We start from the raw sequence: 55632 nt of genomic DNA, 5'->3' as shown, positions 1-55632 counted from the left end.
TGGTCAATACATGATAAGGTCGCTTTGATCTTTAATGATTGGACTCATCTCTTGAGCTTGTTTAGGGAATAGGCAACTCGTCCTTGCCTTAATGATAGGAGTATCAAAATGAGTCACAAATTCATATTTTAAACCACATTTATTTAAATGGGCCAGTTCAAACTTATAATATGAATTATAATAAGCTTAAAAGTTAAAAACTCAAAACATATGGATTTGAACCAGTATGTTATAATTCCACCTTCAACCCATTTTATAAATAAACCAGGCTCGGCTCACTTTAGTCCTCTGCCAGTCTCTTCAAGCGACATTTTCCCTTCGCTTGTTTTGCCTCTACCATTGTTACGTTTTTTTTAACCTTTGGCTCACAACTTCACATTGTTGAGGCTTTACGAATAGGGTAAAACTTCATGTTTAGGACACCCAACACAAAGGCACATTTTTACTTATATTCGCCATTTGACTAATTGTTCCTCTTGTCCCAGGACATCTACCTTTTAAACATTCGCAATGTCCATTTCATGATCGATGCGTTAGGGATTCAACGCCCACGTTTGTTAATGGTCGTTTGATTATATATGCCTTGTGGCAATTGCAGAGAGACATGTTTGAGACCCAAGACTAGCCCCTTGCCCACCTCACAAATCACTATAAAGTTGATGGAATGGTACATGAAAGTTCATGAGAAATGAATGATGGGCATCGTCAAGGAAATGTGCAAAATTTGGATGATGCGATCTCCATAGAGCTTGTGATGAGTCATTTTCTTTTCACTGTCAATCTAAGCCATATGTATATATATCAGATCAAGTTTTAGAAACTGTATCGTGCCATATTAGGTTGTATTATGTGCGAAACAGAACGTCTGATCTAGTACATGTTAAAAGAAACCCATTTTTATATCTTCGCTGCAACATTAGACCAAACATATTATCCGGTGGAGCACATGAATCCCCATATCACAATTGATTAAACGCAAATACATCGATCATCTGCATATGAATTAATCTATTAAGTCTTCTCCGAAGTGAACCTGAAGCTAGTTATTTGATGCAGCTGCAGCACCCGACTGTTGCAGCAAACCATTCAGTCTCTTGTCCTGGATTCTCAACAATGTATACTGGCAACTTTTCAAAGGATTGCCCATAATGTTATCGGCTCGGACATCATGATTTACCGCACCAAATTTCAAAAGGACAGACAAAACTCCGAGTGCCGCTTGATCCGAGTAGACTCTCGGATCTTCATATCCATCAAACACAGTTAACACATATGTCCTCTCTCCCAGCATCTCTCTCTTTCATGACATCGAGAGATCCTACTTTCCTCGACGATAGGACAGTCTTCAAGATCAAAAAAGATAATGTATCATACGATATCTAGAACGGGCAACGGAAATGTAAAGTCCCAAATATACGGTGTACATTGTACTTATGTGTGTATCTTGTGGATCCCATAACTTTTTCATTTCGATAAGTCGTCTTCGTTGTGCTCCAGACAAAGAGAATTGCGGGTGAACTATTCCCATGTACAAGCTCAAAACTTTAAGAGAAAACCCGTTACTTCTTTGAACATGAGGTTACTTGGTTGATGGCCAGCTTGCCATTTGCAGAGAGAGAACGTCATTTGACTTGCAGGAATTCGATGCCGTGTTGGCTTCGTCATTCCTTCAACAGATTCTAGCACGAGGTCCAATTATCGTCCAAAGAAAAGTATTTTATCGGAATTTTCTTTCCTTTCTGCTAAGAATTGGACAACAAGCAACCATCAAAAAGTTTCGGCATAATTGTCAAAGCAAAAAAAAAAAAAAAAAAAAATCCTAAACCTCTCATATAGACACTATTCAATTATAAATATTTTAATTTGGTCAATTTAATTTTAAACATTTTGACAATTTATCAATTTAATCATTTCCGACCAATTTAAACCAAAAAATGCCATTGTAGATGCTGACCATGATCATGTGAACAATTTTTAGAATATTTTAATAATTTATGGATGTAACCTCTTTTATTTTTTATTTTTTTATGAAGACCACAATGATCTTGTGGAATGCTAGGTGAGGGTTGTGGGCCTCGCTAACGCCATTGAGGGCTTTACGCAAGGGCTGAGCTGGATTTGGGCATGACTAGGCCACCTAGATCAAGCAAGGGCAGCACTTGGGCCTAGCACCCTTCGCAAGCCACCATCTAGGCCACAAATCGACAAAGGGAAATAAATAAAAAAAAAAAAAAATCCAAAAAATTTATTTACATTAGTATTAGTCATATCATATAAAACAACTGACATTCATATCAGTGATTTTTGGCCAAAATTGATTAGAATGATAAGGTTAATGATTAAATTGACAAATTGAAATATTTTGAAATAAAATGTGATGCGTACAATATGTTTTGGACTCTATTGATAATTTTCCCTAATTTTTTTCATATTGAGAATGTTCCCTTATGCATGTAATCAGTCGTTTTGTGTTAAGATAAAATCAATTACACTTAAAATTTCAATTCGGCGGTAACATCAATAACACTTAAAATTTTAATTCGGCAATACCATTGTATATACTATTACTATAGAAGAGATTATTTGGAATGATTCTCATGATCAAACTTAGAAATCGCACTGAGCCCTAGCTTGTTCTTAGTCCATCACATCTTGTTCAAGATTCTCTTGTGCACCTATTGTATCACCTGTCCAAATACTTTTCAACCCCATGGCGATGGAATCAGAAATCAATCATTTACCGCCAGCTCCACAAACAAAAGTACCTCAAAAAGAAATATGCAAGCTCTTACGTCAAGAATCACGAACTCTTCGTCCTCATTTTGCCTTTCTCCTCGTGATTTTCTACATGGCCTGCCGCCATCCTAGACGCTCCTTAGTTACATCCGAATCATCTACGCAATCGCTTCCAGGATCAGTCGTGCATCAGCCACCACCATTGCCTCTATAAAAATGCTCCTCCTATAACTGCTTCAACATCACCCACGGCAAAAGTAGAAGAAGAAAAGATTTGATCTTTCCTGATCAGTCACAAACTCACGATTAAACCCAAAGTTCATACTCACCATCTTTATCACGAAAAAGAAAATGGGAGACGTGGATCAAGTCATCATACAAGACGTCGAACACAGGCCCAATCTCGCAGCCCCTCAAGCCGAAAGCATCCCGCTCATCGACCTCACCGCCCTCGCTGGCTACTCACCCTCCGACGGTGCGGCCGCTGACTCCGCTGCCATCAAAGGGCTCGTGGCGGAGATAGGGAAGGCGTGCAAGGAGTGGGGATTCTTCACGGCGGCAAACCACGGGGTGCCGGCGGAGAAGAGGGAGAGGATTGAGCGGGAGGTGAGGGAGTTCTTCAGGCAGGATTTGGCGGAGAAGAAGAAGGTGCAGAGGAAGACGACGCTGGGGTACTACGAGACGGAGCACACCAAGAACGCGAGGGACTGGAAGGAGGTCTTCGACTTCACTGTGCAAGAGCCGACGGTAGTCCCGGCCTCGCCCGAGGACGGCGAAGAGGGTGTCATTGAGTGTACCAATCAGTGGCCCGAGTACCCTCCTGAACTAAGGTTAGTGTTTCCATGATTGTTTTTCCTTTGGCTACATGGCGTTTCAATCAAAGCTGGTACCTTACATCATATAAGAAGTCACATTGTGAAAATGTGCCTCGTTTAACCAAAAAGAAAATGTCGATTTTGTTCTTTCCCTACCTTTCTTATGGAGCTCGCATCTCATGCCCCATCCAAAATGACTCTCTTGCGGCTGTTAAATTCAGGGAAGCATGCGAAGATTATGCACAGGAAGTGCAGAAACTCGCGCACAAGCTGATGGGACTGATAGCTCAGAGCCTGGGCTTGCCCGCTAACAGGTTTGATGAATTCTTCGAGGACCATACCAGCTTCGTCCGGATCAACCACTACCCGCCGTGCCCCACGCCACACCTCGCTATGGGCATAGGCCACCACAAGGACTCGGGGGCGCTCACCATCCTGGCTCAAGACGACGTCCCAGGCCTCGAGGTGAAGAGGAAGAGCGATGGGGAGTGGGTCCTAGTCAAGCCCATCCCTGATACATTCATTATCAATGTTGGCGACGTTATTAAGGTACCACTTATCAAAAAAAGAACTTTCTTTATGCACAGTTTATCGCTCGAAAATGTGTACATAAAAGATTATTTGGCCCGTGAGTGGTTGTGCCCATGTCTAATGTTTAAGATCCGTCCCTTTTACTCAATCTATCTCTTAAGGCATGATCATCTGTAGTTGCTTGAAGAATATGAAAATTATTATGGATCTCTCTCTAATGAAACCAGTCAATCTTCATGTTCCAGCCAAACCAAAATAATCAATTAATCAAATTCCAAGTTCATGCACACGTGCTTGCCTCTAACTTGATCAATATCTGTGATTTTAATACATAATCATCGGTCATGCATGTGTACCGCATTTGCGAATGTGGGTGAGGTACTTGACGGAGTAATCTTGGTTAATTAACTCTTGACCACGTGAAGGTTTGGAGCAATGAGGCGTATGATAGCGTGGAGCATAGAGCGATGGTGAACTCGAAGAGAGACAGGATCTCGATTCCATTCTTCTTCATGCCGCCGCACTACACCATGGTGCAGCCGCTGGAGGAACTGACCGATGAGCACAACCCTCCGAAGTACAGGCCGTACAACTGGGGCAAGTACCTGGTCTCCCGAAAAGGAAGCAACTTAAAGAAATTCACTGTCCAGAACCTCCAGATTGACCATTTCAGGATATGAGATTGGGCAGTAGAATCTCCAAATGATGACCATCTGTTGTGCTGAGTCGCTGGAGTTTATGTAGCAAAGTTGTAGCTGAAGCTTTTCCATTAGCATTGGCAACTTGAAAACTTCGCAGTAGAATGTAATAAATGCGATCGTGCACCGTGAATATTGTCTATTTACCTAAATAAATAATGTAGCTGAGCAGTGAGCACAGCGATTTCAATAAACTGGCCGCGTTGTTCCTTTTTCGCTGTAAACCATCCTTCTTTATTTGAGTATATTATGCGTATAGGGTTCTCCTTTGCTATCAACACCAAAAAATCTCGCCGAACGAAAAACCCACCGCCTTCCCCCCTTGCAGAGATCCAGTTTTGGGCAAGAAAAACGTCGGACGAGAGGAGCTCAACCTTCCTCTTCTGCTTCGAGCAGAATGAAGCATCGCTTGAAATCAAGCGCTTTGCGCTGATTCGTGGGTCAGGCCACGGGGCGTGGTGCGGGCGCAAGATCGTGAAATTGCTACGATCAGATCAATCAAAGTTCTCCCTCTTTTTTCCATATTCTTTTCTGAATTTGCAGGATTTGACGTTGGCGAACATGTTGATCAGGCCACTACTTTTATTCAGCAACGAGGACATGTCGAGGCAAATAACATTATCGCGGAAAATGATGGTTTTCTGGGCAGGATGTTTTTGGTTTGCAAGGATGATAAGCTCGTTCAAGAGGATCTTGTGCAATAGACACGGGGGAAAAATTATCCAAAAAAGTCATAAACTTATTATACTTTTACCAATTTAGTCCTAAATATTTTAATTGTGCCTATTAAATCTTACACTTTTTCATATTTTGTTAGTTGAGTCGGGCCAATTTTGGCCAAAAACCACTAATGTGAATGTCGGCTCCCCTATGCAACATAGCCAATATTGATGTAAATAATAAAATAATTTTATTATTTTATTTTATTTTTCCTTTTTATTCTTTTCTTATATTTACCTTCTTTACTTCTTCTTTTTTCCTTTTCTTTTTTTTTTTTTCATTTATCTTTTTCCATTTATTTTCCTTTTGTTAGCCATTGTCGAGCCTTGTTGATGGCTAGCAACTGCCTGGGGTGAGGGATGCCCGTGTCTAGCCTTGTGAGGGCAACCCTCACCCTTGTCAAGCCAATGAGGGTGAGAAGAGAAGATAAAAGTTAAAAAGAAGAAGAAAATAAAATAAGAAAAATTGAAGAAAATAAAAGGAAAAACAAAAAAATAAATAAATAATTCGAAAAAAAATTATAATATTATTAAGAATTGTCCACATCAACGCCACATGCGCCACATAGTCGATGTCCATGCGGCAATTTTCAATTACAATTAGGCGTATAAACTCAATTAGTAAAATGTGAAGAGATTTAGTACTCAATTGATACAATTAGAGAGTTTAAAATTTAATTTGCATACGTGTAATAGATTTTGAACTTTTTGCTTGGCCAACAGTTATTTTCGAACAGCGTGTCTTCATCGCTGAATAAGGGATGTGGCCTCAACGTCCATTCTCACCGACAGGAAAAGGACCAGAGAATGGAATCTGTACCAAGGAAGGAGAATGGACGAACGATAGGGAGTGATCGCAAGCTTCGATAGCGAGGGTGAGGGATAAATCTGACACGAAGGCGTTGGCTTCCGCGAGAGTTGGATATTGAAAACCCCCGCAGCAACATCGTCTCTGCTGTCGCCGCCTATCCTTCCTCGTCGCAACATCCACCGCCATGCGGACAACCTCGCCTTCCCTCCATTTGAACCCAGCCCCACCACCATTTCGGCCCCTGTAGCTGCCATTGCCAGCACCACTATTTATCTATGTCCAGTTCCTCTCTTGTGATTTGCCTCTGTTTTTCGTTTGCATCTATTTTGTTTTCATTTAATGATAAGTTTTGAATTGAGTGATCAGCGGGGAGTTCGTCTATTTCATGAAAACAACAATCTCACAAAATATCAATTGACATCATAAAACCTCAGACGTTGTATGGTCAATTTTACGATAGAGCAATTTTACAGCAATGAAAATTTTGACAATAGATTTTGTCAATTTGATATTCCGATTCCCATAATCCTACACTTTGGGATATGTGGGGAGGAGAGCTCTGTCACTTTATGGAAAGTGATAGTACCGTCCTCTAAGCATAGCCCTAACAATTTTAACTGCAAACAGATAGAGATTAAAAAGAAAAATTGAAACATAAACAGAAAGAAAGCAACAATTCATATATTCTCTATAATCTCTAATTGCCGCTTGAACAGTGTCAGTCCAAGTAGACTCGTGGATCTTCAAATCCATCAAACTACGATTGACACATAGAAAGAAATGGACACATTTTTCTAATGACCTCTCTTCCAATTGCATAGTAAGATCTTGGTTTGCTCTTCAACGTGATAGTCTAGAGATCAAGAGGGATTCGTGAGCATCTACAATATCCAAATATTGTCCATAGAAAATGTATTTTTTTCTAATTTTTTCTTTTGTTTTTGCTGAGAATTGGATAACTAGCAATTATAAAGAGACAGCCAAGCCCGCTCACCACCAAATTTTCCGTATTGGGAGAGTTTGATTCTATAAATCATTTATTTCAGATAAAGATAGAATCAAATTATACCTGAAATTTAGTTCAGTAATTAGTTGCTCCACGTCGTTGTATACACCATGGATGACAACATCAGGAATACGACGCTTTTAAATGGCTTCATTGTTCCTAGTCCGTTTCTTTTCTTTCAAGATCATCATGTGCACGGACTATGTCACTTTGTCAAATACTTTTCAACCACGTGTGATGGAAACAGGAATCAATTATTTACCGCAAACGCCACGAACAGAACTATCTCAATCAGCAATGCAAGCTCTTACGTCAACAATCACGAACTCTCCGTTGTCTTTCTGCCTATCTCCACATGACTTTCCCCATGCCCCGACACTATCCCAGTCATTCTCCTTATTTACTTTCGAATTGTCCATTCAATCGCGTCCAGGTTCGATCGTGCGTCAGCCGCCACAATTACCACTGTAAAAGTGCTCCTTTCTGTAACTGCTTCGACATCATCCGCGGCTAAGAAGAGAAGAAGAAAAGAATTTGATCTTTCCTGATCAGTCAGAAACTCACAATTAGCCCAAGATCATACCCCCGATCTTTTTCTAGAAAAAGGAGATGGGAGAGGTCGATCCAGCCTTCATACAAGACGTCGAACATAGGCCCAAGCTCGCCGTCTCACAGGCCGAAGGCATCCCACTCATCGACCTCACCGCCCTCGCCGGCTACTCACCCTCTGATGGGGCGGTTGCTGCTTCTGCCGCCGCCGCCATCGAAGGGCTTGTGGCAGAGATAGGGGAGGCTTGCAAGAAGTGGGGATTCTTCACGGTGGTGAACCATGGTGTGGCGGCGGAGAAGAGGGAGAGGATAGAGCGGGAGGCGAGGGAGTTCTTCGGACAGGATTTGGAGGAGAAGAAGAAGGTGAGGAAGGACGAGAGGAAGGTGATGGGGTACTACGAGATGGAGCACACCAAGAACGTGAGGGACTGGAGGGAGGTCTTTGACATAACCGTGCAAGAGCCGACGCTCGTCCCAGCCTCGCTCAAGGACGGCGAAGAGGCCGTCATCGAGTGGACCAATCAGTGGCCTGAGTACCCTCCTGGATTGAGGTTAGCGTTTCCATGATTTCTTTCTTTTAACTTTGGCGATACGGTGTTTCAATAAAAGCTGGCGCATGATCGATATCTGAAGCACTAACAACATCGATTTCATTCTTTTCCTATCTTTCTTATGGAGCTCGCGTTTCACGCCAGTCCAAAATGATTCTCTTGTGGCGGTTAAAATTCAGGGAAGCATGCGAAGAGTACACACAAGAAATGGAGAAACTCGCGTACAAGCTGATGGGATTGATAGCTCAGAGCCTGGGCTTGCCCGCGAACAGGTTTGGCGAATTCTTCAAGGACCAGACTAGCTACCTCCGGCTAGTCCGCTATCCGCCCTGCCCCGCGCCACACCTTGCTCTCGGACTGGGCCGCCACAACGACTTGGGAGCACTCGCGATCCTGGCTCAAGACGACGTTGGAGGCCTTGAGGTGAAGAGGAAGAGTGATGGGGAGTGGGTACTAGTCAAGCCCATCCCTGATGCCTTCATTATCAATGTTGGTTGCGTTATGCAGGTACCACTTATTAAAAAAGAACTTTCTATATTATCGACTTATCGCTTGAAGATGTGTATATGGAAGAACATATGTGCTGCAAGTGGTTGTGCCTGTGCCTGATTATGATCCATCATTTCGGTCAATTTCTGTGATTTTCATACATGATCATTGGTCATACATATGAATTGTATTTGTGAATGTGGGTGGAGTACTTGATGGAACAGAACAAGCTATATATTCTTGATGAATTAACTCTCGACTGTGTGAAGGTTTGGAGCAACGACATGTACGAGAGTGTCGAGCACAGAGTGATGGTGAACACAGAGAAGGAGAGGTTCTCGATTCCGTTCTTCTTCAACCCATCACACTATACCATGGTGCAGCCACTGAAGGAATTGACTGATGAGCACAACCCTCCAAAGTACAGACCATACAGTTGGGGCAGGTTTTATGTCATTCGAAAAGGAGGCAATTTCAAGAAGCTTGATGTGGAGAACATCCAAATTCACCATTTTAGGATATGAGATTCATCAGTAGAATCTCAAAATAACTGTTGAGAAATAATGAGTTATTTACCGTTGTTGTAGCTGAAGCTTTTCAATTAGCTTTGGTAACTTGAAACTTTTTCCCTAGAATGTAAGGAACGTGACTGTTGATTGTGAATATCGTGTGTTTGCCTGAGTAAATAATGGAACTGAGCACGGTGGTTTCAATAAAGTGCCTGTATTGTTCCTTTTCTGTTGTAAGCCATCCTTGTTTATTTGAGTAGTTTATGTGTACAAGGTACACAATTTCAGTTCAAACGAGAACAGTCAACTAGCAAGGCCATTGATTTCGTAATTGCCGACCTATGAAGGTTCCCTTCGCTAACATTAGTCAACACCAAACGATCTCCCTGAACCAAAACTCATCAGCTTTCCCCCTTCCAGAGACCTAGTTTTGGGTAAGAAAAACATAAAACGAGAGGCAAATGGACGAGAAGCTCAACCTCGCATCACTTGCCCGCTTTATCCTCATCCTCTTACTCTTCCTGTTCTGTTTCGAGAAGAATGAAGCATCACTTGAAAGCAAGCACTTTATGCTGTTTCATGAGTCACGCCACGGTGCATGGAGTTGGGACAAGATTGCGAAATTGCTAAAGATCAGCCCGTCACAGGGTCACTGCACTTGACCTGGTGGCTTCGGGGATCGACCCGTTTCGGGCCAGGTCTCTGCAATCGATCTCTGAATACTTCAAGCCCCTGGTCTAGCTTCACATGAGAGACCTTGTCGGTCGCAGCTTGGGTGGGTTGGCTCTTTCTCAGTGATGGAGAAATTCCCCAAGAAGATTGCCCTTGCTGTTTTTTTCTCTGCCTTGGTGCCTGGTCCTGAACCGCATGTTTCTACTCTCAATCAAGAGGTATGTTCGATTTTAAACCCATCATTGCCAGCTATACACTCTCCACTCCGTTTTTAAGATAGGAATTTCTCATTCGTGAAACATCATTAAATGAAAACGTTAAAAGGCATAACCAAGAGTATTCTGAGAAGCAGTTCTTTTCTATATCGGTCGTGATCGAACTGTGTATTTTGCAAGTGAAGTCTCACAGAAGATCTCCTCCTGTGCCGGACAGCCGCTACACCGATGACAATGGGCCGAACAACCCTCCGAGCACCTTCGGTTTTGGCCCAATTTCTTGTTATCGAATGTTTATCAGGTCAGCCCAATTGAGGTAAAACCAAAGAAATAATAAGAAACTTCAGCCCCATGCTAATCGTCTGTGTATTGCATCATTTCAATTTTGTCGGATGTCTGACAACACAAACTCAGCCAAACATGTTTGAGATCAATCAAAGCTCTCCCTCCTTTTTCATTGTTCTTGTTTGATTTTGCAGGATTTGACATGGGCGAACATGTTGATCAAGCAACTACGTTTGTTCAGCAACGACAACATGTCGAGGCAAAGAATGTTGTCTCAAAGAAATCATATTTCATTGTGCAGGATTTTTTTGGAAAATTATTTAAAAAGTCCTAAATATTTTATAGATAGCCAATTCAATCCTCAGCTTTTCAATTGTATTAATTTTGTTTTAAACATTTTGATAACATGCAGATGTAGTCCTAAACTTTCAAATAATTAATGATAATTTGTCAATTTAGTCTTAAACATTTTAACGATTTACCCTGTCAATTTTAGTTGAAAATTGCTGACGCAAATGCTAGTCATTTACGTGGCAGGGACGAGTTGATGTTGAATTTTTTTATTAGTATTTTGAATTTTTTTATTAGTATTTTGAATTTTATTTTTCATGATTTTTTTCTTTTTCCTCTCTTCAATTTTGGGGGGAGGGGGGCTGAAGGCCAACAGTGAGCTAGGGCCCACAAGTCCTCAGCTGTGGCTGACAAGGGCCCATAAGACCTTGCCCAAATCTGATAAGTGCCCCGCATCCCTCACCTAGTGCCGGTGATTGTTGCTAGTCCTCGACCCCAAAAAAATAAAGAGAAAAAAATAAAATATAAAAAAACCAAAAAGTGTAGAAAAAATTCAAAATATTTTTAAAAATTATTCACGTTAGTGCCAGCCATGTCACATAGGACGACTAACGTCCACGGCAGTAATTTCCTGTCAAAATTAGCTAGATAAACTAAATTGGCATAATATAATAGGGTTAAGATTTTTTGGGTTTTTTCCCAATTTTTTCTCCATCAATTTTGGGTATATATGTATAGCGTGGATCTTGGAAACAATATCGCATTACATTAAATCGTATTCAATGACGAAGATTGTGTCCGAGTCTGGTACATCTTGGAAAAGAACCCATTCTTTGATATTTGCTACAACATCAAACCAAGCAAATTCTCAGATGGAGCGCATAAATCCCCATATCCAAATTAATCAACCCACAAAAAAAGATCGATCATTTGTGCATACACAAATCTTAATAACTTTTCTCCAAAGTGAACTTGAAGCTAGTCATCTGATGCAGCAGCACTTGACCGATTGCCGCTTGAACAGCAAGTCCAAGCAGACTCTCGGATCTTCGAATCCATCAATCCCGATCAACACATAGAAAGAGACCGATGCATTTTTTAATGGCCTTTCTTCGATCACATGGCAAGATCCTAGTTTCCTCGCCGCCATGACAGTCTAGAGATCAAGAAAGATTTTGTAAGCATACGATACCTCGAGCGGCAACACAAATAGAGGCTCGCATGTAACTTGTACAGCGTGCTTATATGTGTTGGAACCAAAAGGACTTGGAGGGAGAGAGTATACACAAAGAGAGATTATATTACACAATATACCTTCGTAAAGGCTTAAGAGAGTACACACACTAACTTTGCTAAGCTTAAAACTCTCTCTAAAATCTCACTCTCTCACACACACTAAACTAACGTAACCCCTGTATCTAAAAGCACTTCACCGCATGGACTTCAAACTTGCAAGAGTTAAAGTTAAACTTTTCTTCTTGGCAGTCAAAAAAACGTGGGCTGCGTATCTCTTCTTCTTGCTGTCTTCGGAGAGAATAAAATATTGCTAGCCACAAGTTCACCTTCCTCCGTACTTCTTGAGATCTCCAGCAGCAAGTATAATAATATTTTATTGTGTGCCCAAGACTTGTACTTTCTTCATGATTTTTCTTCTCCGGCGGCTTAAAGAGACGTGGTGCTGTAGCACACGTTTCTTTGACGGTTTACAAACCGAATAACACTTGCTTACACACACATAGCCAAAAAACAATTAAAAGACAAATAAGCTAATCAAAACACAAAACCAATTTTACTATTTTCTAACAGCCTCCCTTAAAATTGATTTTGTAAGACTACGACACCAAGCATTGTCTTCAATTTCTCGAACAAATCTGCCTTCAATAGTTTTGTCAAAATATCTGCAATCTGGTCTTCGGATTTACAGAAATCAAGTTCAATCTCATCTACTTTAATCAGCTCACGAATATAATGATACTTGATGTCGATATGTTTGCTCTTGCCATGAAATACGGGATTCTTGGCCAATGCAATCGCTGACTTGTTATCACACATCAATTTAGTAGGACCTTTTTGTTCATGCATAAGCTCAAAAAGCATCCTTCAAGCCACATCGCTCGACATGCTGCTGAAGATACTGCAATGTATTCTGCTTCAGCTGTTGAGAGTGCAATAACTTGTTGTTTCTTTGATGACCAAGAAATTATTCATGATCCAAGAAAGAACGCATATCCAGAAGTGCTCTTCCGTGTTTCAGTATCACCTACCCAATCACTGTCTGTATACCCCACTAAACTGAAGTTGTCAGTGTAAGAATATAAAATTCCATGATCACGAGTTCCACTGACATACCTTAAAATTCTTTTTGCTGCTTGCAAATGTGATTGGTATGGTTTCTCCATAAACCGACTAATAATTCCCACACCATAAGTTATATCTGGCCTAGTGGTAGCCAAAATATCTTAAACTGCCAACAATACTTTTAAAATAAGTGGGATTTACCAATTCACCGGTTCCTTCTTTCTTCAACTCCAACCGTTCTGCTATAGGAGTTCGAATTGATTTGAGCGTTTCCATATTGAATCGCTTCAAAATATCATTAGCATACTTCTGCTGTGAAACATATATGCCTTCATTTGTCTGCTTCACTTCAAGGCCCAGAAAATAGGACATTAATCCCAAATATGTCATCTCAAATTGACTTGTCATGGCCTCCCTAAATTCAGCAAACATCTTCTCACAGCTTCCTGTAAATATCAAATCATCAACATAAAGGCAAACAATTATAATATTGCCGTTAGTATTTGACTTGATATACAGTGTATGCTCATAAGGGCACTTTTGAAAGCCATGCTCCAAAGTAAGTATCAATCCTCGTGTACCAAGCTCGAGGTGCCCGTTTTAGCCCATACAACGCTTTCTTCAGTTTATAAACTTGATTTTCACGCTCTTTCTTCACATAACCTTGTGGTTGCTCCACATATACTTCCTCATCGAGAAAACCATTAAGGAAATGCCGATTTCACATCCATTTGATGGATTTTCCAACGGTTCTGAGCTGCAAGTGCCAAGATCATTCGAATGGTATCCATTCGAGCCACTAGTGCAAATACTTCAAAATAATCAATACCTGGCTTTTGCTTGTAGCCTTTCACCACCAGTCTAGCTTTGTAACGGTCCACCTGACTGTTGGGTTTGCACTTCGTTTTGTACACCCACTTGACACCTATAGGCTTCTTACCAGGTGGTAAAGAAGTTAGCACCCACGTGTCATTCTTTTCAATGGAGTGGATTTCTTCATCCATTGCTTGGTTCCACTTCTCATCTGCTGCTGCATCATCATAGGATATGGGGTCACATTCGGTAAATAAACAAAAGTTTACCATTGTTTCATCAGTGATTTCGTCACTGTCATTATGATCAACTCTTGTGACCACATAATCCTTGAATTTTACTGGCGTCTTCTGCGGTCGTTGTGAATGACGAATCAATGGTTCTGCAGTCTTTGCTGGTGAGGAGGATGAACTACCAGGTGAAAGTGATGGATCTTCAATTGAAGATTCTTCGGTCTCCCTCACTAATGGTTCATCTTCCATAGTAATGTCTTTCTGGTCAGCCTTTTGATTCCAGTCCCAGGCTTCATCTTCAAAAAATTGGACATCCCTGCTAATAATTACCTTCTCCGTGACAGGATTATATAGCTTATAACCCTTAGTCACATTACTATATCCAATGAAAATGCACTTCTCGCTTTTATCATCCAACTTTTTTCTTCGTTCGTCCGGTATATGGGGATATGCTACGCACCCAAATACCCGTAGGAACGAAACATCTGGCTTGTTGCCGCTCCAAGCCTCTTCTGAAGTTCTTCCAAGAACACTCCTTGTTGGACACCTGTTTATCACAAATACAGCACAAGCAACGACTTCTGCCCAAAACTTCTTCGGTAATGCTTTAGCCTTTAGCATACTTCTTGCCATTTCAAAAATTGTTCTATTCTTTCTTTCTGCTATACCACTTTGCTGAGGAGTATAGCTAAATAACTGACGTTTCACTCCATGAATTTTACAATAATTGTCAAATTCATTGGAAGTAAACTCTCCACCTCTATTCGATCTCAATGTCTTTAAATTAAAGCCACTCTGTTTCTCAACATAGACTTTGAATTCTTTAAATTTGCCAAAAGCTTCGGATTTTTCTCTAAAAAAATAAGCCCATGTTTTTCTAGTAAAATCATCGACAAAAATTAGCGTGTACCTTTTTGTCCAAATGATTCCACCTCAACGGGGCCACGATATCTCGTATGTACCAACTCCAGAGGTTGCTTGGCTCTTCTAGCTCTCCCAATTGGAAAAGACTTCCGATGTTGCTTTCCAACGAGACATCCTTCACATGAGCGGTCTGGAGCGTCGATCAAGGGCATGCCAGTCACCATCTTTTTCTGGACTAGTAATTTAAGTCCACGAAAATTTAGATGACCGAACCGAAGATGCCATAGCCACTTGCTATCTTTTGTTGTTGCCTGGAAACTCAATAGAGTCTTCGTCTGAAGGGATAGAGGAAACATCCGGTTCTTCATCATTTGTGTCGTCGTAATCAACTTATTGTTTGCGCCTCTAATGGTGCACACACCATTTTCAATGTTAACTTTGTGGCCTTTTTCGGATAGTTGCCCAACACTCAGCAAATTCCAAAAGAGTCCCGGCACAAAGTAAACATCTGCAATAGTAACATTAGTACCATCTTTTGAGTTGACATCAATGTTACCTTTGCCCATCACGAGAATTTTGGATTTATTCCCGAAGTTGATTTCACCACGAACCGTCTCATCTAACTTCGAAAATAGCTCCTTTTGACCACACATGTGATTGCTGCACCCAGTATCAAGGTACCAAATTTTTGTGTCCATGGTACTTGAGTCATCCATTTGGCATGCTAACACCACGCTTTCATTTGCATCGACATCGTGCACATATTCTGGCTGCTCTTGCCCCCTATTTGCTCGACATTCGGATTTGTAATGTCCGAATTTGTTACAGTTAAAACACTTGACTTTTGATTTGTCACGTGTTTTATATCTTTTAGTGGAATTCAGATTTCCACCTCTACCTCGGGCACCACCATGACCTCCACGACCTCGGCCACCATGATGACCTCCTCGATTTGATTGAGTGACCCGACTCTGCAAAGTGCTTGCTCGAATTCGAATCGATAGACTTCTGGTTCATTCTTTGCTCATGCGAACATAATGAACCCATCAACCTCTCCAACGTCATGGTTGATATATCTTGGCCTTCTTCGATCGCCGCAACCACGTAGTCAAATCTTTCAGTCAAAGACCTCAAGATTTTTTCTACGACTCGTACATCTTGGAGCTCTTCACCATTAACCTCGCTGGTTAACGATGGTTTGTACACGATCAAAGTAAGCCGAGATAGATTCTGAGTCATTCATGCATAAAGACTCAAAATCTCCTCGAAGTGTTTGGAGCCGCACCCGCCTGACACGATCATCGCCTTTGTAGGATTTTTGCAATATATCCCACGCTTCTTTCGCTGTCTCCGCACTCGATATTTTTTCAAATATCGTCTCCTCCACAGCTTGAAAGATCGCATATAATGCTTTCTCGATCTTTCTTTCAAGATTCCACCAACGCTTCTTTCTCCTCCTTCCTCAAAGCATTGAATTCTTCAGCATCAGCTACTTCGGTGTAGCCGTTCTCCACCAGGTTCCACAAATCTTGGGACCTGAATAGAACCTTCATCTGGACGGACCAGTTGTTGTAATTTTTTCCGTTCAACTTTGGAAGTTGCAACTGAACAAAACTAGTGGATGCCATTACTAGCTCTGATACCAATTGTTGGAACCAAAAGGACTTGGAGGGAGAGAGTACACACAAAGAGAGATTATATTACACAATATACCTTTGTAAAGGCTTAAGAGAGTACACACACTAAGGGCGCGTTTTGGCAACGATTCTGTTCCTGAACCGATTCGACAAGAAATGATTATTTTTGATTTCTGTTCCTGAACCGATTCTGAGTAAAAAAAACGTGTTTGGTAAGCGTATAAAATTTTTTATTCTCGGAATAGAATTGCGTTTGATAACGTGTCCATTGATTATGTTCCAAATTATTTTTTTTATTTTTAAATAATTTTTTCTACTTTTTTTTCTTCTTTTTTACCTTTTTCCTTTTTTCCTTTTCTCTTTTCATTTTTTCTTTTCATTTTTTCCTTTTTCTCCTATTTTTCTTTTCTTCTTGGCCGGTCGCCGACCGGCGACCGGCCGGATGAGGGCCGGCGACCTCACCGGAGCGTCGCCGGCCCGGCGAGGCGGCCCTCGTCGGCCGAGCGTCGCCGGCAGCCTCGCCCAGCCCGGCGGCGACGCTCACCAGCCTCGCCGAGGCTCGGCCTCGCCCCCAGATCACGGCGAGGCCGAGCGCCGCCGGTGGACAGCGGGCCTCGCCGGGCCGGGCGAGGCTCGCGGGCCGGGCGAGGCCCGCCCGCCACCGGTCGAGCAGGCGAGCCGGCCGGTGGCTAGGCCGGCCTCGCCTAGCCCCGCGAGCTCGGGCCGGTGGCCGGGCGGGCCTCGACCAGCCCCGGCGAGGCTCGGCGAGGCTCGCCAATGGCTGGGCGAGCCTCGGCGAGCTCGCCGGACCTCGCCGATGGCCGGGCGAGCCTCCGCGAGCTCACCGGTCCGACGGCCGGTGAGCCTCCGGCGAGATCGCGGACCTCGCCCGGCCAGCGAGCTCGCTGGGACCCGGCGGCCGGCGACCGGTGGCCGGCGGGCGGGCGGTGGTGAGCGGCGGCGGACGGCGGCGGGGCGGCGGGCGATCGCGTGATGGCGGAAGGAAAGAAGAAGAGTTTTATCGTGTTGATTCTTTTTTTGATTCCCGGACGTAGAATCAATTTTTTTTTTATTCTCAATTCTACTCCAAAACTGATTCTGGGAACAAATTTGTTCCCGGGAACAAAATTTTTACCAAACGCGATTCTCGTCCCAAATTGATTCTGGGAACAAAAAATCAGAATTAGTCACTGTTTGGAGTGTTGCCAAACAGGGCCTAACTTTGCTAAACTTAAAACTCTCTCTAAAATCTCACTCTCTCACACACACTAAACTAACGTAACCCCTGTATCTAAAAGCACTTCACCGCATGGACTTCAAACTTGCAAGAGTTAAAGTTAAACTTTTCTTCTTGGCAGTCAAAAAACGTGGGCTGCGTATCTCTTCTTCTTGCTGTCTTCAGAGAGAATAAAATATTGCTAGCCACAAGTTCACCTTCCTTCGTACTTCTTGAGATCTCCAGCAGCAAGTATAATAATATTTTATTGTGTGCCCAACACTTGTACTTTCTTCATGATTTTTCTTCTCCGGCGGCTTAAAGAGACGTGGTGCTGTAGCACACGTTTCTTTGACGGTTTACAAACCGAATAACACTTGCTTACACACACATAGCCAAAAAACAATTAAAAGACAAATAAGCTAATCAAAACACAAAACCAATTTTACTATTTTCTGACAATATGCGCGTCCTGTGGATCTCGTAGTAAATTGTCTTTATTGCGCTCCAAACAAAGAGAATCGGGGCTGAACTACTACTCCCATGTACAAGCTCAGGACATGGATACAGTTAGCAGCCAAAGAGACGGCCCCGCAGCTTCTTTGAACATCGAGTTACATAGATGATGGCCTGCTTTTCAGAGTTTGACGTGATTTGAGTTCCTGGAATTCATGCCCTGTTGGCTTCGTCATACATTCGACAGATTCTGACTCGAAGTCCGAATATTTTGTCGAAAGAAAACATATTTTGTCGAAAAGAATAGGACAAAAAGCAATCATGAAGAGATTGCCTAGCGCACCACAAAATTTTCTACACTAAGAAAGTTTGATTTTACACTCAATCAACCGTTTCAAATAGAGATAGAATCAATTTACACTCAGAAATTTAATTCAATAATTAGTCGGGCCACATCATTGTATATAAAATGACAATATTGGAAACGATTTTTGTGATGATGCTCTGAAATCGCATTGAAACCCTTCATTGTTCTTAATCAGAAGAATTGACATAAATGCTTTAAATCTATTGCAATTATGTTAATTGAGTTTTAAAATTTTTTGGCCAATTGAGTTATACACCTTTTACATTTGTGCCAATTTAGTTCATCCAACAATTTAGTTGAAAATCGCTGAGAAAGATGCTGAGTGTTTTATGTACCGTGGACAATGTCAACGTGGACAAATTTTAACAATATTTTAATTTTTTTCAAATTTTTAATATTTTTTTTTTTCTTTCTTTATCTTTTTTTCTCCTTCCCTTCTTCCTCTAGCTTAGCAATTGGCTAGAGGCGAGGGCTGGCGACATCAACCTTAAGCCTTGCTCGCCATCGCTAGTGGTCGGCAAGATTGACCTCGCTAAGTATGACGCACCAGAACGTTACACGTGACATGTGTTCTCTACATTATTATTACAATTGCATGTGGAAGCTCAAAAAAAAAAAAATCAACCAAAACCCCTGTACAAGAAATCGCACAAGTAAATGTATATATTATTTTTAGTATATAAATATTAGTAATACAACTTTAACACATCATTCAAGCAAACACAAAATATAAAAATTCTGGGATTGGGTTCAGCCAACTAATGTTTATACTCCCGTCTTATTCCATAGATGAGTCACCATTCGACTCAAGGATTGATGATTTCGAGTATCGCCTCATCCCTTCCATCATCATATTCCAATGACCATCAAACAAACTATATAAAAATAGGGATGAGTCAAGGCCCAATAACAAAAATCTCTAGTTTTAGGTTAAAAAAATTCTCTTACCAATTTACCTCACACAAGCAAAGAGAATGCATAACAATCTAGTAATCATGATAAAAACATGTGTAGACTTTACTTTTCCATTTTCATTTATCACGGATTTCATCATCTAATAGTACATTTATCTAGACTCAAGCATATGGCACACCATGTTCTAATACAAGATAACCAATTAACCATCATATGCTTCTATACATTATATTCATTTAACGTTTCCTCCCGAACTCTGCCAAGATATCCCAACTCACGGGGCATCTCGACCATTGGGGCATATCAATTCCAAGGCATATTGCAAACTTCTATCATAGGACATATTAACTCCCGAGGCATCTCGTAACACTCTCTAGGGTATCCCAAAACACCGAGACATCCTACAAACTTCTACCATAGGGCATGGGGCATCTCGACTCTTAAGGCATCTCGGAACACTTCTCAGGGCATCTTGCAAACTGCCACCACGGGGCATCGTCACACACCACTGTATGAGTGATGGAAACACATTATTTTTTATGTATAATGCACATGTTAAAATTGATCTTTCTGGCATCAATAATGAAATAATCAACCATAACAATTAATATCTAGTGCATAACCACTTTTCATGCATATCCTTACCTTGCGCATTTTATAATCACATAAGTAAAGGATAAGGACTATAAGTTTATCTCACCTTCTTCCTCATCATAACTTTTAATGTGCACATCATAATAGCATGCTTATCCTTCTATTTTGTAAAGAGAAGCTAACTTATACATACATTCCAATAGTCATACTCATTTTCTTACTTCATCACATGCTTTTCAAAGAAATGACATGCATTAGTCATGTAATCGGGTAAGAGCAACTTGTGATCATACTCAAACTGAGTAAATAACTATATTCAAACTCAGAAGGTAAGGTACTTAGACTCAGTAAAAATCTAACTGGATAAAATGGATGCATCAAGACTCAGTAAAATTTGACCATACAATACGTCAAGTCGATTACGTTTGTCAAAAATCATCATCCACACCTCACACAATTTACAATCCACCTAAGATTTTCATGTGTCCATGTGATTTCTAAGCTAAATAATACTCAGCTTTATGATCTAAATATTGTTATCGGACACCGAAAATTTCCAATATCACATAAATATTATTATGAAAATCTGGATGTCACACTAGGCCTTGCCTTTGACTGACACCAAACCAAGCTAGAGGAAGAAAGGAAGAAAAAAAAAGAGAAAAAAAAGGAAAAAAATGCCAGAAGTTTAGTCTCAATTGATCCATATATATATAAAACTAAGTTGATATAATTACAATAAATTTAAGATTTTTTTGGATAATTTTTTCATTTCTAATTCGATATCTTTTATTTAAAGTATCTTGTATTACCAGTCAAATGCTTTTTAACAACACATGATGGAATCAGGAATCGATTATTTATCGCAAACTCCAGGAGCAAAACTACCCGGATAACCAATGCAAGCGCTTACGTCAAGAATCACGGACTCTCCGTCCTCTTTCTTGCCCATCTCCTCATGATTTTTACCTTGTCCTGACACTATCCCAGTCACTCTTTAGTTACTTCCGAACTATCCACTCGATCGAGTCCAGGTTCATTCTTGCATCAGCCCCCACCATTACCACTATAAAAATGCTCCTCTCTATAATTGCTTCAATATCATCCACGAAAAGAAGAAGAAGAAGTTCACAAACTCATAATTAGCCCAAGATCATACTCCCGATCTTCATCGGGAAAAAGAAGATGGGAGAGGTCGATCCGGCGTTTATACAAGACGTCGAACATAGGCCCAAGCTCGCCGCTACACAAGCCGAAGGCATACCGCTCATCGACCTCGCCCGCTCGCCGGCTACTCACCCTCCGATAGTGCAGTCGATGCTTCTGCGGCCGCATTCAAAGGGCTTGTGGCGGAGATAGGGGAGGCTTGCAAGAAATGGGGATTCTTTGTCGTGGTGAACCACGGGGTGGCGGCGGAGAAGAGGGAGAGGATAGAACGGAAGGCGAGGGAGTTCTTCGGGCAGAGCTTGGAAGAGAAGAAGAAGGTGAGGAGGGACGAGAAGCGGGTGCTGGGGTACTACGAGATGGAGCACACCAAGAACGTGAGGGACTGGAAGGAGGTCTTCGACTGTACCGTGCAAGAGCCTATGCCCGTCGCGGCCTCGCCCGAGGACGGCGAAGAGGCCATCACCGAGTGGATCAATCAGTGGCCTGAGTACCCTCCTGGATTAAGGTTAGTGTTTCCATAATTTTTTAAACTTTGGCGACATGGCATTTCATTAGAAGCTGATGCATCATCGATAGGAATCGATAATCTCACATTATATAATAAGTGACACGGTGAAATGCGCTCCGTTTAACCGAATAGCTATCTATCCCGGACCTTTCCTATGGAGCTCGCATCGCCTGCCCGTCCAAAATGATTCTCTTGCGACTGTCAAAATTCAGGGAGGCATGCGAAGAGTACGCACAAGAGTTGAAGAAACTCGCTTACAAGCTGATAAGACTGATAGCTCAGAGCCTGGGCTTGCCCGCGAACAGGTTTGACGAATTCTACAAGGACCAGACCAGCTTCATCCGGCTCAACCACTACCCGCCATGCCCCGTGCCGCACCTCGCTCTGGGCTTGGGCCGCCACAAGGACTCAGGGGCGCTCACCATCCTGGCTCAAGACGACGTCGAAGGCCTCCAGGTGAAGAAGAAGAGCGATGGGGAGTGGATAGTAGTCAAGCCCATCCCCGATGCCTTCATTATCAATGTTGGCAGCATTATGCAGGTACCACTTATTAAAAAAGAACTTTTTATATTATCAACTTATCACTTAAAGATGTATATATGGAAGATCATTTGTGCCCCAATTGGTTGTGCCTATGCCTAATGATTATGGTCCATCCTTTCGACCAATTTCTGTGATTTTCATATATGATCATTGATTATATATGTGAGTTATACTTGTGAATGTGGGTGAAATACTTGGCGGAACTAAACAAGCTATATATTTTCGACGAATTAACTCTCAACTATGTGAAGGTCTGGAGCAACGACATTTACGAAAGCGTCGAGCATAGAGTGATGGTGAACTCGAAGAAGGAGAGGTTCTCGATCCCATTCTTCTTCAACCCATCACACTACACCATGGTGCAGCCACTGAAGGAATTGACTGATGAACACAACCCTCCAAAGTACAGGGCATACAAATGGGGTAAGTTCTTGGTCAACCGAGCAAGAAGCAACTTGAAGAAACTTGATGTTGAGAACCTCCAAATTTATCATTTCAGGTTATGAGATTCAGCAGTAAAATCTCCAAAACTTTTCAATTAGCAGTAACAACTTGAAAACTTTGTGGTAGAATGTAATAAATGTGACTGTATATTCTAAATATTGTATGTTCCCCTAATTAAACAATGGAGTTGAGCACAGCGTTTTCAATATAGTGCCTACGTTGCTCGTTTTCTGTTGTTTGAGTAGGTACGCAGTTACAATTTTATTTTTTTTGGTCGGTACACAGTTACAATTCAAAGGGAGGAAAATGTGGGATCACAAGTATAGTCAACGCCATTGATTTCGTAATTGCTGACCAATGAAGGTTATCCTTCGCTAGCTTTAGTCAACACCAAATGATTTTAGTGAACAAAACCCATCGCCTTCCCCCTCAGCGGAGGCCCAGTTTTGGGCAAGAAAAAACATCAAGCGAGAGGCATATGGACAAGAACCTGAACCCCTCCTCATCCTCTTCCTCTTCTGCTTCGAGCAGAAGGAAGCATCACTTGAAAGCGATCACTCTGTGCCGTTTCATACGTCACGCCACGGTGCAAGGTGTTGGTACAAGATCGCGAAATTGCTAAGCTCATCCGGTCACAGAGTCACTGCACTTGACCTGGCAGCTTCCGGTATCAACCCGCTTCAGGCCAAATCTCTGCAATCATTCTCTGAGTACTTCAAGCCCCTGAGAGATGTCATGGAAGTTCTAGCTTCACGTGAGAAAGTGATCATTGTCGGGCGCAGCTTGGGTGGGTTTGCTCTTTCTCAGGTGATGGAGAAATTTCCCAAGAAGTTTAACCTTACTGTTTTTGTTATTGCCTTGATGCCTGGTCCTAAACTCAAAGTTTCTGCTCTCAAAAAAGGGTACATTCAATCTTAAGCCCGTCGTTGCTAGTGATACAATTTTCATTCCATTTTGACACACGAATTTCGTATTTGTCAGCCATCATTTTTACGCAAGTCTTACTAATAGCAGTACTTCTCTAAGATTGGTTGTGATAAACCTCTGTTGTACTTTGCAAGTGAAGTCTCTCAGAAGACCAACACCTGCTCTAGACAGCCACCACCACCTACGAAAACTCACCCCTCCGACCACCTTCGGTTTCGGCCCAATTTCTTGTCGTCGAATGTTTTATCAGCTCGGCCCAATTGAGAAAAAAACCAAGAAATAATAAGAAACTACACCCCATGCTAACCGGCGTAATCGCCTCTGTATTGCGTCCTTTCAATTCTTCAGGATGTCTGACAACACAAACTGGACCAAACATGTTTCAGATCAATCAGAGCTGTCCCTCTTTTTTTTAATATTCTTTTTTTGATTTTGCAGGATTTAACGTTAGAGAACATGTGGATCAACCCACTGTGACTGTTCAGCAGCAAGGACATGTCGAGGCAAATAACATCATCTCAAAAAAATCAAATCTCATTGTGCAACATCTTTTTGAAAAAATTATTTAAAAAGTCTTAAACTTATTATACGATAGCCAATTTAATTCTAAACATTTCAATTATATCAATTTGGTATCAAACATTTTGATAACTTGCCAATTTAATTTTAAATTTTTCAATTGACTTATCATAATTTGCCATTTTAGTTCTAAACATTTTAATGATTTGCCAAATCAGTTTTGGTTGGAAATCGCTAACGTAAACACCGAGTCGTCCTTTGCGGCGCAACCAATATTAAGGTGAATATTTTTAATGATATTTTGAATTTTATTTTTTATTATTTCCTTTTCTTTTTTCCTCACTTCATTTTTCTTTTTTGGGCAGAGCTAGGGGTTGAGGGGCTAGCCAGCGTTGCTAGCCGACCTCACCAGCAATGGGCATAGGCTCAATGGGCACAGGATCACAGGCTCACGAGCTCACAAGGGCCCACAAGACCGTGCCCAAATTTGACAAGGGCACTGCAATCCTCACCTAGTGCCGGCGAGGGTCGCCAACCCCTGGCCCCCAAAAAAAAAAAATAAAGAGAAGAAAAGAAAAAAAGAAAAAAAAACCATTAAAGTTATAAAAAGAATCAAAATATTCTTAAAAAATATGTACATCAGCGCTAGTCGCGCCACGTAAAATAGTTGCCACTCACATCAATGATTTTTTATCGAAATTAGTCAAATGTATAAAAGGTTTATGACTCAATTAATATAATTGAAAGGTTTATAATTGAATTGATATCAATACAATAGGTTAAAAAAAATTATACTTTTCTTAGTTTTTCCCCATCAGTTTGGGTATGTATGCATAGGGCAAATCATTTTTTGGTAACAGTATCACATTACATTAAATCGCATTCAACAACAAAGGGTGTACCTGAGTCTAGTACATCTCAAAAAAGAATCCATTCTTCTACATTCGTTGCAACATCTGACCAAGCAAAATCCTAGATGGACTACATAAATTCCGATATCAAAATTGATCAAACTGCGAAAAATGATGGATCCGTGAATAAATGAATCTGAAAAATGATGGATCCGTGAATAAATGAATCTTAATAACTTTCGTCCAAAGCGAACTTGAAGCTAGTCATCTTATGCAGCAGCACCTGGCCGTTGAAACAAACCATTCACAGTCCCTTTTCTCCGAAGGATTGCCCATTAATCCTATCGGCTTGGGAATCATGGCCACATGATCAGAGCCTCTGATCTCCAACGCTTCCATCTGCCTGATTTCTCTCAATCGTCCACTCTACAAAATCCTATTTTGAACATGAACCACCCTCTGGACAGCACCGTAAATAATCCTCAGCCAACGTTATTCTTCCGGCGACATGTCTTAGTCGCCGAAAAAGGGTCTGGCCTCACCAACGTGGTGGCCAACGTCCAATCCTACCCAAAAGAAAAGGACCATAGCAATTTTAATTTCAAAAGGACAGAGAGGAAAATATACACACAAAGAAAGCAACCTTCATGTGTTATACACTGTGATCTCCGATTGCCACTTGAACCGCATAGGTCCAAGCAGGCTCTCGGATCTTCAAATCCATCAATCCCGATCAACACATGGAAAGAGACCGATGCGTTTTTTTAATGGCCTCTCTTCGATCACATAGCTTGGTCCTAGTTTCCTCACCAACACGACAGTCTAGAGATCAAGACAGATTTCGTGAGCATATGATACCTCGAGCGGCAACGCAAACAGATACTCACATGTACCCTGTACAACGTACTTACGTGTGCGTCTTGTGGATCTCGTAGTAAGTTGTCTTTATTGCGCTCCAAACAAAGAGAATCGCGGCTGAACTACTACTCCCACGTACAAGCTCAGGACATGAATACAGTCAGCAGCCAAAGAAACGGCCCCGCAGCTTCTTGGAACGTCACGTTACATAGATGATAGCCTGCTTTTCAGAGGTTAACATGATTTGAGTTCCTGAATTCATGCCCTTTTGGGTTCGTCATATATTCGACAGATTCTAGCTCAAAGTCCAAGTACGTTGCCCAAAAAAAAAAAAAAAAAAAAAACATATTTTGTCGAAAAGAATAGGACAAAAAGCAATCATGAAGAGATGGCCTAGTGGCACCGCAAAATTTTCCACATCAAGAGAGTTTGGTTTCACACTCAATCAAACGTTTCAAATAGAGATTAAATAAATTTACACTTGGAAATTTAACTCAATAATTAGTTGGTCTACATCATTGTATATAAGATGACAATATCGGGAATAAATTTTGTGATGATACTCTGAAATCGCATCAAAACCCTTCATTGTTCTTAATTGGAAGAATTACTATAATGTTCTTAAACTTATTGCAATTGTGTTAATTGAGTTTTAAATATATTTTTTGTCAATTGAGTCATGTACCTTTTATATTTGTACCAATTCAATCCATCCGACAATTTTAGTCAGAATTCGCTAACATAGATACCGGGCGTCCTAAGTACCGTGGGCAACACCCAACGTTGACAAATTTTAATAATATTTTAACATTTTCAATTTTATTAATTTTTCCTTTTTTTTCTTCCCTTCTTCCTCTAGCCTAATAATTGGCCATAAGCGAGAGCTAGCAAGGCTAACCTCAAGCCTTGCTCGCCATCAATAGTAATTGGCAAGGTCAACCTCGCTAGGCCTCTCCTCTTACCTAATAAAGCTAGTACGGACACCTAGAAGGGGTGAATAGGTGTTTAAATAGATCTCGACAAATAATTACAAAATAAAATAAGTTGCTAGCGAAGTTTGGAAAAGGATTAAAATCAATTTTGCAAAATACCAGACTTCTACAATAACCTGTAAGAGTACAACAGACTTAAATAAAAAGAGTTAATGGAAGAGAAAATTGCACACGAAATTTATAGTGATTCTGCTTAAATTAAGTCTATATCCACTCTCTTATGTTGACAACCTACTAATTGGATTTCATTATAGGATCAATAGAAGATTACAACTTATGAATGCAAAGACTCAGTGAAAGATCACACTATCTCACTAGGACACTCTTTTTGGTATTTCTCTCTTGATCACAATTTGAAATGCTCACAGACGAAGACAAGTAATTGAAAACAGCTTCAGGCTTTGGAAATTCACATTCATGTTCCTTGTTCCTATTAACCCAATGACCTCCTTAAATATTACTCCATGCTGCTCTATCCATTAGACTTTCTCCACGGGAAATCCTTCCAATCTACCCACTGGACATAATAATTCAAAGAGATCTTGTGGCCATTGAAGACATAAATAGAATTTCCACTTGATTCTGGTCACCCAAACAAATAGAATCTTGATTTCCATAAGTGATACTTCCTCATATGGAACTTATCTTCAACATTGATTTTATCAATTTGTGATTGACTAAATAAATATATATAAAGAGAAATCCTTTGTTAGAAAACTAGTCGTTGTAGAATAATTTCCAAATAAGTTTCAATATGGATCTATGTTGCAACCTTGTTAAGTCTAGTTCTAAACTCTTTCTCATTCTGGCTTTGACACAATCTCAATTTGGACTCGTCAGAGTGGGACATGCTTATGAGATAGAACAGACTTGACAAAAATCTTCAATAGTTCCTTAGAAGCAATTTATACCAGAAACCTGCTTTAGGAATAAGCATTAGAGCCAGAAAGTTTTTATCAACCGTAAAATCTAGTATGAGTTTTCTCAACAATCTCCCCATTTTCGATGATGACAAAATTTTCATGCAAATTTAAACACTAAGTTTATTTGAACCTGCAAAACAACAATTAGACATAGCACAACTATAAAATTTATGAGCAAGTAAGTATGCAGACATTGGATAAGCACAATATTTACTAATAGCAATCACATCAATCTGCGCAAACACATTAAAATCTGCATAAATCTCTCTCTTTTTGTCAGCATCAAGAGGGTCTTAAAAAGCCTACAAACCAAACCAAAAGCTTCAATCCAAAAACACACCAAAGTTTTAGATGCATGACAAAAGAAACACTAAGAGACGAAGTTTTTGCAAAAATCAAGGGTTTCTAGGGATGCGAACAAGATGAAAATCATCCACATTCTACACTGTCTCCTCAAACTTTGTCATGCACTAACTAATGGCATTTTCAATCTTGGTCATGTTTTAGACGACTTGCTAGTTGATGGTTTGTACCTTTTCATCAAGAGAAGTATGATTTTTTTGGATTTCAACCTCCATGCCATATTGCTATGCTTTAATCTCCATAAGAAGCTCAACAATCCGAGGGTAGTCGACATCTGGTTCTGTCTTAGCACTAGCTTCTACAAAGAGTACTGAATGAGTATCCAAACTAGATGGAAGATCAGATTGTACCTTTGAGGTGCATCGCTCCCCCTGAACATCAGCGTGTCTTTCCTGATCTCCAACAGAATCTTCAGGAAAATGAGACACATAAATGTCCTCTGCATCAGGTGGAGATCGGCTGACTTAAGTCTCACTAAAAGTTTGCCTTGCGACCTATGTCTGGGGAAGGGTTGTCTTAGAGACTCTTCCTGCACCAGTGCCTTCACCCTGAATGTTAGAGTCTCCACCTTTTGGTTGATCACCTTTCTATGTCTCCCTAGCGTCCTTATGTTGGTCGTTTCCCTCTTCTTTTTCTCCATCATCTTCTCCTGCAGCATCATCTTCAACAACATCACCTACAACATCATCCTCTCCTTCTTTCTCATTCTCCTCTTCCTCCTAGTCACTTTCTTTGTCATCTCCTTCTATGTCTTCCTCTTCCCCTTCTTTTTCACCTGATGCCAAGATATTAGCCATAGAAGATCTTTACTCGGAAGTAAAAACGCATCAACAAGACAAGCATTAGGCTTTGATACCAATTGAGAAAACTAGTACGAACACCTAGAGGGGGTAAATCGATATTTAAAAGATATCTTGATAAATAATTGCACAATAAAATAAGTTGCTAGCAAAATATGGAAAAGGATCATAATCAGTTTTGCAAAATACCAAACTTTTACAATAACCTATAAGAGTGTAACAGACTTAAAAGGAGAAAAGTAAGGGAAAAAAAGATTGCACACGAAATTTATGGTCCGGCTTAAATTAAACTTACGTCCACTCTCTCACGCTGATAGCCTACTGGCTCACTATACGATCAATAGAAAATTACAACTTATGAGTGCAAACACTCAATGGAAGATTACACTATCTCATTAAGACACTCTATTTTTGTGTTTTCTCTCTTAATCACAATTTGAAAGTCTCACAAACAAAGACAAGTAATTGAGAACAGCTTCAAACTTTGGAATTTCATATCACATTCTTTATTCTTCTTAATCGAATGATCTCCTTAAATATGCTATGTTGCACTAGCCGTTAGGCAGTCTCAAGAGGAAATCCTTCTAATCGACCCATTAGACAGAATAATTCAAAGGGATCTTGTGACCGTTGAAGACATGAATGGAATTCTCACTTAATTATGGTCACCCATACAAATTGAATATTGGATTCTATAAGTGATGCTTCCTCCTATAGAACTTATTTCCAAAATTGATTTTATCAATTTGTGATTGACTCAATATATATATATATATAACTAGTCGTCGTAAAATCGTTTCCAAATAAGTTTTATTCTGGATCTGTGTTGCAACCTTGATAAGTTCAATTCTAGACTTTCTCTCTTTCTAGTCTTGACACGATCTTGATCTGGACTTGTCAAAGTGAGATATGCTTATAAGATAGAACAGACTTTAATAGAAATCTTCAATAGTTCCTCATAAACAAGTTATACCAAAACCTATTCTAGAAATAAGCATTAAAGCCAGAAAGTTTTGTCAACTTAAAAATTTGGTAGAAGTTTTCTCAACATGACGAGGAAGAAGGAAAGTAAAAAAAAAAAAAAAAAACTACTATTAAAATTGACCCCCTTTGCACCAACAGCGTAATGAGAGATGACTGACATCTATATCGGTAATTTCCAGCCAAAGTTGTTTGGATAGACAAAAATGCAAAATATTTAGCATTCAATTGGTAAAAAAATCATTAAATTGACACGATTGTAATAAATTTAAGATTTTTTAACTTTTTTCATTCCTAATTCGATACTTTTTATTTGAAGTATCTTGTGCACCGATTAGATCACCGGTCAAATACTTTTCAACAATATATGATGGAACCAGGAATGGATTACTTACCGGAAACTCCGCGGACAAAACTACCCGAACAACAAATGCAAGCGCTTACGTCAAGAACCACGGACTCTCTGTCCTCTTTCTTGCCAATCTCCTCGTGATTTTTTTTCTATGTCCTGACGCTAACCTAGTCACTCCCTAGTTACTTCCGAACTATCCACTCGATCGCGTCCAGGTGCATTCGTGCACCAGCCACCACAATTGCCACTATAAAAAAATTCTCCCCTCAATAATTGCTTCAATATCATCCACGAAAAAAGAAGAAGAAGAAGAACAGGGTTCACAAACTCACAATTAGCCCAAGATCATACTCCCGATCTTTATCAAGAAAAAGAAGATGGGAGAGGTCGATCCGGCGTTTATACAAGACGTCGAACATAGGCCCAAGCTCGCCGCCGCACAAGCCGAAGGCATCCCGCTTATTGACCTCGCTGCCCTCGCTAGCTACTCACCCTCCGATGGCACGGTTGATGCTTCCACCGTCGCCTTCGAAGGGCTCGTGGCAGAGATAGGGGAGGCTTGCAGGAAGTGGGGATTCTTCGCGGTGGTGAACCATGGCGTGGCAGCAGAGAAGAGGGAGAGGATAGAGCGGGAGGCGAGGAAGTTCTTCGGGCAGAGCTTGGAGGAGAAGAAGAAGGTGAGGAGGGACGAAAAGGGGGTGATTGGGTACTACGAGACGGAGCACACCAAGAATGTGAGGGACTGGAAGGAGGTTTTCGACTGCACCGTAAAAGAGCCAACGCTCGTCCCGGCCTCACCCAAGGATGGTGAAGAGGCGGTCACTGAGTGGATCAATCAGTGGCCTGAGTACCCTCCTGGATTAAGGTTAGTGTTTACATAATTTTTTTAGCTTCGGCGACATAGCGTTTCAATAGAAGCTGGTGCATCATCTATAGGAATTGATAATCTTACATCATATAATAAGTGACATGGTGAAATGTGCTCTGTTTGACCAAATAGCTATCGATTTTATTCTATCAAGAACCTTTCTTATGGAGCTCGCGTCTCCTGCCCGTCCAAAATGATCCACTTGCGGCTGTAAAAATTCAGGAAGGCATGCGAAGAGTACGCACAAGAATTGGAGAAACTCGCGCACAAGCTGATGGGACTGATAGCTCAGAGCCTGGGTTTGCCCGCAAACAGGTTTGAAGAATTCTACAAGGACCACACCAGCTTCATCCGACTCAACCACTACCCGCCATGCCCCGCACCGCACCTCGCTCTGGGCGTGGGCCGCCACAAGGACTCGGGGGCGCTCACCATCCTGGCTCAAGACGACGTTGGAGGCCTCGAGGTGAAAAGGAAGAGTGATGGGGAGTGGGTTCTAGTCAAGCCCATCCCCGATGCCTTCATTATCAATGTTGGTGACATTATTCAGGTACCACTTATTAAAAAGGAACTTTTTATATGCACAACTTATCGCTTGAATGTGTATTTCAAAGACCATTTGTGCCGCAATTGGTTTTGCCAGTGCCTAATGATTATGATCCATTTTTTTCGATCAATTTCTGTGAATTTCATACATGTTCATTGGTTATATATACGAATTGTCCTTGTGTATGTGGGCAAAGTATTTGGCGGAACAAAACAAGCTATATATTCTTGACGAATAAACTCTCGACTATGTAAAGTTTTGGAGCAATGATACTTATCGCTTGAATATGGGTATTTCAAAGATCATTTGTGCCGCAATTTTTTTTGCCTGTGTCTAATGATTATGATTCATTTTTTCGATCAATTTCTGTGAATTTCATACATGTTCATTGGTCATATAAACGAATTGTCCTTGTGTATGTGGGCGAAATATTTGGCGGAACAAAATAAGCTATATATTCTTGACGAATTAACGCTCGACTATGTGAAGGTTTGGAGCAACGATACTTATGAGAGCGTCGAGCATAGAGTGATGGTGAACTCGAAGAAAGAGAGGTTCTCAATTCCGTTCTTCTTCAATCCATCACACCATACCATGGTGCAGCCACTGAAGGAATTGACCGATGAGCACAAACCTCCAAAGTACAGGCCATACAGCTGGGGCAAGTTCTTGGTCACCCGAATAGGAGGCAACTTCAAGAAACTTGATGTTGAGAACCTCCAAATTTATCATTTCAGGATATGAGATTCAGCAGTAGAATGTTATAAATGTGACTGTGTATTCTTAATAGTATCCATTCCCCTAAATAAATAATGGAGCTGACCACCACGATTTCAATATAGCGCCTGTGTTGTTCGTTTTCTGTTGGGATAAGTACACTATCAGTGCCATAAGTTGTGTACGGCGCTCACTTTGCTGCCAACTCCGATCCGGTTGGCCGGAAATCCAACGTGGCACTTTTTTATTAATTTTTGAAGTTGATATGGCTCGCCGGAGAGTACAGTCAGCACCAAAACGACACCGTTTGGTGTCTCCCCCAATTCAAAACCCTAACACCAAAACGACGCCGTTCGCCGTCCTCAACGGCCCTCGCGCTCGGCGACCGCGGCTCCGACCCCGACCCCAACCCTAACGATGGCCACTCGGCGACTGTAGCTCTGACCTTGACCCCGACCCCGACCTCAACGATGGCCACTCGGCGACCGCAGCTCCGACCCCAACCCCAACCCCGACCCTGACCCCAACCCCAACCCCGACGACAACCACTCGGCAACCAAGTCGAAGGCCGTGATCTAGCCGGTGCTCAGGGAGGCCGCCAACGAGTGTGCCGCCATTGATGTCTCCCTCTCCATCTCCGATCTCCTCGACGAGTGCCTGGCCTACGTCTTCCAATACCTAGGCTCCGGCGACCAAGGCTGGTGCTCCCTCGTGTGCCATTGAGGGTGTCCAAACAACGCCAAGCAATGGTGGCTGAGCGAGCGACGGCGGCCCAGCGACAGCGGAGGCCAAGCGATGAAACCCTAATTTCAATCCCCAAATGAGTTAAACGGCGTCGTTTTTGTGAGACCATCCATGTAGGACGGCAAAACGACGTTGTTTTCTTAAGGAGGACCAAAAACGACGTCGTTTAAGGCCTTGTCGATTTTTTTTTTTAAAAGCCACGTAATCATTTTTGCCGGAATCTTTTGCCGGTGGCACCAAAGTAATTGTTTTTCCTCCGATTTAGCACTTAAGTGATCCGACGGAAACTTTTGGCACCAAAGTGAGCACCGTACACAACTTATGGCATTAATAGGGTACTTCTCCCGTTTTCTGTTGTTTGAGTAGGTGCACAATTGCAATTCAAGAGGAAAATGTGGAATCACAAGAATAGTCAACACCACTGATTTCGTAATTGCTGACCAATGAAGGTTATCTTCGCTAGCTTCAGTCAACACCAGACGATTTTGCTGAACAAAACCCTTCGCCTTCCCCCTTAGCAGAGGCCCAGTTTTGGGTAAGAAAAAACATCAAGCAAGAGGCATATGGACAAGAACCTTAACCTAGCATCACTTGCCCTCCTCATCCTCTTCCTCTTCGGCTTCGAGCAGGAGGAAGCATCACTTGAAAGCAAGCACTTTGTGCTGTTTCATGGGTCACGCCTCAGTGCAGGGTGTTGGTACAAGATCGTGAGATTGCTAAGATCATCCGGTCACAAAGTCACTGCACTTGACCTGGTGTCTTCTGGTATCGACCCGCTTCGGGCTATTAATTGGGTTCATTCCCATGTGGAATAAGACTAATCAATTATAACCCCAAAAGGGCTTGAGTTCATGTGATAAGTCATATTGAGAAATAAGATTTCTCACTATTTTTTAAGTGGTAGCCCCAAAAAAGTCCGTTGAGATGCGGTAATAAGAAAAAAAGAAAAGCAAAAAAGATTGGATCTTGGAAAGAATTTATTTTACATTAAGTTGGCAATGGAGGTCGATTTGTCATCCCATTGAGCCGAAATGTTGTCAGCATGTTCATGGCACACTCTTCTTGAATCTGAACGGTTTGATTTTCGTTTGAAGCTCTCTATATCAAGTTTTCATGGGTCGATCAAAACTTGCATTTTTTGTTAAATTTATCATTGATCTCTTGTGAAATTTATGTGTACCGTTAAGAATGATGCTCTTGAGATCTTTACTGCTATGTGTCTTTAGTATTTATTAGAGAAAAACTTTATTCACCCAATTTTGTTTATAGTGAAAATTTTGGGGGGACTTCGGTCCCATGTTTTTTGATCTCCTCAAGTTTTTCACGTAAAATATCATATTGTGTTTGTATGCTTGGTATTTATTTTGCTGTATTATAAGGTTTACATAAGATAGGAGATTATATTGTTCCGTTGCATTAATCCGATATTGTTCGGATTGTTATTGTTCTTCCATCACAAGCCAAGTCTCTACAATTGATCTTTGAGTACTTCAAGCCCCTGAGAGATGTCATGGAAGGTCTAGCTTCTCATGAGAGAGTGATCCTCGCCGATCGTAGCTTGGATGGATTAGCTCTTTCTCAAGTGATGGAGACATTCCCAAAAAGATTGCCCTTGCTGTTTTTGTGACCGCCTTAATGCCAGGTCTTGAGCTCAGTGTTTCTACTCCCAATCAAGAGGTGTGTTCAATTTTAAACCTATCATTAGTAGAAAACGTTAAGAGGGAATTGCCAAAAGCCTTATTAATAGCCCGTTGTACTTTACAAGTGAACTCTTTGAGAAAACCACCACCGGTTCTACCGACCACCTTCGGTTCTGGCCCAATTTCTTGTCATCGAATGTTTATCAGCTCAGCCCAATTGAGGTAAAACCAAAGACATAATAAGAGGCAAAAGAACGCTTCAAGTGCCTTAACTTTGCACAAAGGAACACTTAAGTGCCATAACTTACGAAAGGTACACTTAAGTGCCAAAATCGGAGTAAAATGGATCACTTGAGTGCCAATCCGGCCAAAAACCGGCCAAAACGTTGACGTGTCAATTTTCCGGCGAAGCGAGTGCGAAACGGCGTCGTTTTAATGCTGACGTGGCCAAAAATTTAATATAAAAAATAATTTAAAACTAAATTTATTTAAATATTTAAAAAAATATTACAATATTAAAAAATGTTAAATTTTTAAAAATTATAAAAAATTATAAAAATTATAAAAAATTTAAAAAAATTTAAAAAATATAAAAAATTTGAAAAAAATAAAAAAAATTTGTAAAAATATTAAAAATTTTGTAAAAATTTTTAAAAATATAGAAAATTTTAAAAAAATTTGTAAAAATTTAAAAAAAATTGTAAAAATTTAAAAAAAAATTGTAAAAATTTTGTAAAAATTCTATAAAAATTTGTAAAAATTTTGTAAAAATTCAATAAAAATTTATAAAATTCTATAAAAATTTATAAAATTCTATAAAAAATTAAAAAAGTCTATAAAAATTTATTCAATATTAAAAAAAAAAATTAAATAAATTAAAAAGAAATTAAAAGTTAAAAAATTCAAAAATTCAAAAATTTTAGATAATTTTAAAAAAATTTCGAAAATTTTAAAAAATTTCGAAAATTTTTTTAAAAAAATTTCGAAAATTTTTAAAAATATTAGAAAATTTTAAAATATTTTAAAACATTTAAAAAAATTAAAACATTTTAAAAAATTTAAAACATTTTAAAAAATTTTAAAAAAATTTTGAAATTTTTTTAAGAAAATGAGGCGGGCTCGGCCAACCCTCCCCCACCTTCCGGCGACAGCGGGAGGCGGCGGCAACGAGGGCTCCGCCCTCAACCGTTGGCTGCCTTTTCTCCTCCTCCTACATTTTTTAAAAATAAAAATAAATTATATTATTGTTTTGTTTTAAATTTAATTTAATTAATTTTTCTATTATATTAAAATTCAACTTATACCAAAACAACATTGTTTTGGCCGATTTAAGTGCTCTAATCTGGCCAACACCCGAAACGACGTTAATTTGGTGCTGACATGGTAAAAAAATTAATATATAAATTAATTAATTTTAATATAAAAATAAATTTATTTTAAAATTTTAAAAATTAAAATTAAAAAATTAAAAAAATTTTGCAAAATTAAAAAAGTTACAGAAAAATAATTTAAAAAAGAAAAGAAAAGGGAGGCGGTGAGGGCTGAAATTTTTGTAACTTTTTTAAGTTTTTGTAAATTTCGTAAATTTTTTAAATTTTTGTAACTTTCTAAAAATTTTTGTAAATTTTTTGAATTTTTTTTAATTTTTTTAAATTTTATGTAAATTTTGTAAATTTTACGTAAATTTTGTAAATTTTTTATAAATTTTGTAAATTTTTTGTAACTTTCTAAAAAAATTTGCAAATTTTTAAATTTTTGTAAATTTTTAAATTTTTCTAAATTTTTAAATTTTTTCTAAATTTTGTAAATTTTTGTAAATTTTGTAAAATTTTTGTAAATTTTGTAAATTTTTTGTAAATTTGTAAATTTTTTTGTAATTTTTGTATTTTTTTATTTTTTTAATGTTTTAAAGTTTCTAATTTTTTTAAATTTTTTAAAAAAATTAAATAAATTTATTTTAAATTTAATTTAAATAATTTTATATTATTATAAAATTCAAATGATGTCAAAACAACGTCGTTTTGGCCGAATTCGAGCGACTCGGCTCTCCGACGAGACATATCGGCGAGAAATATTAATATTTTAATGCCACGTATGATTTCCGGCCAACTTCATGGAGATGGCAAGACTCAGTGTCCCACTTTTCTTAAAATGTGGCACTTAAGTGTACCTTTCCTAAGTTATGGCACTTAAGTGTCCCTTTGGCCAAAGTTATGGCACTCCAGGGGTCCGCACGTCCATAATAAGAAATTACACCCCACGCTAATCGTCTCTGTATTGCATTGTTTCAATTTTGTCGGATGGCTAACAACACAGACTCAAACATGTTTCAGATCAATCAAAGCTCTCCCTCCTTTTTCATTATACTTTCTTGATTTTGCAGGATTTGACATTGGCGAACATGTTGGTCAAGCCACTTTGTTTGTTCAGCGATGAGGCAAATGACATTTTCTCAAATAAATCATACTTCATTGCACAGTATCTTTTTGGGAAAATTGTCCAAAAAATCCCAAATTTATAATACGATGGTCAATTTAACGTTAACTTGTCAATCTAGTTCTAAAGTTTTTAATTGATTGATGATGATTTGCCAATTTAATCTTAAGCCTTTTTAACAATTTGGCAAGTCAATTATGGTAGGAAATTGTTGACGTCACCTATATGACCCAATTGATGTTAACATGGATATTTTTCAAAAATATATTAAATTTTATTTAAAAAAAAATTCTCACTTCACTTTTTTTTTTATTTAAAGCTAAGGGGCCAACAAAAGTTGCTAGTCGACCCTCACCGACAATGGGTGAGGACTTGCGGGCCCTCACCATGGCCGAGAGGGCCAATGAGACCTTACCCAGTTTCAACCAGGGTTGTCGGCCCTCAACCCTAGAGACATATAAAGAGAAGAAAAGAAAAAAATCACAAACATTATGAAAAAAATCGAAATATCCTTAAAAAAAGTTCCACATCAACACCAACTACACACTACAACCAACATTCACGTCATTGATTTTCAGCCAAAATTAGTCGGGTTGACTAAGTTGGTATAAATGTAACAGGTTTAGGATTAAATTGATTTAATTCAAAAATTTAAGACTAAATTGGTACCAATGTAATAAGATTAAGACATTTTTTTATACTTTTCCCAACTTTTTCTCCATCAATTTAGGGTATATATATAGGGCATATCATTTTTTGGAAGCAATATCACATTACATTATTCGCATTCATCCACGAAGAGTATGTCCGAGTCTAGTACATCTTGAAAAATAAGCCATTCTTCTATATTCGCTACGACATCCGACCAATTAAGTTCCCAGATGGAGCACATAGATTCCCATATCAAAATTGATCAAACTACGAAAAAAGATCGATCATCCGTGGATAAATAAATCTTAATAACTTTCTTGAATTGAAGCTAGTCATCTGATGCAGCAGCACCTGGCCGTTTAAACAAACCATTCTGTACCTTTTCTCCAAAGGATCGCCCATCAATCGTATCGGCTTGGGACATCATGGCCACATGATCAGAGCCTCTGACCTCCAACGGTTCCATCTACTATATTTCTCTTAATCATCCACCCTACAAAATCCTTTTTTGAAAATGCGACTCTTCCTCAGATATAACAGTTTACAGCCACCCTCCGGACAGCACCGTAATAATCCTCGGCCAACATCATTTTCCGGCATATCTTAGTTGCCGAACAAGGGTTGTGGCCTCAACAACGTGGTGGCCACCGTCCAATCCTACCCAAAAGAAAAGGACCATAGCAATTTTAATTTCAAAGCAACCTTCATGTATCATATATGATCTCCAATTGCCGCTTGAACCGCATGAGTCCAAGCAGGCTCTCGGATCTTCAAATCCATCAAACACAATCAACACATGGAAAGAGACCGTACATTTTTTTAATGGCTTCTCTTCGATTACGAAGCAAGATCTTAGTTTACTCGTGGACATGACCGTCTAGAGATCAAGAAAGATTTCATTAGCATATGATACCTCGAGTGGCAAAGCAAACAAAGGCAAGCATATACCGTGTACAGCGTACTTATCTGTATCTTGTGTATCTCGTACCTTCTTTTTTCTCAAGAATTATATGATTTTTTTAGCATTATTGTCAACAATTATATTTAAAAATTTGCATATCTTTTTTTTTTCAATTTTAAAGAAATAAAAATTAAAAACTAATATTATCATCCAAAAGACTTTTCAAATGTATTTTCTACCAAACAATATTTCTTTCAAAATTGATTCTTAAAGCATAGTTTACCAAACAACATTCGCATTAACTCAAAATCTTTTATACTAAACTACTTTATATTTTTTCAATGAGCTTTCAAAATGCTAAACTAAATGCATCCTTTGTCAAAAAGAATTGGGCAAAAAGCAATCATGCACAATCGGCCTAGCGCACCACAAAATTTTCCATATTGAGAAAGTTTGGTTGTATACTCAACCAATTATTTTGAATAGAGATGGAATCAATTTACACTTGGAAATTTAATTCAGTAATTAGTTGACCTACATCATTGTATATAGAGTTAATATCTCAAAAAACCCTAAACTAGTACATATGTGACAAATTACCCCGAACTTAAAGCTCAAAAAATCCCAAACTGATACATCTTTAATAAATTTATCCCAAATGTGTATACTTGTAATAAATTTACCCTCTCTTAATTTCCGTTAAATTTTATTATCAAATTGGTATGACACGTGACATTTGATTAGTCTATTAATTTGAGATTTTACTCTTCATATGTATGGGTTTTTGTGGTATTAATCTAAGTTAACAAATGATATATTTGTCACAAATGTATCATTTTGGGGTCTCTAGCTGTCGAACAAACTAGTTTGGAATAAATTTATTATAAGTGTACTAGTTTTGGGTTTTTTATAGTTATTTGGGATAAACTTTTCAAATATATACCAATTTGGGATTTTCCATAATAAAAATAATAATAATTTAAGGCAAATTTGTCATATGTATACCAATTTGGAGTTTTTTAGTATATTAACCATTGTATATAAGATGAGAATATCATGAATGATTTTTGTGATCATGCCTTGAAATCGCATCAAAACCCTTCGTTGTTCCTAATTGGAAGAATTACCATAAATGTCTTAAACATATTACAATTGTGTTAATTGAGTTCTAAGATTTTCTTTTTGCTAATTGAGTCAAACATCTTTTGCATTTGCATAGATTCAATGCATCTAATAATTTTGACAAAAAATTACTAACATGAACGCTAGGCGACAATGTTGAAAATTTAAATAGTATTTTAATAATATTTTAATTTTAAAATTTTTTTTTTTTCTTTTCTTTCTCTTTTTATTCCTCCCTTCTTCCTCTAGTTTGACAATCGGCTAGAGGCGAGGGCCAATGAAGCCAACCTCTAGCCTCGCTTGCCATTGCTAGTAGTTGGCGAGGTTGACCTCGCTAGGCCTCATCTTTGACCGATTGTCAGGGTAGAGAAAGAAGGGAAAAATAAAAAGATAAGATAAGATAAAATAAGATAAAAAAAAAAAAATAAAGGAAGGTAAAACTATTATCAAAATTGACCTCGTTTAGTATCAATAGCGCCATGTGAGATGACCGGCCTTCATATTAGGAATTTATGGCCAAAGTTGGATTGAGTTAACAAAAATGCAAAAAGTTTAAAACTCTAATGGCAAAAACAAAAAGATTTAAGATTAAATTGGTGTAATTGTAATAAGTTTTAAAAAAAATTAATAATATTAATATTCTTAATTTGATAATTTCATTTAAAATTATCTTGTGCACCGATTGAACCACCAGTCAAGTACTTTTCAATAACGTACGATGGAATCAGGAATCAATTATTTATCGCAGACTCCACCAACAAAACTACCCAATTAACCAATGCAAGCGCTTGCGTCATGAATCAGGAACTCTCCGTCCTCTTTCTTGCCATCTCCTCTTGATTTTTTCCTTGTCCTGACTCTATCCTAGTCGCTCCTCATTTACTTCCGAACTGTCCACTCGATCGCGTCCAGGTTCAATCGCGCATCAGTCACCACCATTGTCACTGTAACAAATGCTCCTCTCTATAATTGCTTCAATATCATCCACGAAAAGAAAAAACACCAAGAAGAAGGAAGAGGTTCACAAACTCACGATTAGCCCAAGATCATACTCCTAATCTTTATCAAGAAAAAGGAGATGGGAGAGGTCGATCTGGCGTTCATACAAGACGTCGAACATAGGCCCAAGCTCGCCGCCATTCAAGCCGAAGGCATCCCGCTCATCGACCTTGCCGCCCTCGCCGGCTACTCACCCTCCGACGGCACGGTCGCTGCTTCCACCACTGCCTTCGAAGAGCTCGTGGCGGAGATAGGGGAGGCTTGCAAGAAGTGGGGATTCTTCGCGGTGGTGAACCATGGCGTGGCGGCAGAGAAGAGGGAGAGGATGGAGCGGGAGGCGAGGGAGTTCTTCGGGCAGAGCTTGGAGGAGAAGAAGAAGGTGAGGAGGGACGAGAAGAGGGTGGTCGGGTACTATGAGACAGAGCACACCAAGAACGTGAGGGACTGGAAGGAAGTCTTCGACTTTACCGTAAAAGAGCCAACGCTCGTCCCGGCCTCGCCCAAGGACGGCGAAGAGGCTATCATGGAGTGGAACAATCAGTGGCCTGAGTACCCTCCTGGATTAAGGTTAGTGTTTCCATGATTTTTTGTTCCTTTGGCAACATGGTGTTTCAATTGAAGCTGGCGCATGATAGATAGGAATTGATAATCTCACATCATATGATAAATGACACGGTGAAATGTGCTCTGTTTAAGCAAATAGTATCGATTTTATTCTATCCCGAACCTTTCTCATGGAGTTCTCATCTCCTGCCCATCCAAAACGATTCTCTTGCGGCTGTTAAAATTCAGGGAAGCATGCGAAGAGTACGCACAAGAATTGGAGAAACTCGCGTACAAGCTGATGGGACTGATAGCTCAGAGCCTGGGCTTGCCCGCGAACAGGTTTGACGAATACTACAAGGACCACACCACCTTCGTCCGGCTCAACCACTACCCGCCGTGCCCCGCGCCGCACCTCGCTCTGGGCGTAGGCCGCCACAAGGACTCGGGGGCGCTCACCATCCTGTCTCAAGACGACGTCGGAGGCCTCGAGGTGAAAAGGAAGAGTGATGGGGAGTGGGTCCTAGTCAAGCCCATCCCTGATGCCTTCATTATCAATGTTGGTGACATTATCCAGGTATCACTTATTACAGAAGAACTTTTTATGTGCACAACTTATTGCTTGAATATATGTATATGGAAGATCATTTGTGTGGCAGCAACTGGTTGTGCCTATGCTTAAAGATTATGATCCATCCTTTCGATCAATTCCTATGATTTTCATACATGATGATTGGTCATACATACAAATTGTACTTGTGAATGTGGGTGAAGTACTTGGCAAAACAGAACAAGCTATATATTCTTGTCAAATTAACTCTCAACTATGTGAAGGTTTGGAGCAATGATACTTACGAGAGCGTCGAGCATAGAGTGATGGTGAATTCAAAGAAGGAGAGGTTCTCGATTCCATTCTTCTTCAACCCATCACACTATGTCATGGTGCAGCCACTGAAAGAATTGACTGATGAGCACAACCCTCCAAAGTACAGGCCATACAACTGGGGCAAGTTCTTGGTCACTCGAAAAGGAAGCAACTTCAAGAAGCTTGATGTTGAGAACCTTCAGATATATCATTTTAGGATATGAGATTCAGAAGTAGAATCTCCGAACAATGACCATCTATTGTGCTGAGACACGGGGAGATATGCAACATTGTTGTAGCTAAAGCTTTTTAATTAGCTGTGGAGACTTTAAACTTTGCAGGAGAATGTAAGGAATGTGAATGTTGATTGTGAATATTGTGTGTTCGCCTAAATGAATAGTGGAACTGAGCACAGTGGTTTCAATGCAGTGCGTTCGTTTTCTGATGTAAACCATCCTTATCTATTTGAGTAGGTAATTTCAATTCAAAAAGTATATCACAAGAATAGTCATCAACATTGATTTCGTAATTGCTGACCAATGAAGGTCCTCCCCTTCGCTAGCTTTAGTCAACACCAAACGATCATGCTGAATAAAACCCATCACCTTCCCCCTTTGCAGACGCCTAGTTTTGGGTAAAGAAAAAGATCAAGAGAGAGGCAAATGGACAAGAACCTGAACCTGTCTCGCTTGCCCTCATCATCCTCTTCCTCTTCTGTTTTGAGCAGAATGAAGCATCACTTGAAAGCAAGCACTCTCTGCTGGTTCATGGGTCAGGCCACGGTGCATGGTGTTGGTACAAGATCGTCAAATTTCTAAAATCATCCGGTCACAGAGTCACTGCACTTGACCAGGCAGCTTCCGGTACCAACCCACTTCAGGCCAAACCTTTGCAATCGACCTCTGAGTACTTCAAGCCCCCGAGAGATGTCATGGAATGGCTAACTTCACATGAGAAAGTGATCCTCATCAGTCGCAGGTTGGGAGGGTCGGCTCTTTCTCAGGTGATGGAGAAATTCCCCGAGAAGATTGCCCTTGCTGTTTTTGTGACTGCCTTAACGCCTGGTCCTGAACTCAATGTTTCTACCCCTGTTGTATTTTGCAAGTATTCAAAGAAAACGTCAAGAGGAGTAGCCAAGAGAATTCTTAGGAGCGGTTCTTTTCAAGATTGTTGTGATAAACCTCTGTCGTACTTTGCAAGTATAGTCTATTGGAAGACCACCACCCGTTCTAGACAGCCACTACACCTACGAAGACTCAACCCTCCGACCACCTTCGGCTCTGGCCCAATTTCTTGTCATCGAAAGTTTGTCAGCTCAGCTCAGTTGAGGTAAAACCAAGAAAAAATAAGAGACCACACCCCATGCTAATCGTCTCTGTGTTGCATCGTTTTAATTTTGTCGGATATCTACATAAATTCGACCAAACATGTTTCAGATCAATCAAAGCTCTCCCTCTTTTTTTATTATTCTTTTTTTCATTTTGCAGGATTTGACATTGGCGAACATGTTGATCAAGCCACTGTGATTGTTCAACAACGAGGACATGTCGAGGCAAATAACATTGTCTCATAAAAATCACATTTCATTGCGCAAGATCTTTATGGAAAAATTGTCCATAAAGTCCTAAATTTATTTATGGTAGTCAATTAAGTCCTAAACAATTTAATTATGTCAATTTAGTGTTAAACCTTTTGATAATTTGCCGATTTGGACCTAAATTTTTCAATTGGCCTATGATAATTTTTCAATTTAGTCCTAAACCTTTTGATAATTTGTCAATTTAGTCTTTCTGGTCAATTTTGACCAGAATTCGCTAACGTGAACACTAGCAATCCTACGTGACATAGTAAACATGGATATTTTTTAATAATATTTAGATTTTTTTATGATTTTTTTTTCTTTTTTTCCTCTCTTCATTGTTTTTTTGGGTTGAGGGTGAGCAAGGGTTGGCAACCGATCCTTGTCAACAATGGGAAAGGGCTCACAAGCTCTCGTTGTGGTTGGTAGCACAAATGCAAAATGTTTAGGATGGTTGATGTTCACGTCACAATTTCTGACCAAAATTAGTTAAATGGATTAAATTAGCACAAATGCAAAAAGTTTAAAACTAAATTAGTCCAATTGAAAGTTTTAGAGCTAAATTGATACAACGCAATGAGTTTAAGAAATTTTCGATACTTTTCCTCATCAGTTTAGAGTATATATATATATAGGGCATATCATTTTTTGAAAACAGTATCCAGTACATCTCGGAAAAGAATTCATTCTTCTATATTCGCTCCCACATCCGACCAAGCAAATTCCTAGATGGGGCACACCGCGAAAAAGGATCGATCATCCCTGGATAAATAAATCTCAATGACTTTTCTCCCAAAGTGAACTTGAAGCTAGTCATCTGATGCAGCAGCACCTGGCCGTTGAAACAAACCATTCAGTCCCTTTTTGAAGATCATGACCACAGGCTCCGATCTCCAGCGCTTCCATCTGCGGGATTTCTCTTAATCATCCACTCTACAAAATCCTTTCTGAACATGCGACTCTTCCTCAGATATTGACAGCCACCCTCTGGACAGCACCGTAATAATCCTCGGCCAACGTCATTTTCCTGCGACATGTCTTTGTCGCCGAACAAGGGCTGTGGCCTCACCAACGTGGTGGCCAACGTCCAATCCTACCTAAGAGAAAAGGACCATAGCAATTTTAATTTCGAAAGGACGGAGAGGGAAATATAAACAGAAAGAAAGCGACCTTTATGTATTATAAACCGTGATCTCCGATTGCCACTTGAACCGCATAAGTCCAAGTAGGCTCTTGGATATTCCAATCCATCGAACCCAATTAACACATAAAGAAACCGATGCATTCTTTTAAAGAAACTCTCTGAGTACGTATCAAGATCTTAGTTTACTCATCGACATGATGGTCTAGAGATCAAGAAAGATTGCGTGAGCATATGATACCTCGAGTGGCAACACAAACAGAGGCTAGCATATACCGTGTGCGGCGTACTTATCTGTGTATCTTGGGGATCTCGCAACCTTTCTTTCTCGAGAAGTAAGTTGTCCTCATTGCGCTTCAAACGAAGGGAATCGCGGGTGAACTATTCCCACGTACGAGCTCAAAACATGAATACGGTTAGCAACCAAGGAGACGGCCCCGCAGCTTTCTTCGAACATCACATTACATAGATGATGGCCTACTTTTCAGAGGTTAACGTGATTTGAGTCCCTGGAATTCATGCCCTGTTGGGTTTGTCATACATTCAACAGATTCTAGCTCGAAGTCCAAATATTTTGCCCAAAGAAAACGTATATTGTTGAAACGAATTGGGCAAAAGCGAATCATGAAGAGCCGGCCTCGCACCACAAAATTTTTTATATTGAGAGACTTTGGTTTTACACTCAATCAATCGTTTCAAGTAGAGATAAATTTAATTCACAATTAGAAATTTAATTCAGTGATTAGTTGGCCTACCTCGTTGTATATACTATAGATGACAATATGAGAAACAAATTTTGTGATCACAATCCGAAATCGCATTGAAAGCCTTCATTGTTCCTAATTAGAAGAATCACTAAAAATGTTTTAAACCTATTGTAATTGACCAATTGAGCCATAAACATCTTCTATTTGTGTCAATTCAATCCATTTAGCTAATTTTGGCTATCATTGACATGGACGCCAGGCGTCCTACTGACACAGCCAAATTAACGTGGACAAATTTAATAATATTTTAATACTTTTTATTTTTTCCTTTTTCTTTTCTTTTCTTTCTCTTTTTTTTTTCTTTCTTTCATCCTCTAGCCAGTTGCTAGACCTTGGCAACTAGCCAAGGGCCGGCGATGTCGACCTCACTAGTTTTTGAGGTCCACCAACCAACTGGAGGAAGAAGGAAAGGAAAAGAGAGAGAGAGAGAGAGAAATTAAAAATTATTAAAAATTATTAAAAATTATCAATATCGGCATCAGTCGTGTCACGTAAAAATGCCAGCATTAATGTTTGTGATTTCTAGCCAAAAGTGTTAGATGAACTGAATTGGCATAAACACAAATAGTTTAAGACCCAATTGGCCAAAAAAAAAGTTTAGAACAAAATTGATATCATCATAATTAGTTTAGGGCTTTTTTTGATAATTTTCTCGTTCCTAATCCAATAATTTTTATTTAAACTTATCTTGTGCGCCAATTAAATCACTTAGCAAATACTTTTCAACAACATAAAATGGAATCAGGAATTAATCATCTATCGCAAACTCCACGTCAAGAATCACCTCTCCATCCTCTTCTTGCCTATCTCCTCCTGATTTTCCACATGTCCTAACATTATCCTAGTCACTCATGAGCTATTTCCGAATTATCCTAGGCACGTCTAGGTTCAATCGTGCATCAGCCACTATCATTACCACTATAAAAATGCTCCTCTGTAATTGCTTCAATATCATCCATGAAAAGAGGAGGAGAAGGAGAAGGAGAAGGAGAAGGAGGAGGAGGAGAGTTGATCTTTCTTGTTAGTTACAACTCGCAATTAGGCCAAGATCATACTCCCGATCTTTATCAAGAAAAAGGAGATGGGAGGGTCAATCCAACATTCATACAAGCTGTCGAGCATAGGCCCAAGCTTGCCGCCACACATGCCGAAGGCATCCTGCTCATCGACCTGGCCGCCCTCACCGGCTACTCACCCTCTGACAGCCCGGTCACTGCTTCCCCCACCACCTTTGAAGGGCTTGTGGCGAAGATGGGGGAGGCTTGCAAGAAGTGGTGATTCTTTGCAGTGGTGAACCACGACGTGGCAGCGGAGAAGAGGGAGAGGATAGAGCAGGAGGCGAGGGAGTTCTTCAGGCGGGGCTTGGAGGAGAAGAAGGTGAGGAGGGACAAGAGGAGGGTGGTGGGGTACTATGAGGTGGAGCACACCAAGAACATGAGGGACTGGAAGGAGGTCTTCGACTGCACTGTGCAAGAGCCTACGCTCGTCTCAATCTTGCCCGAGAACGGTGAAGAGGCTGTCACTAAGTGGATCAATCAGTGGCCTGAGTACCCTCCTGGATTAAGGTTAGTGTTTCCATGATCTTTTTAACTTTGGCTGCATGGTGTTTCTATAGAAGCTGGGAATTAATAATCTCACAATCATATGATAAATGACATGGTGAAATGTGCTCTGTTTAAACAGATAGTATCGATTTTATTCTATGCCAGGCCTTTCTCATGGAACTCGCATCTCCTGCCCATCCAAAATGATACTCTTGCGGCTGTTAAAATTCAAGGAAGCATGCGGAGTACGCACAAGAATTGGAGAAACTTGCATACAAGCTAATGGGACTAATAGCTCAGTGTCACGAGCCGATCGTTTCATTCTCAATCACACGTAGGCTGACCCGTGCGACCTTAAGGTTTTACCCTAAGCAGTCTTTCAACACTTGACTCACAAGACTCGTATGTAGAGAGAGAAACTCTTAAAGAGAGAAGCTCTGGTTTTTGTAGTGCTTGTGAATGAATTACAATGAGGGAGGAGACCCATTTATATACAAGTATAAGGCAAACCATATCCGTATATCTCCCTTAGATCTAACAGTGGAGATTGCTCCTCTCAACTACCCGCATTAAGTACCAACTACCACCTACTCGCATTTATAACGTATGCGTACAAATATAGTATCGCCCGTCCCCAAGAGAATACTCTAAGTTTTGGGGAAATAAGCCGAGGGTCAGAATATGTCACGTCCGACTCATGGAAACCTCTTGGACATGCTATCTTTCAGGTCGTGACATTCTCCCCCACCAAATCAGGCGACGCCATCGTCGCGTCTTCAACATGAAAGGCTTCAATCTCTTTCTTGAACTGCCAAAGACTCTCCTCAAGCTCTTAACTGACTTCACTCTTCGGAAGACCCTTCCATCGGATCAAATACTCTTGCTTGGGCGCGCAATACCGTTTCCGTATGACTCGTCCGCCAAGATGCTCTCGACCTCTTGATCATACAAGGTTTTTGCCCCGAGTGGCACCCGTCGTGACTCCCCTCGATCCGAGTCTTCCTCATCAACTTGGAAGAGTTTAAGCATACTTACATGGAAAACCATATGCACATTTAGCTTTGGTGGTAGCTCCAACTTGTATGTGACTTTTCCAACCCGTTGTAGCACTCAAAATGGCCCCTTATAGCGATGGATCAACTCCTTGTGCATGTCCTTGTATCGAAGAACCACATGCAGCTTAACCAACACTTGGTCTCCAACTTGGAACTCCATGTGCCGTTGCTTCTTATCTGCCCATTTCTTCATGCGTTTGGAGGCCTTATGTAGACACGCTCGTGCCAAGTCCGCCTCTTCTTGCATGTTTTTGGCGAACTTATACGCGGGCGGACTACTCCCTCGATAACCCAAAGCAATAGTGCTCGGGGTGTTCAGTTGCTATGCAATCGCAACCTCAAACGAACTTTGGCCGATTGACTCGCTCCGTTGCAAGTTGTAGGAGAACTGGGCTACGTCGATCAATTTCGCCTAATTCGCTTGCGTCGTGCTCACATAGTGTCGGAGGTAGATCTCCAAGAGAGCATTGACTCGCTCCGTCTGATCGTCAATTTGGAGATGCAAACTCGTTGACATGTTCAGCTCCGACTCTAGTAGTTTGAACAACTCAGACCAGAAACATCCCATGAAGCGAGGATCCCAATCGCTCACGATCGTTTGTGGCACTCCCCAGTACTTCACCACATGCTTCATGAACAGTTTGGCCGCCTCCTCGGCCGAGCAATCCTTTGTCGCAGGCACAAAGGTTACGTACTTCGAAAACCTGTCAACCACAACCATTAGAGTCCGACACCCTTCAGACTTTGGTAGGTTTATGATGAAGTCCATGGAAATACTTTCCCATGGACGAGTTGGAACGGGAAGTGGCTCCAACAAACCCGGCGACGATCGTTGCTCCAGCTTGTCTTGTTGGCACACCAAACAAATCTTCACATACGCCTCCATGTCGTCGCGCATTTGTGGCCAATAGTATCGATCTTCGACGAGAGCCAACGTGCGGTGGATCCCTATATAACCTGCCCACTTCGAGTCATGGCACTCGTGCAAGATCTCCTTCCTTAGCTTCCCATAGAAAGGCACATACAGTCACCTTCCCTTGGTGTAAAGGAGCTCGTCCTCACACCAAAATTGTCCGGTCTTGCCTTCCTTTGCATACCCGATGAGGGCTTGAGCTCTTGGATCATGCATCAACCCCTCCTTAATGCGGTCGACCCAAGGACAACTCGGTCGACTCACCGTGTGGCTCATCAGTTCCGTCTTTCGGCTCAACGCGTCTACCACAGAGTTGGCCTTCCCCGGCTTGTACTCCAACGCGTAGTCGAACTCCGCTAAGAAGTCTTGCCATTGAGCTTGTTTCGGACTCAACTTCTTTTGAGTCTGGAAGTAGCTCGTGGCCACGTTGTTTGTCCTCACGACGAACTTCGATCCCAGGATGTAGTGTTTCCACGTCCAAAGGCAGTGCACCACCGCAGTCATCTCCTTCTTTTGAACGGTATACCAACGCTCGGTATCGTTCAACTTTCGGGACTCGTACGCCACCAGATGGCCATCCTGCATAAGCACACCACCAACGGCATAATCCAAGGCGTCAGCCTCTACTTCATAGGGCTTCGTGTGGTCAGGCAACGCCAACACCGGCTCCTCCGTCATAACTTGCTTCAATCGATAGAAGGCTCTTTGGCATTGATCCGTCCACTCCCACACCTTCTCTTTCTTCAGCAAGTCTGTGAGTGGCACAGTGATACTCGAGTAACTCTGGATGAACCGCCGGTAATAGTTGGTGAGGCCTAGGAATGACCTCAACGCCGGCACCTTTGTCGGTGGCTCCCATTCGACGATTGATTGAATATTCGCCTTGTCCATTCGCACTCGCCACCTCCGACGATGTGGCCCAAGAAAGGAACTTCTTCTTGGGTGAAGGCACACTTCTTACGCTTAACGTACAACTCGTTCTAGCGCAAGACTTGGAAGACTTGCCTTATATGTTCGACGTGTTCTCCCAACATTCGATTATATATCACAATATCATCTAGGTAAACCACTACAAACCTATCTAGGAAAGGGTGGAGTACCTTGTCCATCATTGTGCAAAAAGTAGTCGGAGCGTTGGTCAAGCCGAACGGCATTACAAGGAACTCGTAGGATCCATACCACGTCACGCAGGCTGTCTTTGGCTCGTCCCCTTCAGCGATCCGAACTTGATAATAGTCCGATCGGAGATCCAGCTTGGTAAACCACTAAACTCCACCAAGTTGATTGAATAGATCCACAATGAGCGGAATCGGGTACTTGTTCTTCACAGTCAGCTTGTTCAACGCCTGGTAGTCGATGCACATCCGGAGTAACCTATCGTGCTTCTTTTGAAATAGGACCGGCGTACTGAACGGGGCTTTTGACAGCCGTATGTAGCCCGTGTCGAGCAGCTCCTTGAGTTGCCTCCTCAACTCTTCCAATTCGAGCGGCACCATACGGTAAGGTGCCATGGCAGGCGGTCGAGCATCAGGCACTAACTCGATCCGATGATCCACATCTCTCTTGGGTGGCAGCTTCTTCGGCAGCTCCGAAGGCATCACGTCCTTGAACGTGTCAAGGACTTGGGTTGCTTCCGTCAGGACTTTCTTCCCTTCACCCTTGTCGTCCTTGATCTTCAAGGCCGCCAAAAAGATCACTTCACCCTTCCTTACTCCTTTGGTGAGTCGCATGGCCGAGATCATCTTTCGATCATGATCCGACTCACGATGGACCAGAATCACGCATTGGCAATTCTTGTCTAACACGCATATACATTTGGCAAAGGGAACTACAACCACATGGATTATATCTAGGAATTTGATTCCAATGACAATATCGTAGTCATCAAGTGGAATTACCTCTAGAGTTTCTTTGCCTTTCCATGATCCGAGTTGTAGTTCCACGTCCCTCGCAACACCGATCGCAGGGACTTCCTTTGAATTCACTGTCTTGAGCCAACCGGCTCCCTTCTCAACCTATAGGTCAAGTTTCTTCGCAACTTCCTCCGATATGAAGATGTCGGATGCTCCCGTGTCCACGAGTGCACTCATCGTGGTCACTCCGATCTTCACGTCTACGAACATCAAGCCTTTGGGCTCCTTCGCCTTCTTGGACTTGATCATGCTAAGGAGTCGCAACGATCCCAATCGCATTTCCTCCCTAAGCTCATCTTCTTTGCAAAGAGTGGCCAACTTGCCCTTGTTCGGGCAATCCCGCGCCATGTGCGAACCATCACAAAAGAAACGACTATATGTTCGTACCTTCCTTTGCCCTCCTCTGTTTGGCCCCGCATGAGCCCAGTGAAGATGAGGACCAGCCGGTGGTGGTCTGCCTCCGGTCGGGCGATTGTATCTCCCTCGATCTCCCCCCACCAATGCATTTGTCCCTTGGACGAGTGTCCAGTTGGGATGTGGAAGGTGACGCCTTGTACTCCACGAGCGACTCAGCTACAGTCATGGCCGTAGTGAGGTCTCCCACGTCGTACCGCTTTAACTCTTGCTTTGTCCGTGGCTTGAGACCACCCATGAACTGGTGAAACGCCTCAATTTCATTCATCAAGGGGATTTGGAGCAGCAACTCCGAAAACCGCTTGATGTAGTCACGCACACTACCCTTTTGCTCGAAACGCTTCAGCTCATCACAAGCTTCTTCCTCCGCATAAACGGGAAAGTAGTTCTACCGGAACTCCTCGACGAAACCACCCCAGGTCATGATAAGATTCCCACACCTATCATCCGACTGACGACGCCACCACAACAATGCACTATCAGATAAATACATTGAAGCAGTGTTTACCCGTGTTTGATCGCCGTTGATTCCCATGGCCTGGAAGTACTGCTTCATGTACCACAGAAAGTTGTCCACATTTTTGGCCACCCGCGAGCCCCGGAATTCCTTCGGCTTCGGCGTGTCCACTCATAGACCTTGCACCGTGATCACTTCGTTCACGCATGTAGCTTGTGCTTCAACGAGCTTACCTGTAAGCTCCGCTATCTTCGCGCGCATGGCCGCCATCATGGCCTCCAAAGGTTCGCACCGTTGTGTGAGTTCCTCCTATAAGGTCCCCAGCAACTTGTGACGGAGTTCTCCTATGCCGGTCTTGAGTTCTTGCACTTCCACATTCAGCTCCTCCCTTCCAGCGTCAACTCCATCCACGGTCTGGGTCAGGTCATCGACCGATCCTTGAACATCGGTGACAAACAATTTTAGCTTCGCCATGCGATGTGCAAGATCCCCAGTAGGCTCCCTCGAACTCAAGACACCACGATTCTTCTTTCCCTTGGCAGCGCCCTTCTCGGCGTTTCGCCCACGATCAACGCAGTCACCACCCATGGCGAGCGCCTCATCAGATCATGGATCAGCCATTGCACTTGTGCTTAGATCAAAAATCAGCTCTGATACCACTTGTCATGGGTCGATCAATTCACTCTCGATCACACATAGGCTAACCCGTGCGACCTTAAGGTTTTACCCCTAAGCAGCCTTTCAACACTCGATTCACAAGACTCGTATGTAGAGAAAGAAACTCTTAGAGAGAAAAGTTCTGGTTTTTGTATTGCTTGTGAATGAATTACAATGAGGGAGGAGACCCCTTTATATACAAGTATAAGGCAAACCGTATCCGTAGATCTCCTTTAGATCTAACGGTGGAGATTGCTCCTCCCAACTACCCGCATTAAGTACCATCTACCAGCTACTCGCATTTATAACGTATGCGTACAAGTACAGTATCGCCCGTCCCCAGGAAAATACTCTAAGTCTCGGGGATATAAGCCGAGGGTCAGAAGGTGTCACGCCTGACTCATGGAAACCTCTTGGACATGCTATCTTTCGGGCCGTGACATCAGAGCCTGGGTTTGCCCGCAAACAGATTTGACAAATTCTACAAGGGTCAAACCAGCATCCGACTCGACCACCACCTATGTGCCCTATGCCGCACCTCGCTTTGGGCATGGGCCGCCACAAGGACTCAGGGGCCTCACCATCCTAGCTCAAGACCATATCGAAGGCCTCAAGGTGAAAATGAAGAGTGATGGGGAATGGGTCCTAGTCAAGCCCCCTCCCGATGCCTTCATTATAAATGCTGGTGACATTATTCAGGTACCACTTATTAAAAAAAAATTAATAACTTTTTATAGGCAAAAGTACAACGTCAAGTGCCATAACTTGGCACCAAGAGACATTTAAGTCTTGCCATAACTTTAAAACGGTACACTTGAGTGCCATTTTTGAAGTTAAATGGGACACTTAAGTGCCACTCCCAAAAATCTGGCCAAATGTCTTACGTGGCGACTTTCTAGTAAGCTTGGTCCAAAACGGCGTCGTTTTGCGCGCGACGTGGTGGAGAAAATGCAAAAATGACGTTGTTTCGTGTCTACTTGTAAATAATAATATAAAAATTAATTAAATTAAATTAAAAATATTCAAAAAAATAAGAAAAATCTAAAAAAATTTTAAAAATTAAGAAAAATTTTAAAATTTTAAAAATTAAGAAAAAATTTAAAAATTAAGAAAAATTTAAAAATTTTTAAAATTAAGAAAAATTTTAAAAATTTTAAAAATAAGAAAAATTTAAAAAATTAATAATTAAGAAAAAAATGGGGGAGGTCGAACAGGCGGCGAGGGAGACGCCCGTTCGATCTCCCCCTTTTTTAATTTTTTAATTTTTTAATTTTTTTAAATTTTTTAAATTTTTCTTAATTTTTAAAATTTTAAAAATGTTTAAATTTTTCTTAATTTTTTAAAATTTAAAAATGTTTAAATTTTTCTTAATTTTTTTAATTTTTCTTACTTTTTTAAAATTTTTAAATTTTTCTTAATTTTAAATTTTTCTTAATTTTTAAAAATTTTAAATTTTTCTTAATTTAAAAAAAAAATTCTTATTTTTTTTTAAATTTATAAATTTTCTTATTTTTTAAAATTTTTGAATATTTTAAATCTAATTTAATTAATTTATATATTATTATTTACACGTAAACACGAAACGGCGTTGTTTTTGCATTTTATCCGCCACGCGTCGGCGTCAAAACGACGTCGTTTTGGACCAAACTCGTCGGAAAATTGCCACGTCAGCCATTTGACCGGATTTTCGCCGAAGTGGCACGTCCCATTTTACTTCGATATTGGCACTTAAGTGTACTATTTTAAAGTTATGGCTTAAATGTCTCCCGTGCGAAGTTATGGCGCTCAGGTGCCCCAATCTCCTTTTTTATATGCACAACTTATCACTTAAAGATATGTATATAGAAGATCATTTGTGCTACGACTAATCTTACTTGTGCCTAATCATTATTATCCATCTTTTCCACCTAATTTTTGTGATTTTGTATTTTCATACATAATCATTTGTTATACACATGAATTGTACCTGTGGATATGAGTGCAGTACTCGACAGAATAGAACAAACTATGTATTCTTGACAAATTAACTCTTGACTATGTGAAGGTTTGGAGCAACGAGACGTATCAAAGTGTTGAGCACAAAGTCATGGTGACCTTGGAGAAAAAGAGTTTCTCGATTCCTTCAACCCATTGCACTATACCATGGTGCAGCCATTAAAGGAATTGATTGACGAGCACAACCCTCCAAAATACAGGCCATACAACTAGGGCAAGTACTTGGTCACCCGAAAAGGAAGCCACTTTAAGAAGCTTGACGTTGAGATCCTCCAGGATTCAGCAGTAGAGTCTCCGAATAATGACCATCTATTGTGCTGAGACGCGAGGTGTGATGTGGCATTGCTGTAGCTAAAGCATTTTCAATTAGCTTTGGTGACTTGAAAACTTTGCGATAGAATGAAAGGAATGTGACTCTGTATTTTGAATATTGTCCGTTCGCCTAAACAAATAATGAAGCTAAGCACAGCAATTTCAATATAGTGCCTATGTTGTTCGTTTTCTGTTGTTCAACAGTAGAATCTCTGAATAATGACCTTCTATTCTGCTCAGATGCAGGCGTGATGTAGCATTGTTGTAGCTAAAGCTTTTCAATTAGCTTTGGTGACTTCAAAATTTTGCGGTAGAATGGAAGGAATGTGACTTGTGTTTTGTGAATATTCTTCG

At 40.7% G+C, this 55632-nt stretch overlaps 6 protein-coding genes and 2 pseudogenes across 6 annotated transcripts; 7 read left to right on the top strand and 1 right to left on the bottom strand.

Annotated features, from left to right (window-relative positions):
* The first annotated feature begins 2995 nt into the window (after positions 1-2995).
* LOC104418776 (probable 2-oxoglutarate-dependent dioxygenase At5g05600) lies at positions 2996-4970 on the top strand. The gene is made up of 3 exons (XM_010030220.3): positions 2996-3566; positions 3773-4100; positions 4508-4970. The coding sequence occupies exons 1-3, from the start codon at positions 3088-3090 to the stop codon at positions 4760-4762; spliced, it is 1062 nt and encodes a 353-aa protein (XP_010028522.2). The 5' UTR covers positions 2996-3087; the 3' UTR covers positions 4763-4970.
* Positions 4971-7752: 2782 nt separating this feature from the next.
* LOC104418774 (probable 2-oxoglutarate-dependent dioxygenase At5g05600) lies at positions 7753-9651 on the top strand. Its single transcript, XM_010030219.3, has 3 exons — positions 7753-8416; positions 8596-8923; positions 9175-9651. The coding sequence occupies exons 1-3, from the start codon at positions 7926-7928 to the stop codon at positions 9427-9429; spliced, it is 1074 nt and encodes a 357-aa protein (XP_010028521.2). The 5' UTR covers positions 7753-7925; the 3' UTR covers positions 9430-9651.
* A 5022-nt stretch (positions 9652-14673) lies between these two features.
* Positions 14674-16713, bottom strand: LOC120288479. Its single transcript, XM_039302480.1, has 4 exons — positions 16525-16713; positions 15984-16315; positions 15132-15868; positions 14674-14768 (listed from the first exon to the last, which is right to left on the bottom strand). The coding sequence occupies exons 1-4, from the start codon at positions 16711-16713 to the stop codon at positions 14674-14676; spliced, it is 1353 nt and encodes a 450-aa protein (XP_039158414.1).
* Positions 16714-21363: 4650 nt separating this feature from the next.
* Positions 21364-23161, top strand: LOC120285875 (annotated as a pseudogene).
* Positions 23162-23410: 249 nt separating this feature from the next.
* On the top strand, positions 23411-23850 carry LOC120288478 (putative inactive methylesterase 20). Its single transcript, XM_039302479.1, has 2 exons — positions 23411-23531; positions 23594-23850. Exons 1-2 carry the CDS (start codon positions 23411-23413, stop codon positions 23848-23850), a joined length of 378 nt encoding a protein of 125 aa, XP_039158413.1.
* Positions 23851-30776: 6926 nt separating this feature from the next.
* Positions 30777-32774, top strand: LOC104418772 (probable 2-oxoglutarate-dependent dioxygenase At5g05600). Its single transcript, XM_010030216.3, has 3 exons — positions 30777-31363; positions 31589-31916; positions 32403-32774. The coding sequence occupies exons 1-3, from the start codon at positions 30876-30878 to the stop codon at positions 32655-32657; spliced, it is 1071 nt and encodes a 356-aa protein (XP_010028518.2). The 5' UTR covers positions 30777-30875; the 3' UTR covers positions 32658-32774.
* Positions 32775-40944: 8170 nt separating this feature from the next.
* Positions 40945-42982, top strand: LOC104418771 (probable 2-oxoglutarate-dependent dioxygenase At5g05600). The gene is made up of 3 exons (XM_039301517.1): positions 40945-41690; positions 41916-42243; positions 42501-42982. Exons 1-3 carry the CDS (start codon positions 41203-41205, stop codon positions 42753-42755), a joined length of 1071 nt encoding a protein of 356 aa, XP_039157451.1. The 5' UTR covers positions 40945-41202; the 3' UTR covers positions 42756-42982.
* On the top strand, positions 42924-55287 carry LOC104430490 (annotated as a pseudogene).
* Positions 55288-55632: the final 345 nt, after the last annotated feature.

The sequence above is a fragment of the Eucalyptus grandis genome, chromosome 9 (genome assembly GCF_016545825.1).
Source record: "Eucalyptus grandis isolate ANBG69807.140 chromosome 9, ASM1654582v1, whole genome shotgun sequence".
In the NCBI taxonomy this organism is placed as follows: Eukaryota; Viridiplantae; Streptophyta; class Magnoliopsida; order Myrtales; family Myrtaceae; genus Eucalyptus; species Eucalyptus grandis.
This window is presented reverse-complemented; position numbering and strand designations above follow the sequence as displayed.

What these genes read in the sequence shown, in the direction of transcription:
- LOC104418776 (XM_010030220.3), top strand. Translation starts at nt 3,088, where the DNA reads ATGGGAGACGTGGATCAAGTCATCATACAAGACGTCGAACACAGGCCC. An exon ending in GAGTACCCTCCTGAACTAAG is followed by an intron (nt 3,567 to 3,772) that starts GTTAGTGTTTCC and finishes TGTTAAATTCAG; the next exon opens with GGAAGCATGCGAAGATTATG. An exon ending in ATGTTGGCGACGTTATTAAG is followed by an intron (nt 4,101 to 4,507) that starts GTACCACTTATC and finishes GACCACGTGAAG; the next exon opens with GTTTGGAGCAATGAGGCGTA.
- LOC104418772 (XM_010030216.3), top strand. Translation starts at nt 30,876, where the DNA reads ATGGGAGAGGTCGATCCGGCGTTTATACAAGACGTCGAACATAGGCCC. An exon ending in GAGTACCCTCCTGGATTAAG is followed by an intron (nt 31,364 to 31,588) that starts GTTAGTGTTTAC and finishes GTAAAAATTCAG; the next exon opens with GAAGGCATGCGAAGAGTACG. An exon ending in ATGTTGGTGACATTATTCAG is followed by an intron (nt 31,917 to 32,402) that starts GTACCACTTATT and finishes GACTATGTGAAG; the next exon opens with GTTTGGAGCAACGATACTTA.
- LOC120288478 (XM_039302479.1), top strand. Translation starts at nt 23,411, where the DNA reads ATGGACAAGAACCTGAACCCCTCCTCATCCTCTTCCTCTTCTGCTTCG. An exon ending in CGCCACGGTGCAAGGTGTTG is followed by an intron (nt 23,532 to 23,593) that starts GTACAAGATCGC and finishes TTGACCTGGCAG; the next exon opens with CTTCCGGTATCAACCCGCTT.
- LOC104418774 (XM_010030219.3), top strand. Translation starts at nt 7,926, where the DNA reads ATGGGAGAGGTCGATCCAGCCTTCATACAAGACGTCGAACATAGGCCC. An exon ending in GAGTACCCTCCTGGATTGAG is followed by an intron (nt 8,417 to 8,595) that starts GTTAGCGTTTCC and finishes GTTAAAATTCAG; the next exon opens with GGAAGCATGCGAAGAGTACA. An exon ending in ATGTTGGTTGCGTTATGCAG is followed by an intron (nt 8,924 to 9,174) that starts GTACCACTTATT and finishes GACTGTGTGAAG; the next exon opens with GTTTGGAGCAACGACATGTA.
- LOC120288479 (XM_039302480.1), bottom strand. Translation starts at nt 16,713, where the DNA reads ATGGCATCCACTAGTTTTGTTCAGTTGCAACTTCCAAAGTTGAACGGA. An exon ending in AGGAGGAGAAAGAAGCGTTG is followed by an intron (nt 16,316 to 16,524) that starts GTGGAATCTTGA and finishes TGAATGACTCAG; the next exon opens with AATCTATCTCGGCTTACTTT. An exon ending in GGAATCATTTGGACAAAAAG is followed by an intron (nt 14,769 to 15,131) that starts GTACACGCTAAT and finishes TGTGATAAACAG; the next exon opens with GTGTCCAACAAGGAGTGTTC.
- LOC104418771 (XM_039301517.1), top strand. Translation starts at nt 41,203, where the DNA reads ATGGGAGAGGTCGATCTGGCGTTCATACAAGACGTCGAACATAGGCCC. An exon ending in GAGTACCCTCCTGGATTAAG is followed by an intron (nt 41,691 to 41,915) that starts GTTAGTGTTTCC and finishes GTTAAAATTCAG; the next exon opens with GGAAGCATGCGAAGAGTACG. An exon ending in ATGTTGGTGACATTATCCAG is followed by an intron (nt 42,244 to 42,500) that starts GTATCACTTATT and finishes AACTATGTGAAG; the next exon opens with GTTTGGAGCAATGATACTTA.